The sequence below is a fragment of the Varanus komodoensis genome, unplaced genomic scaffold, assembly GCF_004798865.1.
Source record: "Varanus komodoensis strain SLA01 unplaced genomic scaffold, ASM479886v1 scaffold7_3, whole genome shotgun sequence".
Classification (NCBI taxonomy): Eukaryota; Metazoa; Chordata; class Lepidosauria; order Squamata; family Varanidae; genus Varanus; species Varanus komodoensis.
This window is the reverse complement of record NW_025336480.1, coordinates 18658109-18729750: the sequence shown is the minus strand read 5'-3', so window position 1 is coordinate 18729750 and position 71642 is coordinate 18658109. Positions and strand designations below refer to the sequence as shown.

The 71642-nt window shown below is 44.0% G+C and overlaps 3 protein-coding genes across 4 annotated transcripts in view; 1 reads left to right on the top strand and 2 right to left on the bottom strand.

The window, feature by feature from the left end:
• The window catches only part of FAM161A (FAM161 centrosomal protein A), a 19494-nt gene extending 13678 nt beyond the window's left edge, over positions 1-5816 (top strand). The window contains exons 7-8 of one of the 2 annotated variants that reach the window (XR_006417003.1): positions 1950-2243; positions 5427-5816. Coding sequence is in view for 1 of the 2 variants with exons in the window: in XM_044454150.1 (XP_044310085.1) it covers positions 1950-2157 (208 nt within the window). In the remaining variant the exon portion in view is untranslated. Of the gene's footprint in view, positions 1-1949 lie in introns of both variants that reach the window. The other variant, XM_044454150.1, reaches the window with a different exon arrangement.
• An 11135-nt stretch (positions 5817-16951) lies between these two features.
• LOC123035928 (serotriflin-like) lies at positions 16952-27590 on the bottom strand. Its single transcript, XM_044454617.1, has 7 exons — positions 27531-27590; positions 25892-26011; positions 23906-23993; positions 22276-22424; positions 20907-21001; positions 17590-17678; positions 16952-17079 (listed from the first exon to the last, which is right to left on the bottom strand). The coding sequence occupies exons 1-7, from the start codon at positions 27588-27590 to the stop codon at positions 16952-16954; spliced, it is 729 nt and encodes a 242-aa protein (XP_044310552.1).
• A 12282-nt stretch (positions 27591-39872) lies between these two features.
• Positions 39873-48457, bottom strand: LOC123035765 (cysteine-rich venom protein VAR11). Its single transcript, XM_044454310.1, has 7 exons — positions 48398-48457; positions 48045-48164; positions 47276-47366; positions 45027-45175; positions 42972-43066; positions 40920-41008; positions 39873-39997 (listed from the first exon to the last, which is right to left on the bottom strand). Exons 1-7 carry the CDS (start codon positions 48455-48457, stop codon positions 39873-39875), a joined length of 729 nt encoding a protein of 242 aa, XP_044310245.1.
• Between the last annotated feature and the right edge of the window lie 23185 nt (positions 48458-71642).

The window sequence follows — 71642 nt, the reverse complement described above, 5'->3', positions numbered from 1 at the left end:
TCTAGTACTTTTGGATGGCTTAATGCAGTGCTTCTTAGATTAAGTTGTGCTCACATTTCCCCTTTCCTCAGTTCTTTTATAATATATTAAACCAGAGTAACAAGATTTGGAATAGATGAACTAGTCAAGAGGTTTTATTCCCAGTCCAGGAATAGAATAAACAGCCTTGGTACCCTCCAGCAGATAGAGCAGTAGTTACCCTGATTTCTGTGCAGCTGTTCCTACATAAGAGAAGTGAAATAGCCTCCATTTGAAGCATCACCTGTATGTTGATTGTGCTAGGGCACAGGTGTTGAACCTCTTTCATCCCAGGGGCCACATTCAATTTCAGAGAAGGTTTTGGTTGCAAGAAGTTGCATTTTAGTGGTGGGTTGGTCAAAATGCAAAGGGGTGGAACCAAAATGCCGTCATATTTTACCTTAATTCTTTTATTTGTTTGTTTGTTTGTTTGTTATATTTTAATATAGCTAATGATCAGTATTGTTTGGCTGGATTACAAACAGCTAAAATACTAAAATAATACACAAACAGTTAAATATACAATACAATATGGATATTTGAAAGAATAAATACAGTACAGTACAAAATAACAGCCAGGAATTGATAAAACAAACATAAAAATCTAGGTCTTGAAAATTTATGAGAGAAAAGAAAGGTCTTAGTGTAGTATTGAGAAGTTGGCAATGTGGGGCAATTAAAGCTTTTACTGCTTGTAACTAATCTTTAGGAGAGTCATCTCAATATTTTAGAATGGGATAGAAATGGCACCAATATTGAGAAACCACCATAAAATTGGCAGTTGGGGTACAGGAGATGAGGGTAGGGACCTGGCCATCTGGGGAACTGTAGGTAGGTGAGATTTACCAATGGGCTAAAGGTTTAGCACCCCAGTGCTAGGACTTTGATCCTTTGGACTCAGGATTGGTCATCTGACTGGATAGCTCTGTGGGCAGCTCATATGACCCTTTCAGGCAGACCTAGGCCCTTGAGTATGGCAGCCAGATTTATCTGTGGCTCCACTTTGGTCCGTTCATCTTAAAGCCAAAAATGATGTGGATACTTACCTAGGAAGTATGCTGCTTGGATGCTTGCTTTATGATGATTTTCTTTAAGGACAAAATGAGAGTCTGATTGTTTCCTGTTGCCAGGGATGTCTGTGTCTTTTACTGTCGAGATGGACAAGCATTTGGGGTGTGCACACTGCTTCAGGGATCTTGCTCTCATGGATCTTATGGCCTATTTCCTTTGATTGCATCCCTTGAAGATACTTGCAGGAACTACATTCCCCATTCACTTTAAACAGCTTCCCTTTGGACAATGTAACATGTAGTAATGTAACAAGTCTTATAAGCACTCACCATATGGAGGCCTGCCTGACTGCTCTGGGACAGTCTTAGGATATGAAATGGCTTTGGAATATCTCTTTGCTGCTGTTCACCTATGAATGGGAAAAGAAGTTGGGCATAGTGTGAGGTTCCCTCCTATTTGGTTGTTGAGGGAGCAGGCAGGCCTACTGCAACACATACTTGGTTGAGGAGAGTCCACTTTCCCTTTTTTTAACCTATATAAATTTCTAGGTTTGTAAGCCTGACAGAAGGATCTGTTTTGTTTTTATTTAAGTATGGTGCTTTTGCAGCATTTTTTCTTTTGAAAAGCAGAATAAAATATAATAAGCATTTTTCCCAGGTCAAATGAGAGTTCACTTCATCAATAAGATTCTGTCTCCCTAAAGATTCCTTAATTAAAATTATTTAAATGAATTTTTGTTTCATTTCAATGCCACTCAATAGCCAAAGTGCAATAACACAATTATTGTAAGTATGGAGTTTGAAAATTACTCCTTATGGTTGTAATCTGGTTGATGTTTAAGAACTTGCATCTGAGTAGTTTTTTAAAGAAATAGACTGCTCATCAAAATATAATATGAAGACTTTCTCATTTTTTTATAGTGACAGTGAAAGTAAAGGTGAAATTAGCGAATCGCAGAGAGAGGAGGAGAAGTTGGGACTTCAGTCAGCCAAGTCATTTGAGGAAGAAGAGCTGCAAGAGCAAAATGAAGAGGCTGGATCAGTTTGTGATGACCAAGCTACTCCTGAGTATGAAAGTGAAAACCATGAAGATGGTTCAGTAGAAGAATCCAGTGATGATGAAGGCTAATTGAAATAATTGCTTGATTAAATAAAATATGAGATGGAGAAAATCTGATTTCTGGAACCAATGTTATTCTATAGTGCTTTTAATGTGTAAGTGTGCTCTGAACTTTCAGTTTTCATACTTGGCTTAACACACTCATGTCATTATGACATCATGCACAGTAGCTGGTCTCTTCCAGTTTTCCACTTTTCTATATACTTGCTTCCCTTCCTAACTGGTGTGTATGCTAACTCAGTTCCCTTATTATATAGTCATATCAAAACCAGTATTTCTTTGCAAAATCTTTAAAACTTTGGAAATTACTGGTTTTTCAGTTGACCTGACTATGAATTGAATACAATGGAAATTCCTGGATATAATATGTTTGTATCATTTGTATTGACCAACTGTGAATTCTTTGTTGTACCATGATTAAGAGCATGGGCTTGCACTCTCCAGCTTGAATTTCAGGTTAACCTTGAACTTGTAGGGTGGTCCTAGAAGAGAAACTAAATGAATAACTACATTAATTGTATGCAGCTGTGGCCACCTAAATATACTCAAGCTCTTTCTTAGGTGGATCCTACAACCTTACCCAACAGGAAAAGAACAAGGTACTTAATTAAGAGCTCTTACTGACTTTAAGCAGCATAGTTGTTAAAACTAACTCATTCCCAACTTGGCTACATTTTATAGTTTTTATAGAGAAAAAGTAATTCAAATCAAGACAGTAATAAAAGGAGGTTGTACTATAGTGTTTCATTTACGGAGTTTAGAATATGTGATGAGGACACAACTTACAAACTTGTTACAACTATCTGCATGGACAGATGATTCCCTGTTGGAACTGACCCCCATCCTTTTATAGTTGAACACAATATGCAATTGGCTACTGTAGTCATTTATTCTCACTCCTTCATAGCTATCTGTACTACTTCCACTTCATGTCATGTCGCTTGTTATTGGCCCTTTCTCAAAGTGACTTTTGTCCTTTAAATATCCTCCATTTTTTTAAACAAAAACAAGTTGATTGCACTCTTACCATGTTCATGTACCCTGTTAACTATAACATAACTCATTTTTGCAGCATTTGGCATAGCCTGGCCACAGGCTCCATCTTTCCCAATCCCTTGACATTTATTAGTGTCAAATACTAATAGGCTGGTCCTAGAAGAGAAACTAAATTAATAGCTCCCCTTAGTTCCTTTTCAATATTTCCTGGCTTCAGAGTTGCATCTTCCTTTTTTTAAAAAATCTTGAGCTTTAGGAAGGCCTCAAATTTTGGTCAATTCACTTTATACACATTATTTCAGTACACTGGGCAGGTTGTTATTTCACAGCCTAGTAACTTTTGATCCTTGCTGAATCAGACCAAAGGCGTTTGTTCTCACAGTAGACAAGCAACTGCCTCTGCGAAGACCACAAGTGGGAAGTGAAGGCCGTGGAACTATACGGCTCATGTTTGGCACCAGCTAGTGTGCAGAGGCATGCTGCTTTGCTACTCCACATGCACAATAATAGAGGTTGTTGTGAGGATTGCCAAAGGAGAGAATTACTGAGATAATGGTGTGTTACATGCTTATGAGACTTTAGAAAAAGATCTGTATGGTTACTTTCATTCTATTCCTCAATAACATTGCCACATTGGAGCATTTATTTATTTATTTATTTGGATGAAACCAAGCAAGGCTTATCCATGTGCAAAAGCAGCTCAGCTGCATATCTGTAAGCAGTTACCACCTATATCATAATCCTCAGTGAACTGGCTTAAGGTGATTTTTAGTGGAGATGAGTATCCTTTTCTAGAGCTACCAGTTTTTGCCTATAATTGACTGATATCACAATGAAAGTTAGAGCTGGAGTGAGTCAAGAACATTCTGCCTGCATTTAACTTTGTTGCAGTTGACTGCAAAGTCACTTTAAATCAGGGAACATTCTGATATTAATGCTAAAAGAAGAAGGGAAAGGCTTAATAGTAGGATTTTACTTGGTCTTGTGCAGAGAAACTGAATATGGTTTAAATATTGATCATCTGATGCAAATCAATTATATGCATTTCTAGGTGTAACCTTATTTCCCTGGAAAGGATGAAACTTGCAATACAGTTAGTTCTAAGTATCAGATTAATCTCAAAGAAAAAAAAATAGTATATTTGCAGCAGCTGCACACACATTCCATTCCAAAATATCATCATCATTATTATTACATTGCATTTTTATCTTCTTTTTTTCCTCTTGTGAGGAACCCAAGGCAGTTTATATAGTTCTATTTTATCTTCCCAGCGGCAACCATGTGAGGTAGGGTAGGCTTAGAGTGAGTGACTGGCCTGAAGTCAGCCAGGGAGCTTATGACCAGCTAGAAATTAGACCCCAGATCTCTCAGGTCCCCAGTCCAGCACTTGAACCACCATATTTCACTGGGTCTCAGTGATGAAAAGGTGATAGTACTTACTGTTGCATTTTATTTTATCTTGCATCTTGACCATTTTATCCTGATCCCTCCATCTTGAGAAATGCTGCAGATAGCCAACTCCACGTGAAAGGCTTTTGATGGACTGATTGGGAATTGATTGTTAAACTAACTACCTATGGATTAGCTTGTTTAAAATCTGTTACTTTAGATTTCCATGCTAGATTCTTAATATCTTCTCATTCTTTTATTTTACAAAAATGAGTCTACTATTCTGAAAAGAATTGTGAAAATAATGTCTTCCTTACAAAGTATGGGTGTGGATTCAGACTTAGTCGTACTACTTTACCAGTACTCTTAATGGGATTAAATTTGGAGACTTATGTTCCATTGATTTCAGTTTGTCTGCTGTACGTATGTCTAAACTTGAGGGGCTGGTAACTACAGCCATTAAACCTTTAGGCTAAAGATGCTTTGGAACATGAGATGGATGCTGTATTCTGGTACTATACCAGCTAAATAGGTTGCTAAGCAGTAATCAGTAGCTGCTGGAAAGTCGGGTAAAAGACAATGAAGAGATTAAGTTGATATGCTCTGTATAATGTGAGCAGTTTGACTGCAGTCCTTCATGCATTTACTTGGAAGTAAGCACAATTAAACTCAGTGGTGTTCCTCTGAGTAAATGTGTCAGATTATGCTGTTTAAAGTATCTTTGGGCACCATCCAGTCAAAGTTGGACACTCCTATTGCTTTCAGTCTATGTGAGAGCTGGGGAGAGGCATGCACTTTGTTTTCCCACTGAAATCAAGGTTGGGAGACTTAGGCGCACTTTGGCTAGACTGTGCCCTTCATTTATATATCTTTATTCTACTTCTGCCTTGAAGGTTCGAGATGAATTACTGTGGATCTGATTGTTAGATTGCTAGGTGACACTCCTGTTCTACATGTTTTGTTTGTAAGTATGCTTATTGACTGTAACTAAATTTTAGATTGAAATCACAGGACTAAAATATGTGACAGCAGAAAATCCAGGGTTATTTACTGAAAGTTTAAGTAATTGCTTTAAAACCATTCCAAGTTTCTGTGCAAGTCTTTCCTGAGAATGTTGGGTCTCTGATTTACCGTTTTAAAGCTATAAGATGAGAATCGAAAGTAAATTGAGAGCCAGTGTGGTGTAGTGGTTAAGAGCATGGGACTGGGATTCAGACAATCTGGGTTCTAGTCCCCGCTCAGCCATGGAGCCAACTGGGTGACTTTGGGCCAGTCACAGACTCTCAGCCCAGCCTACCTCACAGGGTTGTTGTGGGGATAAGATGGAGGAGGAGAATGATGTAAGCTGCCTTGAGCCCTTTGTAGCAAAAAGGCAGGATATAAATCCAAAAATAAATAAATAAATTGAACAGACTATTTATAAAGTACTTCTAAAATCCATGAAAGTTGTGCCATTGATTTCAACATTGTGTGATGCACATCAATTGTATTAACTGGATTATTATTTAAACTTGATACAGTATTTGAAAAAGTCTTTTGCTGTATACTTATTGTTGGGAACCTACAAATTTCCTAAATATTTTGAATTCAAAATAATCTCCTACTAAACTATTTGATAAATTGAAATACTGATCTTGGCAGTTACGTGGTATAATTTCCTTCAATTGTACATACAGTATTTTTCCGTGTATAAGACATTACTTTTTCTTAAAAACATTTACCTAAAAATGCAGGGGTGTCTTATACACAGGGGGACCAAGAGGAGATCAGTATGAAAAGTGGGGGGCATCCCATGGGGGTGTCTTACAGTTGGAAAAATATGGTATGTGCCCATTAACAGTTCTTAGTCAGTTCCCTGAGTGCCAATCATTTTAGCCAAAAAACACCTAAATACAATAGGGGAAGCAGACTTGCGTGTATTCCAAGGTTTTCAGTAGTACAGAACATTAAGGAAAAAACTCTTGTGGGGGGGATCCACATTCCAGCAACCCCCATGAAGACAGAGTATACTTGGTACACAGGATGCTGACTGTTGGGGGAGAAATGCAGAAAATGGGAGCAGGGAAGGGCAGTGACTGGAATCCTTGGCAGGAGTACATGCATTGCAACTTTTTCTTGCTAATCCCTATTGTGCTGTTTGTTTTACTAAAACTAATTTCTGAAATAGCCTGTGCTTGGGCATTGTCATCATTGCCTAAGTCTGCAACACTGACAAAGCTTTACTAAGCTTGCAGTCAAAATTCCCTTGAACTCAGCTGGACTTTCAAAAGCGTATATATGATTGAACCATAAAGAAGTTACGAGGTGTAGTACTTTTGTATACATATATGTGCTACAGAAGATCATCTAGGATAGGGACTGCCAAGGAATAGGTTTTTTCTGACTTACCTATGCCGAAGTAATATTTTTAGGAAGTATTTTGTTCCTAAAGAGTTAAGTTCTAGTAGACTATGTGGTGCCTATCTTTTTCATTATGGTGCTCAAAGTTAGATTGTCTAATAGTATCAAGTCCTATACTATTTATAGTGTTTAGTGTATAAGTAATCAGTTCTTGACATTCTGTCATGACAGAATAATGTTAGGGAAAGTTGAAGGCAGAAGAAGAAGAGGATTGACTCCATGAGGGACGCCACAGCCTTGAGAGTACAAGAGCCAAGCAGGGATGTCAAGGACAGAACATTTTGGAGGGCCTGTAAAGAACAACAAGAACAATGTTCATGTTTCTTGAACAGCACCATACTGAGTTGCTCAGGAAAATATTCTGAAACCTGGGAAATTAGAAAAAGTCTAGTTATATGGCTTTTGGGTGGAGGGGATGGCTTGGGGTTTACTGCCCATTCTGGGGTAGGGAACATTAAGAATTTCATAAGGCATACCCAAAGTCTTAGGAATTCCTGGTTGCATGCTGGGCTTGCTTGGGACAAACTAAATGTAACATCGTTCATGTGTTTAGTAATTGGCACATGATGTTTTTTGAAACAAGCAGCAGGAGGCACCCCACTCTTGATTATTGCCTTGATATGGGGGAGGTGGTCTCTAACTCTTTGCCTGTTGCAGTTCCCATCCAGAATGCATCCCTCTGCAGCTGATGTTTGCAGTAGGAGGAAAGCTCCCATTGTCATCAGTGGGAGCTGCATCTTCAAGTTAAATAGCCTTGGGGGGGGGGGGGGGGGGGGGAGTCTGATCTGCACTGGGGCTCAGAGTAGGGACTAGAGGGTAGAGGGTAAAAGCCCCCATCCCCATAATCTGGATGAAGAGTTTCCCATACCTTACTTTTAAAACAATTAGTCGCACTGTTACTAGCTCGCAAATGAAATCACATACATTGGATTTGTCCTAAATAGTGATTTTAGTCATTTTAGTACCTAGTAGGGGCTCCATGTGGTAGATTCTATGATACAGCTCTCTCTCTCACACACACACTCTCTCTTCAAGGTCATGTTAATAGGAATTTATTTGGTGGTCTTTTTAACTGTAAATGTATACATGTGCTATCGGCTTTACTGTTTACGTGCTGTTATTCTGTCAAACCAGTAAATTATCATTGCACAAATAACGTACCAGATTAACACACCAGAATGTAGAACTGAATCATACTTTCACAATAATAACATAATAAGCACAATGTACAGTAAAACTCAGAACAAGTGTAAGCAACATCCACTTATGGTCTTCCTTCTCAATGCAAATAAATACTGCCTTGGATCCAAAGGTAACTCATCTTAAGGGAGGTACGCAAGGAATCTTTCTTTTTCCCTTGTCATTCACGCCTTCATGAAAACCATCTTGAAAAATGTTGAAGGGGGCTTCTTGAAAAGGGGAGGAATTCCTCCAAATTGGGTGATCCCCAATTTTTCAGGCGTGCATTTTGAGAGGCTTTTCAGGGCCACAGGTAGCTGCTGGGAGGAGGATAGGAGTGGAAACTCCTGTGAATTTTCTTAACTTCTTGGGATCTAAGCCGTTGTCTTTTGAGAATGCATTGACAGTGGATCCTTTTTTCTCCATCCCTACTAGGTGCTATTTTCACTTACTAAAAATGTTTTTCAATTTCAGACTTTCATCCTGCAAGTACTTGTCTACTAAAATATAAAAATGTTTACTATGTGCTGGTAATTCCATGGGTTGTGAAGTTACTGTCAGTACCCTTTTAAAATACCCCAGGCTTGTAAAAGTTTTTTGTATAGTATGGGATAAAAATGCTCCAAATAAAATTAATTAAATAAATAAATAGAAGCAAAATAGAACTGGAAATTCAGCCTGTTATAAAAGCCATTTTTGTGCCATTGGACACTTTCCTTTTGTCTTGTTTTGTTTTTCCCATGTACATTGTGTGTCTTTTTCTGCATGCTGCAGTGTATATTACCAAGAAACCCCCAACACCCCCCCCAAAAACAAAACAAAAAAAACCTCAACCAAAAACAGCCTTACATCTCTTCTCATTTCTCTTGTCATGAGCAGTGTGTTCTCACACCAGTACATAGATAACTTTATTTCTGGTAACATCATATTAAGATTGTTCCAGTCATACGTTTTCCATTTCCTTTACTACAACCTTGTGTAGCATCGCCCAGGTACTGAATGCAGGAATTATCTCTGAAAGATCAAAAGAAAACCACCATCAAGATATTTCTGTGTCACTTCTATTCTAATGCAGTAAGTGTTGCATCAACATAAACTGATGTTATTAAACACTTGGCCTACGTATTCAGTGAAAATATGCTGCCATCTCTTTACCAGTAGCTGGGATTTGAGAGTCTCATAATTTCTTTGGCTGGTGCATGGCCTGATTTAAGTTTTCTTTATTTACATGACTCCATACTGGCGGCAGCAGATGCTACTCCAGCCACATGTCAGTCTGGGCAAACCTTTACAATCAGTCAGTCTGAATCAGAAGAGGATTATGTAAAGTTGCAGCTCTGTTCCTCGATCCATTAGAAAGGAAGTTCAGTTCATTGGAGGGTCAGGCTAGTGTTGTGTGTATACCAGTGAATATTAAAGCCAGCTCAAATTAAAGCCAGAGCAACAATCATATCGAATAGGATTCCGAAGTGTGCAGAGGACAAGCTACCTTTGTTCTCACTGACACATTCACATTTTCTTCCATACATGAATGACAGCATGACATTTTAAAGCCTTAAAGGCTTAAATTTAATTACTTTAAATTATCCCAAGCTTAGTGCAATCACTGACAGATTCCTATGTCCTCTACAAACAAGATGTTCTTACTGGAAGATTGAGTAAGCAGCATTCTTTCTTCTTTGATGATAACTGCTGGGAGAGGTCATCAGGAGGTGTGGGCTGCGGAATCATCAGTACGCTGATGATACCCAGCTCTATCTTTCGTTCTCTACCAATCCAGGTGAGGCAGTGGCTGTGCTGCACCGGTCCTGGCCGAGGTAATGGGCTGGATGAGGGCCAATAAACTGAAACTCAACCCAGACAAGACGGAAGTCCTGTTGGTTGGCGGATCGGGCTTCGGGGAAGGGGAATTGAACTTAGTCCTGAATGGGGTTGCACTCCCTCTTAGGGACAAGGTCCGCAGCTTGGGAGTGCTCCTCAACCCAGAGCTTTCACTGGAAGCTCAGGTGACAGCGGTGGCAAGGAGTGCTTTCTATCAGCTTCGGGTGATCCACCAGCTGCGCCCCTACTTGGAGAACGACTGCCGGGCGACAGTGACACACGCATTAGTGACTTCCAGACTTGACTTCTGTAACGTGCTCTATGTGGGGCTGCCCTTGAAGGTGGTCCGGATACTTCAATTGGTTCAAAATAGAGCTGCCAGGCTGCTGATGGGGACTGGGCGTTACGTTCACATGACTCCAGTTCTCCGTCAGCTTCACTGGCTCCCCATTGAAGTCCGGGCCCAATTCATGGTGTTGGTTATGACCTATAAAGTCCTTAACAGCTTGGGTCCTTGTTACCTGAAGGAGCACTTACGTCCATATATGCCCACCCGCCCCTTGAGATCTGCGGGAGAGGCCCTTCTCCGGGAACCCTCCGTGAAGGATATTAGAAGGGTAAGTACTCAGAGGAGGGTTTTCTCTGCGGTGGCGCCCAATTTATGGAATGCGCTCCCCAGAGAGGTCCGCCTGGCACCGTCGTTATTTGTTTTTCAGCGCCAGGCGAAGACCTTTTTATTCAAAAGTTATTTTAATTGTTAATACTATTTATTTATTTTATTCTTTGGCCAGGGTGACTTAAATTATACTGTTTTATATTGTGTTTATTTATTTATGATTGTGAGTCGCCCCGAGGCTTCGGCGAATGGGGTGGCATAGAAGTTCTCTAAATAAATAAAATAAAATAAATAATTTAATTGAAGATTGCTTTTAGGTTGAGTGCAACCATTAAGTATTCCCAAGGCTGCAATACCTGCATCAACTGTGTCATTGTGGGAACTTAACACTTTAATATTATAAGTTATTCAAAGTTTATATTTTAAGTTATAATATAAATATTATAAGTTATCCTCAGTTGCCAAGAGGAGACTGGTCAATTGGCATTTTGTGAAGAATTTGTACTGTTCCCAAAAGCACATTTGGAAGCATGGGACCAGATTTTTGACATGTGAGACAAAACTATTCTTTACACACGCATGACATTTGCCATCTCCAGCACGTATCTGTGTCCACCTCCAGCCAACAGGTAACCTCCTGTGATGGAAGTTTTTGTATTGCCCTGACAATCAGGAGAATCTTCAGAGGAAAGTGTTTTGTGACAGTCAGATATTTCTGGGGATGAAAGGGCAGAGTACATTGGGTATGGTTGGCATCTTTGAAGGGAAAGAAACTAATTGCAATGTTTTAAAGCTGAAGAACCTTTTAGGGAACAGCTAGAAACAGGAGTGAGGGAACCCTTCAAATCTGCTCCCTGGCAAGTGAAGCAGGAATGAATTTGTGACACTTCTCACACAGAAAGCCAGTGTGAACCATTGTAAGGCTTAAGAGCAAGTCACACATTAGTCACTTCACCCACACTGCAGGTTTTGTCCTTGTGTTTCAGGTAGGTTATCAACTTTCTTAAAAGTGACACAAAAGTGTTTTACCTTCCTCCCACGACACAGAAAATCCCACAGGCATTTGGAAAACGCACAGTTGCAGAACACCCATGCCTAGTGAAGCAAATGGATGGAATAGGAATGTCACAAGCCATTCCTGGTCTCCACAGCCAGCTTTTTTTCTGGGTTCAAGTGATCATGCTGAAAAATTTGTGAAAACAATTTTTCACAAATTGCCCCAGAACAGAAAAGGCTTAAATTTCTTCTGAATGAAATGAGGATGCTGTTAAACTGTCCCCAGTTTTCTAATGGAGTTACAAAGATTTTCACTGTTAATTATTATTGACTTATTGAAAACGTCAACTAGGCCTGCTGCTATCATTAAAAAGCAAACTATAATTCTAGGATTTACTGGCATAACATAAAAAACAGTGCAGCTGTAAAAATGCTTCTAAAACCTGCTGTACCGATCTTGAAAAGTGATAATGAGGGACAAGAGAGTTGGCAGGGGTTCTCTCATGCCCGCTGGCCTCCATTTTTGAGGCCTCATGGAGAACGGGTGAAGTTCCAGAGGACTGGAGGGTGGCATCTGTGGTCTCAGTTTTCAAAAAGGGAAGTAGAAGGGACATAGGGAATTACAGACCTGTTAGCCTTACGTCCATTGTAGGAAAAGCAATGGAAAGGCTCATAATAAAGAGAGATCTAGTGATGCTAAATAGGGAAGGGAGGCTGGCAGCCACACAACACGGCTTCCGCAAAAACAGGTCCTGCCAGACAAACTGTGTGGAATTCTACAACAAGGATTTGAGATGGCTGGATGGAGGGGATGCAGTGGATGTGGTTTACCTGGATTTCAGCAAGGCCTTTGACAAAGTGCCCCATGATATCCTGATGGAGAAACTGAGGAGTTTTGGGATATAAAGCACTGTCCGATGGATCATGGCAAGATTGATTGACTGAAAGCAGAGGGAAACCATTAGTGGGGAATCATGGGGATGGCAGCCAGTGACAAGTGGGGTCCCCCGGGCTCTGTCCTGGGGCCAATCCTGTTTAATCTTTTCATAAATGACATGGAAGAAGGGGTGAACAGTCTGCTGATCAAATTCGCAGATGATACTAAAACTGAAGCAGTGGCCACAACTGAGGAGCAGGTACTCCAGATCCAAAAGGATCTGGACAGACTATGGAAGTGGGCAGGAGACAACAGGATGGCATTCAATGTGGATAAGTGCAAGGTCTTGCACTTGGGGCATAGGAATAGCTGTCATAAGTACAGGTTAGGTGACAAGTGCCTGGAGAGCAGCACTTGTGAAAGGGACCTCGGGGTGCTGGTTGGCTGCAGGCTGAACATGAGTCAGCAGTGTGATGCGGTGGTCAAGAGGGCGAACGCCACCCTTGGTTGCATAGCCAGAAGTGTGGCTTCTAGATCAAGAGAGGTATTACTACCACTCTATACAACTCTGGTGCGCCTGCAGCTGGGGTATTGCGCTCAGTTCTGGGCCCCTCATTACAGGAAGGATATAGCCAGGTTAGAGTCAGTGCAGCGTAGGGCCACAAGGTTGGTGGCAGGTTTGCAGGGGATGCCGTATGAGGCGAGACTGAGGGAACTGGGTCTCTTCAGCCTAGAGAAGAGGAGACTCCGAGGGGATATGTTGGCGACATACAGGTATGTGAGGGGATGTCACATGGAGGTGGGTAGAGACCTGTTCTCCCCTGCAGAGCAAGGCAGGATGCGCTCCAGCAGAGCAAAGCTCAGGGAACCAAGATTCAATTTGGATGCCAGGAAGTGCTTCCTGACAGTTAGGACCCTGAGGGTATGGAATGGGCTTCCACGGGAGGTGGTTGAGGCCCCATCGGTGACGGTGTTCAAAGATAGGCTAGACATGCACATGGTGGGCATGTCATGAGCGGAGCCGGCTGGAGCTGGGGGTCAGACTAGATGGCCCAGAAGACCCCTTCTGACTCTCTCTGTTTCTATCTTTCTAAGAGAAATCATCAGAAATGTGTTAGGGTTAGGCAGCCTCATCACAGAGATCAGCGCTCTTACAGATATGAAGGGAACCAGTGTGGTGCAGTGGTTAAGACCGTGGGCCTGAGACTCAGGTGATCGAGGTTCTAATCCCCACTCAGCCCTGGAACCAGCTGGGGGACTTTGGACCAGTCACAGACTCTCAGTCCAACATACAGGGCTTCCTGTTGTGTGGATAAGATGGAGAGCAGCAGGAGGACAATGAGTTGGCTGTCTTGAGTTCTTCAAAAAAGAAAAAAAGTGGGATATAACTCTAATAAATAAAACATATTTAAGTGGAGATAATAATAGATACATGCTCATGAGCTACATTAGATGGTGAATGTGGAACTGAAGAGAGGCTCTCTGACTGGGTACTTTATGAGAAAACTAAAAGCCCAAGAGCAGGAATGACACAAATTGACACCTGTAATGGAGCCTTCTGTACAAACAACCAATCTGCCAGGAGGGGGTTAAAATGAGTGGGCAGAAGGCAGATTGAGATCTATGGTTGCCCCCCCCCCCCATCTTGGAAAGATCTCCCTGCTGTGGCTTGCCATCTTTCTGGTGTTGGGTCAAGCCAGCCCTCTATGCAGGGACCTTTAAAGTAATCCTTGGTTATTTAGGGGCCTGAGGATATTATGGTGCTTCTTCTTGCCAGGTCTTTTTATTGTATTTTTACTGTATTTTTATTCTATATTAAATTAATTTTAATTTCTTTTAACAAAGTTGTTTTATGCTTTTTGTACTGTATTTATTGTTTTGTTTTATACATTTCTGTAAACTGCCCAGACAGCTTCAGCTGCGGGGCAGTATAGAGATGGAATTAATCTTCCTCTTCCTTGATATAGTTACGGCTAGTTATTCAGACTAAGGTTTCTGACTTTTGATTATTTAACAGAGACACACATCCCCATCAAATTGGGCTTTTCTATCTCATTATTTTATGAAGAAAGTTTGGGAGGAAGCCAGGAGCAGATTATGTGTGTGAAAAGATTGAGTTGATATATTGCTCACAATAACCCTGTTCCCCTCTAGGCAGACCTGATACTAAAACCTTGTTTCTGGGATGGGCAGAACAGACCCTTCCCAAGATCAAGGCAGCAAACCTGAAATCTGCCCACCCTGTAGTTTAAAAGAGAAAATTTTATGCTCCTAGAGCCTTCCAACTCTATTCAGATATTCATCTGAATCCTAATTTCATTAAAGATCAATGGATTAAAATAAACAGTCCAGATAACTTTGAAAAGAAAATTAAAACAAATACACAAAAGAGATTGTACAGCCAATTGAACATTTCACCGATTCCCTTCTATTTTTCATTCTGCTGTACTGTGATTCTGGCTAGAAGTGCTGGATGGGCTGCAGCTGCAAGAGCTCCTTGCTGAATGTACCTTGCTCGGTGCAGTGCCCCCTGCTGCAGGGTGAGGGGGGAGCTGGGGGGGGTGCTTCTGTTTGTTATCCTCACTTGGGTGGCACTAGCAAGAAGACATGGCTAATATCATTTGGGTCTTCTACTCCTCTTTTCCGCCTCTTTTCCCAGTAGTGCCCTAAACTTCTAACACTTGGATGGCTGGCTGGAATTCAGAAAATGGGGCTTGCCAAATTGTAATCCTGATAAGCAGCTGGCAAGTTGTTGAAAACCAGTTCTATTATCCTGACAGAATTTCCCGCATAGATGGCTTGAGACTTCTTTGTAGGCTTAGAGTGCACTGGGTCAGCCTCTCGACCTGGGCTGTTTTCTCTAAGAAGGAGTCGAGATGAGCGTGGCTCACTTCTCCTGTCCACTTGTTTTAGGACAGTTCACAAAATGGGTGCCGTAGTGGATGTGGCCAGGTGTAGAACTCCTATTTTCCAGAAGGCAAACTGGCAGATCAAGCTCTGATTCCCAAATGCTAATTTACGTATTTGTCCTCACAAAGCATAACGAAATGCCAATTTCACAGAAAACAAACTGGTAATGCTTAGAGCATTGCACATCCGTGCACACATGGACACCACCTGTTATGCCCAGGTTACTTTATGTATTTATGTATGTATGTATTTATTTATTTATTTGAAGTTGGGGGCTAGGCATGCTTCAAAATTGTTCTGGACTCCAGTCATATGTCTTTCTATCGCCTAAGAATTTGTCTGGAGTTCACAGGCTTTCTTGGAAATAAAGATGGCACTGACAGCCAGGCTTCAGTTCAAGCACAGCAGCCACAGCTTGTTTCTATATGTAGGGATGATTCAGTAGATAGGAGGCATGAAACAAAATCCCTCACAGGACTAATTAGTGCTGTCTTGCGTCATCCCCACCCTGCCCCCGCCTGCCTTCCAAGCAGATCAGGACAGAAGGCTTTCTAACCAAAGTCTTAATTATTTTTATTTATTTCTTTCATTCCAATTCTATGCTGCCCCATAACCCGAAGATTCTCTAGGCAGCTTAGAAATGCTGCAAACAAAAGGCATGTAATACAATGGAGAATTATGTTAAAACTGACCAGCTCAGCTGGCTTATTGAAACGAGAGAATCACAGAAGTCATTACACTAGACACAAGTGAAGTTAGACTACTGGCTATTAGGGAAATGTGACTGAATGACGCAGCATTGATTCAACATTCTTCCCTTCCCAGCCAAAGGACCGACCTCCACCATCAAGGCGTCTCTTGCTGCCCGTGGGCGAGTGACTGAGCGCATCAGACCCTTCTGCGTTGGTGCGCCCTTGTTACTGGATGCTGGGCAATTGGATTGAAGTGTAACCCTCCTGGCTGTTGCGCACACACTCCTTAGTGCTGCATTTTGTGTTCCTCCCTTGTGGAAGGGCTTCAGTGGCTGCATGAGCAGAGCAACCTGGCCAGGTTACACCAGTATCAGCCCAGCTGCTGAAGTTGTGGGGGCCTCAGATGGCATTCCAGTTCACCCCTTGTATTTCAGGCTTTTGGTATTTGCACATATTGATTTATTTGTTTCATTCATGTCATTGCTTATTCCATGGAGCCCAAGGTGATGAACATGATTATCCTCCTCTCCCTTTCATCCTCACAACAACCCTGTGAGGTAGGTTAGGCTGGGAACCAGTGACTGGCCTAAAGACACCTCATGAACTTCATGGTCAAGGGAGGACTTGAACCCAGGTCTCGCCGGTATGAGTCTAACATTCTAATTGCGTTTCATCATACATATATTGTCTCTCTGTGTGTGCATGATATTGACGTCAGGTACGTTGATTGGTTTCTTGCATCCAATTTCACTTTCCCCCACATTAAGCAAAATCCACTAATACAAAGTAATGTGCAAGTTTTCATTTTGGGCATCCTACTTACACATTTCCATTGGAACTGATCATCTAGCAGATGCGCAGGATGGCCTGCTTTTAGAAAGAATGTAAAATGCTCCAGCAAAAGAGGCACGCTGCAGTGAAGACCTGCTATTTTATTTCGGTGGTACACAGGCAAGAAGCAGGGCAGGTTTGCTTTACTCGTAAGCTCGCACACCCAGACTCTGTTGCTAAGTGATTGCAGTCAGGGTCCTTATCTTCATATCTGCAAGGATTGGCTAAAAATGAAAGAACAGCGCACTAGCCATCAATTTAAAAACAGCTGTGAAAAATTGAACCGCCAGGTATTTTGTTCAGGTACTGTGACTGTTTAGTTTAATGTTCTTCTGCCTAAAACTCCACTCTCAAGATTCTTTAAAGAAAACTGAAAGTTGTATTTGTTTGTTTTATTAGTAGCTTCAATGACTAGAATAACGGAATAAGTAATTACTTTAGCAGTCCTGGGCAAAATCCAGATAAAGTTAGGCACCCTTTTAAGTGCTTGATGTTTAGGCTCTAAGCCAGGGGTCCTCAAGCTTTTCCACCAGGGGGCCAGTCGAAAGGTGCCCGGGCTAGGCAAGGGCCGGAAAGGTGGGGCCGGCAGTGCCGTGGGCCGGCGTGGGGGTGGGGCACATGGTGAGGGAGGCGAGGCGGGGGCAGGCATGTTTGGGGATTATGGACATTTAGTTCAAAGCATCGGGAGGGTAACCAGTTGGGGAAAGCCATTTAGACTCTTGTACTGCACTTACTGCACAGTCCGTTGTCACAAGCTGAAGGGCAGCTGCCACAGGAGGGTCCTGCCTTATACGGCGTTTTAAGCAAGTCATGTATGTTTCCCCTAAAATGAAAAATGTGAAGAAGCAAGGATTATGAATGAGCAGGGTATACTGTATTTTTCCACGTATAAGACAATACTTTTTCTTAAAAATACTTACTTCAAAATGGAGGGGTGTCTTATACACGGGAGGCCAAGAGGAGAACTGCGGGCACGCTGGGGGCGGGGGGAGACTGGCACGATCATGGGTGTGCTGGGGGCGAGACTGCCGTGATTGCGGGCGCGCATGTGGGGAGGGGATGAGGCGGTGGGCATGGGCGCGTGGGGGGCAGCAGGCATGTGGGCACGGCAGCAGTTCGCTCGCTCGTAGATCGGTAAGAAAAGTGGGGGGCGTCCTATACATGGGGGTGTCTTAGAGACAGAAAAATACGGTATTTGTGCTTATAACACCCACATCACACAGGTGGTGAATTAGAAATTACTTCTTGATTTCTTTAATAAATGAACTGATTGTAGGCACACTCTCCAGTTAATGCATGATTGCTGTTTTCACTCTCCTTGAAACTGGGTTCTGTACCTGTGAGATGGGGGAAAGCATACGCAAAGAGGAGCTTCATCGCACTCCTAGTACTCTGCATTTGCTGTTTGCATTCAGTGGGCTCAATTTACTTATGACAGTTATTTATTTATTTGTTCATTTTAAAGCACCCATCATCCTGACAGATCCAAGGGTGCTGCAGTGTACCAAAGGACAATATCATAAAGCAAGGCATCACCCTTTCTATACTGTTAAAAGCTAGAGCCAAAGCAAAGAAAGGTAAAAGTGCAGGCAGAGGCAATAAGATGGACCAGAAGCTCCTGAACAAGGTGCTCCTCATGAGGAAGACTCATTATGCGAGCCTCTTACATGATGCAGTTGAGTCCTCGGTGGGACTCTGGAAGCTCCAATTTACAAGCTTTCAGTGGATCCCTACCAACACCTGGAGCAACACCTTGCTGCGCTACTCCCTGTATCTCATGTCCTGTTCCTTGGCCTTGCCTTGTGACTGATCAGCTCTGGACTCCAGCTGGGTGGTGCTGCCAGGCCACATTCCTGCCTGGCTCCTCTCTCTCTTGCCTGGACCTTGGCTGCACCTCAGACCTCTCCCCTGGGAACCGTCTGCTCGGCCGGTAGTACATGCTTTATCCACGGCCTGTATCTGGACTACTCTAGTCCTGTTCTGCTTTCACACTGGACTGGACTCCCATGCTTGATTATCTGCACATCTCACTGGCTTGCTATTGGGTTTCTCCCTTGATTTGCCCCAACCCAGACACATCAGGCTGGTAATCTAGCTGAAGCTGGTCAAAGGAACTCCAGGCCAAGGAGCCACCTCTGAGCCTTCAGTGACATGCTGATAAAGGAGTATCCCCATCTGTGGCATGTCACCCTCCCCTCATCTAGGAGCTGATTGCGGGGATTGGGACTTCCTGTTTATAACCATGCAGATGACTAATGTCTGGCAAGGAGGGACTTGTCCTACAGAAATGTGGTCACACGACTCCTCAATTGATGGCACGGCCCTGCCGCCCAAGGACATCTTTCAAAAGGGATTTGGAAATGAGGGCTGTGCACTGTTCATGCCTTCCCTGGGCCTTCCTCCCTGTCTTCTCAGCATAGCATCCAGTGCAGCACTTTTAGCCCTGGCCAGTGGATGCAAACGGCAAACTGCTTTATTACCCACGTTTGTATAGGATTGGGCAGAAGCAATTTCCCAATTGCCCTTGAATCACAGATAAAAACAGGGCATATTTAGTACCTAAAGCTGCCTCACACTGGATAAAGCCTGCTAATCCATCTAGCTAGCGATCGCTTAAGCTGATCGGCATCAGCTCCTTCCAGGCTCTTCGGCAGAGGTACTTTCTGCCCTGCTTTCTCCAATCCCTTCCCCGGAGGAGCCAGAGATTGAACATGGGATCTCACGTGTGCCACATGTGCCTCCCTCTGAGCTCTGGCCCCTCTCCACAGAACTTTGAAGGGGTGCCCAGGATAAGTTAGGAGGCAGAGAGAACCTTGATGTTGCCGGCAGGCTGAGTCAGGCACACCGGCCACCTGGCACAGTCTCCCACACTGCATTTCTGCATTTATTTATTTATTATTTATTTATTAAAACATTTATTAAAATGTTTTAATAAATAAATAATAAATACATAAATTTCTATAAAGAATAAAAAACACCTGATTGAGCACCTAGATATATAAATTAGCATTTGGTCGTCGGGGAGGCAATTGGGTATCCCTTTTTTGCATTATGTATATGTCTCCTCTTGCAGTGAAGGACCAGCTTGCCAGCTTTTCATTTGAATGTTCTGTTGTCTGGCTGGGGCCTGGAGAGGCAGGATCCGGAACAGGGCTGGGAGTGAAACCAAGGGACGGCGCTTAGGCATAACTGCCCATTCAGCCCTGGAGTACAACTACAACCCTTCAGCCATAGGAGGAAAAGCAACACCTTTGCATTGCCCCTCGACTTTCTGACAAGTTACCCAGAAACAAAAAGAATGCTTGGGCTGGGTTTGTTTTCTGGCTTGTTGGCATCAATAAGGTCCTGACGTCTACTGAACGTATGTCAGTCTGCACCTGATGGGTCTATCCAGTAGTCCAGGTTCACTTGCTGAAATGTGCTCTGCATGGGGCTGGCACAAAGAAGGCAGTTCGGAGGCATCAGAGGGTAGAGAACATGGTCTAAGCATTTGGATTGCATTGCACAATCTTGTGCTGTTGGATGAGGGCTGCCTGTTCCCAGGCCTAGTATAAAAACTGGTAAATTTGCATAGGACTGTAGCCCCAACTGTTGAAAAATAATCGCCACATGTCCCATGTATCATTCAGTCATAAACCTGTGCAGAAAGACTAATGACATATGTAGTGATCAACCTAAAATGTACATATTAGAATAAAAAAGTCACCAGGGGCATGATCTAACCAGCATTTTGCACATTTAGGCCCCACTGATTTCCATTACTATCAGTCAGATTTTAACTAGTTGACATATTAAATATTACAAATATTGAAATCCCGAGTTAATATCAGGTGAAGATTAATACTGGTGCCAGGCAAAGACCTTCCTTTAAAAAATTATTTTAATAGTCAATGTCACTCAACCTTCTGCTTTGTATTTATCTCTGTTTTATTAATATTGTATTTTTAATGTGCTGTAATTAGTTTTTACTGTGAGCTGCCCAGGGGTGCTGAGGCACAATTGGGTGGCATACAAATGTTTTAAATAAATAAATAGATGAATAAATACCTACACAGGGCAGTAGTGACAAACATAGTAGTAGCTGAAGCCGGCTGAGGGACAGTAGGTGCCGTAACAACCGACTTGGTAAGACTTGTACCAAACGATCTGCAGATATACAAGCATCCATATAAGAAAGTATGTTGTGCTCTAAGTTGAACTATAAAAATGTACATTTAATAAATCACATTACATTGCATATGATTTTTGCTGTCTGGAAACGAAATAATAAATTATTTACAAATTCTAATAATACAGGGTGTCCCAAAAAAATTGACATCATATCGGAGTCTAACAACATAGCCAATTCTCGCTCAAATGATCTCAAATTTTAACAAAATGTGTAAAAACTAACTAAGTTTAATTTTTCTCTTATCTCGATGAGAATCTGCCAGGGAGATGGATTGGGCGTGCCAGTGATAATGACAATGTGCTGTTGAAATGGCCACCATGTTCAGCTGACTTGACACCTTGTGATTTTTTTTCCTATGGGGCTATGTGAAGGGGCTGATCTATATTTCCCCTCTTCCTACAAGCCTGGAGGAAGTCAAACAGAGAATCACTGAGGCACTGGAGAATGTTATGCAAGACATGCTACAGCGTGTTTGGCAGGAGGTGGACTACCGACTTGGCGGGCAGTGCACATATTGAACGTTTGTGAAATCGGTTATAAAATCTACATCCCTTTGAATCTCTTGTTCAAATTTTGATAAATAAATCTTTTATTGTTCAACATGAAGCCTATTTCATTTTGTTTGCCTAGGACATGTAGTTACTCAGATATTCACATTTCAAATAATGTCATACTTTTTGGACACCCTGTATTCTTCCATTAGGATAAGAAGCACCACAATTTATACACAGATCTGAATGTGAATGATATATGAGTCCCTTAAGAAAGTAAAGAAACACTGGAGATATTGATACTCCCTCACTTCACATTAAAATAAAATCACAGGTTTACATGTAAACATTCTGAATACACCATCAGCTGTGTGGTTTGTGCCAGACAAAAATGCTTCTCCAAGGCCAAGCAGTCCACCTGTCATGTATCATGACCTGCCAGTGATGCTTTCATTCTCATTTTCCTTTCTTTTTCTGGTTCTCAGCAGCAGCAGCAGCAGCAGCAAAGCTGAGATGTGAGTGGGCCCCGCTCTATGACAGGCAGGGGGGTGAAATAGTGCTTGGCAGTCGGTCTGAAGGTACATAGACCTCCTAGAGAGCATTCAGGGACTGCTACCTACTACCAGAAAAAATCCTAGACTTAATCTCCAGTTAAAAAAACATTTCCCAAATACATTTTCTACTAGTTCTTCTGGGGAGCTTTATGGATTTCTAGGTGAGCATGCACGTAACAAAAGTTACAAAATGGCTTGCAGTACTTGAGTGTAATGGCCGGTTTCAGCATCTTGAGGTACTGGTCCAACGCCATGCTTGAAATACTTCTCCTCGTTGTACCAGCTCTGAATTACTGCAGGCCAAGGGGTAGCAACAGTTGACATGAAGAGGTTTTCACCACACACTATTCCTTCTAGAAGTGGGGAGGAAAAACATTAACAAAAAGCGAGATTAGTGGTACAACAAGTCCTTCACACGAAGGGAGAAACTGGATGTTTTCAAAGAAGCTAATAGTCAACAGAGAGAACACGCTATTCCCAGAATGACTTTACCGCTCCTCATTCCTTATATAAAAAGCAGGTCAGAAAGGAGGTGGATCTTTCTACTAGGGCTTGGGAGAAGCTGGTGTTCTCCCAAAATATCATAGAAGTGGTCCAGTAAAGTTGAGGAGAAGCAGTTTTGTGACTATTTCTCAAAATCATATTGCTGATGTTATAAGAACTTGGGAGTGAGCCCAACGGAATGTGTTGGGTCTTACTTCTTATTAGTCATGTGTAGCATTACACTGCTAATCTCCAGTTCACTGCCTCCCAGGGTCTATTTGAAGGAAACGTCTTAGGGGGTGGGGAGTGTTGCAAGATGTTGTCATATAAGGAAAAGTCCAAATATGAAAACCATTTTTTTCTAATAGTTCAGATTTAAAAACACTATTCAGTGGAATAGCACACTATGATGTTACACATTTATCAAGCCTGCTTCAAACACTGCCTTTCTTCTTTGGAGGGGTATTTAATACAGCCCTAAAAAGTGGGTGTTTTTCTACATCAATTGCTGTTAATTATAATGACAATCTCCAGTGAGTGCCTAAGGAAGGAGCCATTTTGAATTCACCCAACTCCTCAAAACAGGTTTTTAGAAAAACAAAATGTTTGCTACTCCAATTTCTTCTGTCTGGGACTCAGTCTTTAAAGATAGATGAAATGAATCAATCATTTTAAAGATGGAATAGCAAAGAAATGGCTTTTGCTACCTGTTGTAATTTTGATCCCTCTGGATATGATAATACAAGAGTTGTAGTGTTTATCATGGTGTTTGGAAATCTGGTGGGGAGTTATTATGCATAAATGTGCATAGATTTGAATGAGATTGTATAGGGAAGGATAAGTTAGGAATATATAATAGAAAGAAAAGCAAAACGTGTAGGTGGGCAGGACATGTATCATGTGGCGTTCCTTTTAAAATGCTCCTCGTTTGAAATGCTATGGGTCCACACAGGTTTTTGGTTTTGCGATCTGAAACCTGCTGCCGTAACCTCATTAGGTGCCCTAAGGCAAGCCATTTTCCATAGTCCCAGCACCCCACCCCCATCCGCTATTGTGGGATCATAATACTAGCCTATCAGCTTTGCTCTTGTAGTATCAATGAGGTTGAGTGTAAGAATTGGCCAGGGCGACTTCTTTTATATTGTTATTTATTTTATATTGTGAATTTTATATTGTTATTTTTGTATTTTATTGTATTTTATTTTGTGTTGTGAGCCGCCCCGAGGCTTCGGCAAGGGGCGGCATAGAAATGTTTTAATAAATAAATAAATAAATAAATTACTGGATGCCATTTAAACACGTATTATATTATGCAGCTGCAATAGGTACTTGTACTGAGGCCTCTACTTACTGACAACTCTTTTCATTCGTGGACTGTGAGATAAAGTACATTGTTTGGCCCAGTTTTTGGCATTCTCAGCGGCTATAGTATTCCATTCCTAAACAAAAAGAAGAATCAATGAATGAGAAAGCATATGATGTAAAAGTGCAGAATTAATATTTTTTTCTGACTATCTGGCTGCTTATCACAACAGAAGGTTCCAAACTGCATTGTGCAGCTATTCCAACTTTTCTTCCATAACAGATTTTTGCTGCTCATAAGAAATAAGGATGGAAGAAATGGTGGGAAAACACAGGCAGGTCACAAGCAGAAGACACCATAACCTAGACTCCCCATAAAATTCTGTGAATGAGGTGATGTGATTGCACAATACATGCTTCATCTAGAAGGAAGTCAGTTTCCAGAATTCCTTATTCCAACATCTTCCAGCATTGGTTTTTCAGCATTCTTCAGCATGCAGAAGTTACACTGATTTCTCCCAAAGTGTATTCTGAATGTTGTACTCAAGATCAGGAATGGGTACTCCTTCCCCTGATTCCTTCACTCTCCAGTATGAATCCTTTCCCCTATTCCTTGATGGTCCTAACCACAATTTAGCATCACATCTGAACCCATGTCAGTCTGGTGTATGACAGTAACTGGATGTCTAGTTAACCAGGGTTTCTAAAATCACTTCAAAACCCTGGTAAGATGACAGTGTCTGGAGAAATAGGTGATGCCTACACTACTGTTTAAGTGCTGCTCCAATACAGGTGTGTTCACTGCCCTTTGCAAGAACTAGTGGTGACTGAACAGGAAAGAGATTCTGGGGTTGTGGGGGACAGTTGGTTGAAAGTGTCAGCCCCTTGTGCAGCTGCTGTGAAAAAGGCAAATTCTATGCTAGGTACAATTAGGAAAGGAGTTGAAAATAATACTGCCAGTATTCAATTTCCCCTATACAAACATGAGCACACTTGGAATACTGTGTAGACTTGCAAAAAGTGCAGAAAAAGGAAACAAAAATGATCAAGAGACTGGAAAAAAGATGAATGTAGAACAGGAAGTGATTATGCACAGTGTGGAGGAAGCGGGAAGGGAAATTTTTTTTCTCCTCTCATCATACTAGAACCTGGCTTATCCTATGAAGTTGATTGATGGAAGATTCAGGACAGATTAAAAGAAGAACTCCATGCAGTGTGGAAATGAAGTCCATAGTTTAGCCACACAAGTCATGAAGGCTACACATTTGGATGGCTTAAAAGGGGATTGATTGATAAGGCTACCTATGGCTAGTGGTGAATTTTACCTGGCCAAGATAATATCATATCAAGAAGCAAGGGGGCACATGGTGAAGCTTTGAGACTCCTCTGCCCCATAATTCTGGCTGCCTCTCATCAAGATCCACCTGGCTTGCCATTTGAATGGCCGATGCCTATTCTGACTCTGAGATTACAAGCTGATGAAGTACAGCTTCCTTCCCCATGAGTGGGCAATACTTGCTCATGATTTCTCTGTGCCAGTTGCTTCATTAATATACATGACTATTTTAATGAACAAAGTATTTTCCAGTCCTTATCTCATTGCTCATCATAAGAAGCTTGTGAGGTTGTTTCATAAATGAAAAGGCGGATTTCTCAAGGCTGCTCAGGGAATGGATGGCATGGGTACAGTTTAAAAGCACAACTCCTGGATCTGAGTCTAGATCCCTTTTCATGGGTCTCTCTGGTGTTTACGTAGTGGCACGTGGCCGGCTGCCATCCTAAGCATCTTGCTAGGCTTAGTGGCATTCAAATCAGTGGAGCTTATTTTGGAGTGAACAGCATTGCACTGAACATGGCACGGCCAGTTTTGCCAGTCTAGTCTCAACACTGATGGCTGCCATGCAGCACGGAAGCAAAGCTGGACATGCAAAGTGGCCTCTCCCAGCCTCCGCAAGTGCAGGACACCCGGCTGGGGAGAGCTGGTGCAGAGCACTGGCAATCCTGCCACACGCTGCTTCTAGCTTCTCGGTCTTACCATCTTCAGCATGTTGCTAGCAGGTGGGGTCACGCCTCTCCGCAGGTCATTGTGCTTGTCAACAATCTGCTGCTGCTCTGCACTGCTAGCTGAGCCATCCGCAAGTTGTGCTGTATATATCTAGAGAGAGAGGGAGCAATCCACCGAGGGGGCGAATGAGCTGCTGCCCCCTTTCTACAAGCTAAGATCCAGTTGCCTTTGGATAACCAGACAGCCCCCTTTTAATAGTTGTTGGATGTGGGGGGAAATTACATTTACCTGCAGCTTTCACTGGGCAATGCCCACACAGGGTACCTGCTGGACCTTGCTAGCAGACACCCTGTTGACCTTGCCTACTATTCCTATTTTCTATTTTTGTACCCTCACAACCACAAATGTCTGCAGTTGTGCAGATTCAGGCTAACATTAAAGCGTTTTCAGAAATATTTGCAAGAATTAAGAGGGACAACAATCACAAAAAATAATTGGTGACCATGGGCAACCCCTCTAAAGTTGCTGCTGGGTGGTCTGAAAGGAGTGTCTGTAGCTATCAAAATGAGGATCTCCGGGAAAAAGAAGAAGTTTAAACTGGGAAAAGGCAAGCCTGAAACAGTTCATGATTGTGCGAGAGGGTGGGCAGGCAACTCAGTCTTCCTGTAATGTTTCCTGGGATACTCAGAGAGCATCTGTGGAGGGGGAAAGAGCAGGACACGCCTCCGGGTGAGCTCAATAGTCTGGCTGGACACACTGTGGGATGCTTTGCTTTGCCAGCAACCAACCCAGTGTGGCCTATTACTGGGCTGTGTCAGCTTGAAGTGCGAATGCACCCAGTCATGGTGTTTGGGTTGACATGAAGAAGGGCAGCTTTCTCCTCAAAGGGTCTGGAAATGCAGCACAAATGTGTTGGGTAAAAGGCTTTTTTACTTTAAACTTGAGCCGGAAGAAAGATACAGTGCAAACTGAGTGTGCGTGCAGCTGCTGGTTGCTTGCTGGTAGCTACCATTGGCACAATGATGAGATTGGTCATAGTTTGATGGGTGCTACTTGACCAAAGAAGGATGCTTTAGGAATGCTTTTTAGGGATGCTTCAGGGATGCTTCAGGGTTCTGCATTTGGTCAGAGGTGCTGTGATAGAATGTGGACCACACCAGGGCTGGAGGGTTCTGCTTGCAGCAAATATCGAGCTGCTGACGGGCATGTTGTGGGCACTCTGCCTGGGGCTGTCAGGAAAACATCACCTGGATAAAAGGAATCCCTTTGCTCGTGCAAACTGAGTCTAGCTGCAAAGTCCCCAGAACTATGCCAGCAGTTTAACTGGGGTGAGCATTGATGGGGAATTGGCTTTGGCTTGATTAGGTCAGGAATTATTGCTTGACTGGTGATAGCTTTAGCATGCTCTATATTTTTTGGGTTTTTTCTGCTCTGTTGTCTCACACCTAATGCTCAGTTCTTCAGTGTATAATAAAAGATGTAGCTTTATGATGCAAGCAAAAGTGAACGGTGGGATATAAACTGTGGGGGACATCTTTCATATATTGGTAGTAGCAGCAGAAGGGTGTCCCAGTGAAGGACTGATTTTTCATAGTTTTGTTGATGTCAATGGGAGATAATTAAATATATGCTAATACTGCTACCACCATGTACAAACTTAAAAACATACCCTTCTAGGAGATGGTTGCAGCAGAGCAGCAAGGCTTAGCACGGCCGAGAGCACGTTCATCCCTGCGAACAAAGAACACCAGGCCCTTCCTCTTTAGTAGCTGTTTATAAAATGTATTATTTCATTTGTATTATTTGCTTTATATCTCAGTTTTTGGCCAAAATGGTGCTCAACCAAGCTAACCAAGAATAAAAATATTAATTAAAATATAACATATAAGTAAAAACATGCAATATAAGAAATAGATGGCCTCATTTAACACTGCTTTCACAGAAGGTCAGCTTATATGTCGAGTGTATTTGCCTACCAGTGGAAGCAGCAAGCTAGCCTGCTCAGCAGAGAGTTCCAGAATCTGGGAGCAACCACAATTTTATTAAATTCGTTTCCTGCAATTTGGCGCCACCTTTATATGAACGGGCTTAGAATCTGGAGTGCTCACATCTAGCCGTAGCCATTGGGAGTGTGATCCCACGGCCTCCCATCATCGTCAGGGCAGACACAGCTCCAATGTCCTCTAACTACAGAGCTGGCATTCTGAATGCAGAACCTCTATGCCTTGCCCCTCACAGCTGGCCTGAAGAACAGGGCTGGCCGCCGCCCTGTGGTTGGAAATTGGCCCCAGAGAGGAGAAGGCTTGTGTCAGGTTCATATGGCACCCCTGCTCTCCTCCCTCGCCCTTCACAGTGCTCCAGGTTGGGAGGCATTGAAGATCGCACTCTCAATAAGTGTGCAACTCCTACATTAAGGGGTGGTCAACTTGTGGCCCTCTAGATGTTGTTGGACTACCATTTCAGCCACCTGTCACCATTGGCCAAGTTGGCTAGGACCGATAGGAGTTGCAGTCCAAGACCAAAAGGAGGGCCATAATTCCCCACCCCCCATTCTAGACAGCCCTGGCCCTTCCCCTTCCTTAGCTCCTTGTACCACCAAGAGCCATGCTGGGTTCCTTATGATCAGTCCAAACTCTACGGCTCCTCATGTCTTCCTTTCTTTTGAACTCGCTGCATTAAAATGTACCTTCTAGAGCAGTTCAGCAACAGGAAACAACAACAGGAATCACAGGATTCCATATGAGGCAGGTCTGCCAGGTCCTGTTTTCCATCTGCAAGCATATTGCTCTGGTTGGAAATTAATGACCTGCCGGGTATTCAGCCAGCTGCATGGATGCAGCTGATGATGAACTTCCTACGGGTGGTGCCCCGGCCCGCACCTCTCCTCCCACATCTGGCTCCGTGTTTCTGCCCAGCGGCGCTGTTGGCCATGGTGGCTGTTTCCAGGATGCGGACAGTGAACCACTCTGGAGCAATGCCAGCGTGGCTCAAGGAGTGTCACGGCAACAGGCGATGTAAAGGGTTTCTTTAGACAGCCCTCGCTTTGAGATTGCGGAAGCTCTGCCAAACTCCCCAGAAAGCAAATTTGGACGATATGGCACCTAGTTGCTCTCCTGGCTTCAGATCTTCAGTGGGAAGAGGTGTGGAACCACTGCATGAACGGGGAAGGCAATCTTTCCTTTGGGATGTTTCTTGTGCAATAGTGCCCAGCCAGGGAATACGGGAAACAGCTATTGGGATGACTCCTGAAAGACAAGACTTCACGCCAAAATGGTGAGACTGCAAATGTCTCCTGAATTATTATGTGGAGCCAGTGGTTTTTTTGTAAAAATAAAGGGGCTGGAACTCACGTCTTGGGTTCACACTTTTACACAATGGTCGCCGCCGGCAGTAAGCACTCAGCGTGCGACCACATGACCGATCCCAAGCCGAGCAACGTCCCAAGCCAAGCAGCGCCCTCACAATCAGCGCCAACACACAAGCAGCCCGCAGGCACTATGTTAATGATTTTTGCTGCCGATCTGCTACGCCCAACAGGGCGATTCACAATCACTTGGAAAAATCCGTCAAAAAATGGTGCCGGAACGCTGTTCTGGTGCGTTCTATGCCAAAAAAAGCCCTGTGCGGAGCAGAGGGTTTTGGATCAGCTTGCCCACGCACAAACAGCAGATGCAATAGAAAATGCAGCGCATTTTGCTAAAGCAGCTTCTCTTAGGGGAAAGTATGGCGGCATTTGAATGAAGCTGTTCTGAAGCAAAAGGGAAAGAACTGTTAAGTTCTAAAGCCTAAGGGATATCTGTGCTAACTATTTGCAGCCCACACCAGGGAAGGTTGGCTTGGAAGCCATTCCACTAAGCTCTTTTGGGATCACATCCAAATAAGTGTGCTTAGCAGGTTTCCTCTACAGGGACATCTGGAGACTCTTCTGCTTGCGGGAGGACCTCTTGCAGAATGGTGACCTTCCTCACAAAACTTCAGTTCCCAGGATTGTTAGGGGAAAATTATGAGAACTAAACTGACAACCTATAATTGGCCATGCAGATTCATTCCAAGAATATGGAGGGTAATGCTGTTTTTAAAATCTTACCTTATTATTCTGAGCAAGACTGGAAGTACCTTCTTTGTAGCTTTAAGGAGGTTATAGAAGTCAGTGAATGATGTTAGTATGCTTATATACCTCCCTTGTTTCCTGCATTAGTCAGTGACTCAATGACCAGCAATAAATTACATAGCAATTTTGACCAGACAGAAATTTGGATTTGTCATTGGCTCTTCAAAGACAGCTTTAATAGCTGGAATTTGCCAGTGATTTCTCATGCAACAGAAAAAAATTATTAAGGCATCCATTAGTGTCAGACAACATCTTATAAAGAAGTGATAAATTGGTATTTGTGCCTGTCCTTTACCCCCAAATATAATTTTATCACCCATATATCTGAACACATATACCTGGAAGCACATCCTAACTCTTTCGAGGAATCCTAATTCTGAATTTATTTACAACTTCAAACTAAGATTCTGCTATCATGGTTGGTTGTCTTCAGAGCCTGGAATATACTATTCGAATGTTATTAATTTTTCACTTTGTTAGAGGTATTTGACTAATTGCATAGACTGAACAATGTGTGCAAGCAGATTGATGTATAACATCAAATGCTGTTCATAGAGACCAATGTATTAAATTTCTATTTCTCAAGGTCTACTCTTGTAATCAAAATTGTACACTGTGAACATTAAGATACTGTGTGTGTGTTTTCTCTCTTTCTGTGTGTAAAAGTCAATATATAGGATATGCTTACCATATGTCTCTTGCAGTTGCTTCCCAGAATGCAGCACTGAGAAGCATGCAAACTCTGAAACCCACAGGCTATGTATAGCCAACATTGTGGCTGCCACTGGTAGATTTTTCCTGCATTTTCACTCTTTATATTCTTTGCTGTTCACATGTGCTGTTTTCCCCCATGCGCAGGTTTCTTTGTGGACAGTCACATTCATTGCGGTCTGACTTCTAAATACATGCTTTACAAATAGCACTAACACTACCCATGTCCCCTTTGGAAGATTTTTGGGCAGTATGACATTTTCTGAATTGGAAAGCATGAAATTTATTTAATTTTATTATTCAATAAGAATTAAATAAATAATATTTTATTTTAATACATACATACATATATAATAAAAATTAAAAAAACAATTACATAAATAAATTATTTAACTTATTTAATTGAATAATATTTAAAAGCATAAAATCCAATTATAACAAAAAAACTAGCAATAAACAAAAATTAGAAACATAGAAACAGAGCGAGTCAGAAGGGACATCCTGGGTCATCTAATCTGACCCCTGGCTCTAGCCGGCTTTGCTCATGACATGCCTACAATGTGCATGTCTAGCCTATCCTTGAACACCGTCACCGATGGGGCCTCAACCACCTTGCGTGGAGGCCCATTCCTTACCCTCGGAGTCCTAACTGTCAGGAAGTGCTTCCTGGGAACCTTGGCTCCCTGAGCTTTGCTCCGTTGGAGCGCGCCCTGCCTTCCTCTGTAGGGGAGAACAGGTCTCTACCCACCTCCATGTAACATCCCCTCAGATACCTGTATGTCGCCAACATATCCCCTCGGAGTCTCTTCTCCAGGCTGAAGAGACCCAGTTCCCTCAGTCTCGCCTCATGCCCCATCCCCTGAAAACCTGCCACCAACCTTGTGGCCCTACGCTGCACTGACTCTAAGCTGGCTACATCCTTCTTGTAATGAGGGGCCCAAAACTGAGCACAATACCCCAGTTGTGGGCACACCAGAGTTGTATAGAGTGGTAGTAATACCTCTCTTGATCTAGAAGCCACACTTCTGGCTATGCAACCAAGGGTGGCATTCACCCTCTTGACCACCGCATCACACTGCTGATTCATTTTTAGCTTGCAGCAAACCAGCACCCTGAGGTCCCTTTCACAGGTGCTGCTCTCCAGCCACTTGTCACCTAACCTGTACTTATGACACCTATTCCTATGCCCCAAGTGCAAGACCTTGCACTTATCCATGTTGAACGCCATCTTGTTGTCTTCTGCCTGCTTCCATAGTCTGTTCAGATCCTTTTGGATGTGGAGTACCTGCTCCTCAGTTGTGGCCACTGCCCCAGTTTTAGCATCATCTGCGAATTTGATCAGCAGACTGTTCACCCCTTCTTCCAAGTCATCCATGAAAAGATTGAACAGGATCGGCCCCAAGACAGAGCCCTGGGGGACCCCGCTTGTCACTGGCTGCCATCCCGACCATTCCCCACTAATTACAACTAAAATAATAGAAATTAAAACAATGTTAAAGCCAATACCTACTAAAATACTTGATTAAATAAAAGTGTCTTAACTTGGAATGGAAAAACTAGCAGGGATGGCACCAGGTGTACTTTCTTGGTTAGGGTGTTTTGATAAACAGGGTGCAATCACAGAGAAGGCTCTTCTCTTAGCAATTTCCCCCTCACCTCATTGCGGGATGGTTCCCTGAGAAGGACCTCTGTTGAAGATCTAAGTGATCAGAAAGGGATATATGGAAAAAGATATTCCCTCAGATATCCTGGCCCCAAGTCAATTCAATCCCTGGATAGAAGCATGATCTTGTGCGTTGTGGTGGAGGAAGTGCATGGATCTCTGGATTCTTTCTTGATCTGCTTCGCAGCTGACCCAGAACACCTGAGATGTTTGGAGGATGAATCATGATTTACGTCCATTTAGCTTTGACCATAAAGAAGGCTGTGCACTGAAGAATTGACGCTTTTGAGTTGTGGTATTGGACAAGACTCCTGAGAGTCCCTTGGACTGCAAAGAAATCAATTCAGTCAATCCTAAAGGAAATCGACCCTGACTATTCTTTAGAAGGACAGATACTAAAGCTGAAGCTCAAATACTTTGGCCACCTAATGAGAAGGAAGGACTCACTGGAGAAGAGCCTGATGCTGGGAATGATTGAAGGCAAAAGGAGAAAGGGACAACGGAGGTTGAGGTGGCTGGAGAGGGTCACTGGGGAGGTTGGTATGGGCTTGGGTGGACTCCGAGAAGAAGAGAACCTGGAAGAATGTTGTCCATGAGGTCATGACTTTCTGACCGAACAACAACAAAGCTTTGATGCCCTCGATTGTTATAGCTAAGTCATGCCATGACATCTGTGTCCTTCACTGATTACAGACTCCTTTCTTCGTGTAAAGTCCATTGCTCATTAATATGTATTCGCGTTCCTCAAGTGTGCTGAGTTTTCAGACAGTGCTACCTAGCACTGCAGTTGCTTTATATTGCATTTTTTAGATCAAAATACAAACTTGGGCTATTTCAAAATTGTATTTTACAAAACCCACCATTCTGCTCTACCCTTTACCAGTTTTCTTCAGTTTTTCATTCTGCTAAAGTCATAATGGAAGAATCATTGTTGTTTGAAGTATTTGTTGCGCATTGAAGTCTACAGGTGGTAGGAGCAAGTTGACTTATAGTTCATTTTTACAATGAGGACAGTTATGGAACCACAGATAACAGTGAAAAATTGCACATTTGAGGTATGTGACAAGGACAATTGGACACATTTAATTTTCCAGATATATGTGACTCTGACTTTTTATCTTTGAACTGACCTGTGGCTTGAACGTAAAATGCTGGACTTCCTATTATTCTTTGCTTATATTTGAATTTCAATAGCAATAAAAGTTTCCTGTAATAGTAGCTTATCTCACTTCATCTCCTTAACTGCTATGCAGTAATAAGAAGCCTTGCAATTTGGTGGAAATTGACAGCCTCTGTACCTACAGAAACCAAAGGAATGTTGCGTTATGCATACACCTGACCTGAATACCGTTAATTCAGAAATGAGGAGAACTGAAGAAGGGCTCTAGCATTCACTGACTGTTCATTTCAAAGCAGGTACAGTGATGATGGCTCCTTCTCAGGGGTATAAAACAAGATGTTAAAATTATAAATCAACAGTGCCTGGATAATCAGGAATCTTTTTTTAAAAGTTATGAAAATCTGGGTGCCCCTACGCCGAATGTTTGCACAGGGATAGATGTGTGTTGGCCTTGCCCAGTCAGGTGTGCTCCTGATGCTTCGGCTCCTCGGGCCCCAGCTGCTGGCCATGCTGGCTGAAGGGAGCCGAATCCCACAGCCTGGAAGGCAGAGCATTCAGGAAAACCCCCTTCGTGGATGTGGTCCCCAGCTGTTTGCGAGTGCCCCTGTTTCCCCTACCACAGAAAATCTACCTTTGCGAAGGGACCAAGGGAGCAGCAAGGCACTGTGGCCAACTGTAGCTTGCCACAGGGCTACCTTTCCCTCTCTGTTGGAGAGGGATGGTGTTTGCATGCGCAGCAATGCCTTGGCATATCCACCCCATCATACCTGGGCTCTAACCTTCCATCTTGTCCATCTTTCAATGTGTGCTAACAGTGAAATTTGCCCTTTAAAAATATGCCTATTATCTCTCGCAGGGCTCAGGGGCCCGGAGCCAGTTGCCTGGAAGCCTCTACCCCACCCTTGAGCACTGAAGAACGTAAAGAGCATCCTTCATCTGGCCAAAGGGCTCCCTAGTTCAGCTTTCGTCTCGCACCATGGACAACCATCACTGTGAGAGGCTCACAAGCAGGGCATGATGCCGTGCCCTCCTCTCCTTCTTTTCCAGCCCCCAGTGTGTGTCCCCATGGCTTCTCCCTCCCTGCACCCCGTTCTTTCCAGCCTTTACTTGGCACGCCCTCTCTTGTTCTTTCCAGTCACAACACTCACTCGCTTTCCTTGCTCGCTCTGCCTCCCCAGCACTCCCTCCCCCTTTCCCAGCTCCCCAGTGTACATTCCCTCTGTCTTCCCCCAGTACTCTTTCCCTCCTTGCTGTTTCCGAACTCACATGCCTGCTTGTTCTCTTCCTTCGCTCATTGCCACTGCCCCAGCGAGCGGCTCTCCTCTCCTCCTTCCCTGCTAGCAGTCCACAGCAGAGGCAGCATTGATTGATTCCTGAGGCACAGGAGAGCTTGGTGTGCTGCAGAGTGGAGCCACAGCTGCACTCGGACCAGAGCTGGAGGCCCTCCAAGGGAACAAATGTCCAGAGTGACAGCAGCTTCACACCACACAGGGCACCAAAGGTTTTGCATAATTGAGGGGGGGGGGAGGAGGAGGAGGAGGAGGCAGCATGTGGCTGTTTTGATGACACCTCAGAGCTTTGGGGTCCAAGGCTGGACTTCATTGTGCTTGTACATGGAATGCTATAACAGACGCTCGTGTACCCACAGGGATAGTCGTCAGCACATTTCCTATTATCTGGTGATTCAACATCCTCTAAAGTTCATCTGCTGCCTCCACACACCTCTCAGGATGTCTTTCTCTGATGTGAATCTTTTTTGCTGGGAAAAATAATCTGTTCCTCTCTGGCCTGGAACTTCTTCAGCTCTATTATCCACAGTGCAATATAAATGGTAATGCAATGCCATGAATAGATCTCCCAATGCTTTGTCTGTATTAGTGATCCTGCTCTAGTGGAAATGTCTTGACATTCATTTATCCACTAATACTTCCTCATAAGCACCCATGTAGTATATAACTTGTAAGAGAGGTAGAGTAATTAGCCATGTAAGTCACCAGCCTGGGAACGGTTTGTCACATCTCTGGACCTGTTCTACAATGTTAATGAGCATTGGCCTGCAGAAATAAGTGAGCCTGGGCAAATATGGTTAAAATAATATGTTGTCTGGTTAACCAGGTGCAGTGCACAAGACATGCAGGCTGGAGGATCTCCCAGTTACATCTCAGAGAAACACACCGCAAGTGCATATAGTATTTTATTATTTTAATATTTAGTAGAGTATCTAACAGTCTTCTGCAGCAAGTGACTCCACAAAGCAGTGTGAGTTGCTGGAATTTGCTGAGGGGATATTGTAGAAGTACCAGCTCCCTTTTCCAAATTTTTCATTGATCAATGTAGGCTCTACTGAAGATCTCCCAGTATCTTTCCCTTTAGATTGCTAAACATGCCCCAGTATGACAGGTGTCCCCCCACCCTCACTGGCCCACAAAAGCAGTTTAAATTTCTGCTCAAAAAAGCAGTGATTCATATGCAGAAAAATATAAGAAGTTCCATTGTCTTGTGAGACCCAACAAACCTCAGGGGAAATGTGCATATGCAACTGAGGAGTGGTCTCTGGTCCATTCTCCTGGCATCTGGGACTTTAAAAACTGATGCATTGTCTTGTAAATCCTGACCTTAAAAGACAGTACAAATACTTTTCAAGGTACAACGGGGGATGTCCTGCTTATGAAGCTCAACACAAAACTGAATCAAATGAGGTACTGGAATATTTATTTATTTATTTATTTATTAAAACATTTCTATGCCGCCCCTTGCCGAAGCCTCGGGGAGGCTCACAGCACAAAATAAAATACAATAAAATACAAAAATAACAATATAAAATAAATAACAATATAAAAGAAGTCGCCCTGGCCAGATAAAGGCCCTTTATCACTCGTGATCCGCAGAGCTCCCTCCTTCCTTTAAGAAGACTGGACTGTGTACTGGGCACCAATGATCTCATGATGGCCAGTTTTGCCTCTCTTCCCCCAAGATCCTACAGCATCCATTCCAGTCCCCAGGAAAGGAGATGCTAAGAAGTGCAGCATCTGAAGGACCATTGCACTAATTTTCTATGGAAGCAAAGTGATTTTCATTGTTTTGCAAGAAATAGTTTTACTCTGTACGGCGTGTGATCTTTTAAGATGGATTCCCAAAAGAAGAGGCCCCTGAGATAATATTGCAAAAACAGGTTGGCTACTAGAGCACACCAAAGAAATTCAGAAGATCAGACTACAGCAAAATCTTTGATCATGAGAAGCCATGGAAGCTTCTGAAAGAATGGGCTTGCCTCAGCATCTGATCATCAACTGTGTTGTAGCAAGAGGTTATTGTTAGAACAGAAACAGAATTGTTTCCTGCAGGCAGAGTGTATTACAAGGGTGTATTTTATCTGCCTATATGTTCTATCTGTTCAATCATCTGCTAAGGAAAACTTCAATGCAAGAAGGAGTGAAATTGGTGGAAGATCCATCAGTCATTTAAGGTATGCACGTGATATTATGTTTCTGGCAGAAAGTAGCGATGAATTGAAATGTCTCCTGATGAAAGTGAAAAAGCAGAATCGCAGCTGAATATTAAGAAAACAAAAATCATGGCTACAGAAGAATTACAGAACTTATACTGTTAACAATGAAGAAATTGAAATTGTGAAAGAATTGGCATACCTGGACTCAGTCATGATTTCAAAGAGAGACTGCAGCTAGGAAATCGGAAAAAGACAGACTTGGAAGGGTAGCAGCAAAGGATCTAGAAAAGATCACCACGTGTAAAGACATTTCATTGAGGACCCCCATGGGGAAGTGGGTGTGAAGTAGATGGCATAGTTATCAAAAAGTGAAGGATGGGTATGAAGGAGGGCTTGTTGTTGTGGTGTGTGGACCCCAAGTAGACCCATGCTTCTGGGCTGGCCCATAGGTCAATGAATGTGCCCTGCTCTTCTTTGGCAAAGTGCCACATGATATCGTGGTTGGGAAATTGAGTTTTGGGATAGATTGATGCACTGTATGATGGATTAAGGCATGGCTGATGGACTGAAAGCAGAGGGTTACTAATAGTGGGGAATAATCAGGATGGCAGCCAGTGACGAGCGGGGTCCCCAGGGCTCAGTCCTGGGACCTGTTCAATCTTTTCATCAAGGACCTGGAGGAGGGGTGAGAAGCCTGCTGGTCAAATTCACAGAGGATACTAAAATGGGGGTGGTGGCTACAACTGAGGAGCATGCGCTCTGGATCCAAAAGGATCTGGACAGACTATGGAAGTGGGCTGGGGACAACAGGATGGTGTTCAATGCAGATAAATGCACTTGGGGCATAGGAATGGGTGTCATAAGTACTGGTTAGTGGACAGGTGGCTGGAGAGCAGCACTTGTGAAAGGGATCTTGGGGTGCTGGTCGAGTGCAGGCTAAACATGAGTCAGCAGTGTGATGCGGTGGTCAAGAGGGCGAACATCACTCTTGGTTGAATAGCCAGAAGCATGGCATCTAGATCGAGAGAGGAATTACTGCCACGCTATACAACTCTGCTGTGCCTGCAGCTGGAGTACTGTGTTCAGTTCTGGGCCCCTCATTACAAGAGGAATGTAGCAAGGTTGGAATCAGTGCAGCAAAGGGCCACTAGGATGGTGGCTGGTGTGCAGGGCAAGCCATATGAGGAGAGACTGAGGGAACTGGGTCTCTTCAGCCTTGAGAGGAGTGGAGGACAGGATGCGCTCCAATGGAGCAAAGCTCAGGCACCCAAGATTTAGGGTGGATGCCAGGAAGCACTTCCTGACAGTTAGGACCCCGAGGGTGTGGAATGGGCTTCCACGGGAGGTGGCTGAAGCCTCAATGGTGAGGGTGTTTAAAGATAGGCTGGACATGCACATGGTAGACATTTCATGAGTGAAGCTGACTGGATCTGGGGGTCAGACTAGATGGTCCAGAAGACCCCTTCCGACTCACTCTGTTTCTGTGTTTCTCTGAAAGCATGAGTACATTCTCTTGTGGGACTGCACTGCCTGCCCCTCTGTGGCTGATGGGCTTTCCTCCAGTCAGGGAGGACTGCTGGAGTTTGGAGGCTGCCGTGCTTTGAGAGGAGAAGGGAGGCAAGTCAGCACCATCTGCAGTGTCCATCCTTCAGTCTAGTGGCGCAGGGATTCATGTCAGGGATGAAGCAGAGTGTGGCCAGCTGGGAATCATGGGAGGGGAGATAAGGGAATGCGTTCAGTTCATCCCAAGTTCCATTTAGATGCCAGGAAGCGCTTCCTGACAGTTAGGACCCCAAGGGTGTGGAATGGGCTTCGACGGGAGGTCGTTGAGGCCCCATCAGTGAGGGTGTTCAAGGATAGGCTGGACATGCACCCCCTGGAGCTGGGGGGTCAGACTAGATGGCCCAGGAGGCCTCTTCTGACTCTGTCTGTTTCTATGTTTCTGTTTCTATGTGTGCCATGGATGTGTGTAGGGCAAGGAGGTGATGATGGGCTTTTGGCAGTCCTGAGGTGCGTTGTAGACTACGTGTGAGTGGAGGAGAGTAAGGGAAGCAGAGTCAAGGAAAGCATCTGGGAGCACAGCACATCTGGCTCCCAGGTTGCTGTTTCAGGCAGTGCGCACCTCTCTGCTGCTGAGAACGTCACCCTTGGACTGCAGGTGATGAGGAGCAGCGGGGCAGGTTTGCCGCCTCCTTCAGCATGCTCAGTACAGATCCTGTCAGAGTCCTGCTGTGCCACAGGGACATCAGGGTGGAAGCTCCCAGCCTGGCGGAATCCCACTTCCCGGGGTGGGTACTTGGGGTGTTGTAACAGGATTTGAGGAGAAAGGAATCCAGCAGAGGGGGAGCTGCACAAACAGGAAATGAGAGAGGGGGAGGGAAGGGAAAAGAAGGGAGAGAAAAAGTAAGAGGGGTAGGAGGAAAATGGAGAATGAGGGGAATGGGAACGGGGCGGGAGGGGGAGGTAATAAGCTTCTCTCCATTTGCCACAGTCTCTGGAGATGGAGCAGCTGGAGCTGCAAGAAGGCTTGCGGGTGGGGTCGTGGGATCAAAGGGGGGGGGGGCTCCAGTGCAGATTGAGCTCAGCCGATTGTCCCTCACTGAGGATTACTAATTTTCGGAGGAAGTCAAACTGCAATTTGCTACAGTTCATAATAACTAGACAACATTTTATTTTTGATCAGAAATAAAACTTCATAGGTCTAGTAAATGTGGCTACAAATCACAAGAAGGCAGAATTTTATTTTTTAATACCTGGAAAGAGGCTTTTAAATAGCATGGAAACAGGCATTTGGAAAAAGTGTATCTATTAGAAATAATTCAGTTATGCAGCTGTATGCAGGTGGTCTTCAATTTTCATCCAGATGTACTCAAGTGCAAATGATGGTCCAATTTATTGAGGAGTCATACCATTATTTTAATAGAGAGATGACTGGTGTGAGCAATGGATTCTGGAGTCTTATTGTATTTCTGTGGTACACTGACAAGAAGCCTTGCAGTTTGCCGTTACAGGATGGTTGCATCCCACCTGTTTTGTTAAATCTGGACAGCTGGTGTAGTCATCATTGTACTCACAGGGGTTAGCTAAGGATGAAATTAAACAAGATGGCAACATTACTTATTTTTCAAATGACAGCATCTCCAGACCCCCGGTAAATGCCATGTTGCTGCATCAGCCAAAAGAAGAAAGCTCCACCCAGGTGCCCAGAATCAAGCCCTCCAGTTTCTGAGTCAGATGAACTCTTTTCCTGGCTGTTTAGAAATGTTACCATGCCTCTACATGTTAACCTTGAGGCACAGTTATGCTAGCTTTTAAATTAAATTAAATTTCTACCTCAGAACTGTGATGAGGATCTTCTCCATCTATGAATTTATTTGGCTGATTTTTCTGTCTCTCACTGGCCTATTATAGTTTTGCCATAATACTTTTGAATGGTTTTTAAAACACACACACACAAGTCTTACTTAATTTTTGGTGGCATGAGTGGAGCATGTACTGCATTGAATATGCCCCCAATCCTGAGATTCAAGTTGCTTTTTGTGTCTTGTTCTCAAAGGCCAGATGGGCAATAACCTGTTGGCTCTCCTACTGAGGCATCTAAGGAATGCATAGGGACGTGATGAGCAAAAATTTGGGCAGGGTCCAATGGGAGCATTCTTCGTGTGACCTGCCTCTCCTGTGGCCCTGATCATCCAGACTGTGCCTTGTGGAGGCTGGTCCATCTAGCCAGTGCCCAGCATCTCCCAGGTGACCTGTGAGCCTCCAGGAGGCATCAAATGTGGCCCGAAACAATTCAGAGAGGCCATGGCCGGACAAGGCTATCAGTTCATTCTTGGGGGTATTCAGATCGCCCCTTGTTAGATGGCACAAGAATTGCTCTTAGAAGGACAGCATGATGGCTTCTTTGTTTGAATTAATTGGAAAGTACACACAACTCTTAAAGGACACTAAATATTTACTCCCATGCCAATGTCTTTTACTACAGTCTATCATTTTTAAACTCACTGCACAGTCCATTGTCACAATCTTTGGGGCAAGCTGCACATGGTTCTCCTATTGTGTAGGGTTCATATTTCCGACCTGCAACGTTCCCTCTGGAATGTGAAATAAAACTATGTAAGATCCAAAAAGCAGGGGATATACAGTATGTGCTATATGTGAAAAGGTGAGGATCATCTGTTAAGAGACAGCCCTATTAAATTGCCATCTGCTCTTTCACACTTGGAAAATACTGTGAGTTGAAGAGTAGCCATTATTAGCCAATAATAATAGAGTAGCCAACAACAACCACAACAACAACAACAACCCTCACTGTTTTCCTTCCAAGGAACTCACGGCAACTTACATCACTCTCCTCCTGCTGCTGTCAATCTCATCCTCACAGCAACGGCAACCCTGTGAGGTGGGTTGGGCTGAGAGTCCACGAGCTCCATGGTTGAGTGGGGACTAGAAGCCAGATCTCCAGAGGCCCAGTCCTGTGCTCTGAATCACTGCAGCGCACCGGTCTAAGAAGACAGGGGCCCTTCTGTGTCCAGACTGGGGCGAGAAGGATGACCAGAAGAGTGCCCAGTGCTGGTTGCACCAAAAGGTGGGCTGGCCATTGGCCGTGTTTCCAAGTCCTCTGTGGGTGCATGCCAGTCACCCCTCCCAGGGTGGTTCTGCTTCGCTTCTTTGTGTCTCAAAATCCCTGTTTTGAGCAGGGACAGAAGCACACGGGTTGAGTGACTGATGGAGCACCTATCAAAATCACCTTGGAGAGACTCCTGAGGAGGCCTTGGAGGAACCCAGGCAGCTGAGCAGGTGGGGAATGTGCTGAACGGTGTACCTGGATGAATTTATTTATTTATTTAAAAATTTCTATGCCGCCCCATTCGCCGAAGCCTCGGGGCGGCTTACAAAACAACAATTAAAATATAAAACACTAAAAATATAAAACACATAAACATGATAAAATAAGTCGCCCTGGACGAAGTAAGCAAATAATATCAGCAATTAAAATGATGTTTGAATAAAAAGGTCTTCGCCTGGTGCCGAAAAACAAATAATGACGGCGCCAGGTGGACCTCTCCGGGGAGCGCATTCCATAGATTGGGCGCCACCGCTGAGAAAGCCCTTCTCCGAGTACCTACCCTCCTAATTTCCTTCATGGAGGGTTCCTGGAGAAGTGCCTCTCCTGCCGATCTCAGGGGGCGGGCGGGCGTATATGGACGTAAGCGCTCCTTCAGGTAGCCAGGACCCAAGCCGTTTAGGGCTTTATAGGTCATCACCAACACCTTGAATTGGGCCCGGGCTTCAATGGGAAGCCAGATTCAGTGAATAGAGTGAAGGTGGCAGGATCAAACTTCACTAGCATTCATAGCCCAGTGCGTCATCTGGCGCCAACAAGCCACAGTTTTATTCAGTTGAAGTTAGTGCCTACTTTATCCAAACAGTGTCTAAGGGGCTCGGATTTCTTTCATAATGCAAAGAACCAGATATGCCAACATAGTTGTGTCTGCCTCAAGCAAAAGAACTTGCTGCTTTCTCACATCTCCTCTCCTTGAAACTGTCATGTTAAAAAGTGTGATGTTGTGCCATAACGCCAACATTCTGCTGCTGAAATAGAGAATCTGAATTAGGAGTTCACCCTGAATGTGTGTAGATGGATGAATTGCATGCATTTATGTAAACACCTTCTGCTCAAGAATAGCCTGCAAGTTATTTGTTCATCCAGTGCTCCTTTCCTGTTGTTGGGAGATTTTATTTATTTGTTTTTTTGGTGATTCATGCAACGTGTATGAGTGTACGGGATGCCAATCTGAACGAGTAAAGCAAATTATTGGCCATTTATGTGCTGCTCATGAGGAAATAGATTTTGTTTCCTCAAGCAATTTTATAAGAGTGTTTCAGTTTTATAAAACCATCTTTCTGGGCTGCTTCCCAGCAACTGTAATACAAAAAATGATGTTACTTGCCAACCCTAGAAAATCCCAGTGATCAGCATCCCTCAACGCTGGTGTCTCAGGAGTGAAAACAGGAGACTGCCAGGAAGTGCTACGTTCCTGGGTTCATACATACCCTGAGCAGTACTGGCAAACCTGGAAGTACTTCAGGCTCTGAGCAGGGCACAAGTTGATAGCACATCCCACTTTGTAAGACTTATACCAGACCACCTGCAGAATGTGATGTGAACACATTACGAATTAGCATGCAGGCCAAAAGCAACTTTAAGGGGAATTGAGCAGGGCATTTCTGCATAGCATAACCATTTATGAATGACTGAAACAGATAAAACGTATCACTGAAAAAGACCATTTTGATTTGCACAAAATGTGCAGAGGCTAATTTGTAGGTAAAATGTACATTTAGAATTAGTTATTCTGCTTTAAATAAAATTCAACACATTTTGCCACAGCGTGCAAGACTGTGGCCGGGGACTTGCATGCCTTCCTGTGGAGGTACTTGTTCTTCTCAGGGTTCTTTACCTTTAAACCAAAATTGGACAGAGTAGCCCTTGAAATGGAGGACTGATCTTTGGTAAGCCTTAAGATAGAGGACCGACCTCTGTAAAAGAGGACACATGACCACCCTGTCTCCACAAGTTGTATTCTTATGGATCCATGCACAATTCTTTTTTCATTTTGTGGCAAAGCTTCCCCTCCCTCCCTTTCTCTTTTAGTTTCCTTCTGTTATGCTTCACATTTCTGCATGGGGAACGTGCCTCAAGGAGGGCTCAGGCTGTGGGTTCCACCTCTTGTGCTTGCAAGCAAGTATTCTGGAGAACAAACAAAACAGAGTTTCCTTTCAGGAAGTCCCCCATGATGGGCTCTGATAAGAAAGCCATTGACCTTGCACTACAAGGTGTTGCATTGTTCCTAGGGAATGGAAGACAGAGACTGGCCTCCAGCTGACATTCGGAAGTGGCCCTGAGGCAGGGCAGGCGCCTTGTGGGGCTCAGCAGCACTGGCTTCCCCCACCCCCCTTTGTGCACTCAGCACCCCTCCCTGGCCTGTAAGGGGGCCACCTGCCCTGGTGCAGCAAGGGGTGCGTCCTGCTGCTGCCCGATGGCCCGAGACAGTCACTTGGGGGTGATGTGAGAAGAGGGAGGACGGGAGATCGGAGGGCATAGACCTGGCACCATGGCACCTACAGGGCTGCCCTTTCAGGCACTATGTCCATGGAATGGCTTTGTCATGCAGCTGCCGGGAGAGGGGGTGGTCCAAGAGAGCTGACTGGACCATGTAGGAGCAAGGATTTTGCCCTCCCCCCCCCCCCCGTTCCTGGCTGCACAGGTGTGCTTGAGTGTGGGTGACCCGCCTCCTTTCCTAGTGTGGCCCCTCACATGGGCTTTGCTTCAGGGATCTCTAACAAAGGAAAATATACCCTCCTCTACCATTCTGGGGTTACCTTCATGTCCTTTTGCAGATTCCTCACACGGTTTTTTATGTGAACCAGCTAGAGAGCTGTGTGGCTACAAGACGGTATATAAACGTGCTAAATAAAAATAAAAACATTAGCTGGAACCTTGGCTGGATGCAGCCAGGCTCGTCCTATAATCCTGGAGGGCCTGGGCTCCTTCAGTCTATGGCTGGACTTTGGGGCAGGTTGCTGGAGAAAGCCGAGCACTGCATGATCTCCGGGGCTCCTATTGTGCAGGAGCTGCTGGATGTGCATCTGAGTCCTGAGATGCTCTCTCTTTTTTCCTGAGACCGTTCCCCGCCTGGCTGTGTCTCAGAGCAGGGGCTGAACCCTTGTTCCAGGTTGATCATGGGTACTCTTTGCTGGCCCAGTGCCGAATGAGCTACATAGGGGTCATATTGCTCGTACTCGGCTATTTCCTTCCCTTGTGTGTGTTGTGTCCCCTAGCTGTGGATTTCAGCAGCTGTCTGCAGAGATTCCCAGGAATGGGCAGTAGGAGGGTCATTGCTGGCTGGGCCAGGGGAGCTGATGGAGCCGGGGCAACTGGGCGTCATCTCATTAAGAGCGTGTCCAGGTCACTGGTGGGCAGCACAGACCTTCCTAACCCTGTTTCTGGACAGATTCTCTCTCTAGGTCCCAAACATATTCTAAACAGCAGGACGAAGCACCATTAACATGTGCAGTTTTAACAAACTGCGGTGAATGTTCTCCTACCTGGGTATAATGGCCAACCATGACGCCTGGTATTGTTGGTCCAAAACCAAACATAAAGTTGTTCCTTTCATCAAACCAACTCTGAATGGAGGAAGACCATGTGCGAGGGTTACTTGACATGAAGTAATTTTCTCCACACACCACACCACCTAGACGTAGAGATGGGATGATTTACAAAATGTGAAAGCGCCACTGCTTCTGCAATGCCTCAAACTGCTTCAGGGACATTCATACCTGTGAGGGCCTTGTCTTTGCATGGTCCATCATCTCTTACCCCTAATTTTAAGAACTCATCCAGAAATGAAAATGCTACTATTATATTTAAATGTTGGCCTTTGGGCACTAATTGCTCTTGGACTTCATGTGTTGCAGAAATGAATTTTGTAATAAGATAAGGCAGAATATTCCCCTGATGACATCTTTGGACATGAAAGAGGGGAACACTGGGCAGGATATTTCATGAGCTGACAGGACTGGGATGCACCCCCGACCCAGTTCCCCCAGTCGTGAGAATCCCTGTGCTTCCATACAGGGAAGAAGGGACCTGGCACTGCTGCAATCCTGGCCTTGCGCAACACCCCGCGGGGCCCTCATCTACGTCGTTTCAAACATTAATGCACCTCCTGCTTCAGTCATCAGAATCACTTGTTTCCCTGCAATTAGTATTGATTTGCAACAGTGTGAAAAATGCAACCAAGTGAGGAGCTGGTAGGGTTTTTTTCATGACCACCTCTCTCTCTCTCTCTCTCTCTCTCTCTCTCTCTCTCTCTCTCTCTCTCTCTCTCTCTCTCTCTCTCTCTCTCTCTCTCTCTCTCGCGTGTGTACATGCGCATGCACGCACATTTATGCACAAAACAATGACAGGTTTTATGCAAAATCACAGTCTGAAGTATTTGAAAAGAGTACTAATCCAAAAGCAAGCCAAGTGCAAATGGGGGTGGGTGGGAATCGCCCCCAATTATTCTTCAAATTTCTCTCTCCTGCATCCTGTTCCAGAATGTAATCAATTCACCTTCATTCAATTACTATATTTAACAAAGTCATACTTGTCCCTTCATATTTATATTTATAATAATCACAGAGGATGTGTGTTTGTCCATGCTGTAGCGCCAAGTACATACAACTTAGGCACTTGAAGTCTGGCACACATACTAAGGGGACCTAGAGGTGGGGTCCTCAGGGTTATTTTGTTTTTTGTTTTAAATGTATTAATATGAAATAATATAAATTTCTCCATATAGTTGAAGCCACGGTAAAAACGGCATTTTTGTGGTCGGTTTTCTTTGCTTTCTGTGCCAATAATGGTTGTGCATACAGGCTTCATAGGGTACAATTCTATGCATATGTAAGCAGAAAAAAATTGTTCAACTCTCAGCATTCTCCAGCCTGCATAGCTAGGGCTTGTAGAAATTTTTCTGTCTTAACATCCATGGGATTATGTCTTTCACACAATTTACTCTTTTCACACAATTTCACACATTTTCACACAATTTCACACATTTTCACACAATTGACAATAAACAATTTACTCTTTGGTGAGAAATAGGCAAGTTTTCCCACAACCGCTCTGTGACATGGTTAATTCTAAGATTCACTGACTCACAGCCTAGCCTACCTCACAAGGTTGTTGTTGTGAGGAGAAAATGGAGAGGAGAAGGAGGACAATGTAAGTTACTTTGGGCTCCTTGTACGAGAAAAGAAGTGGGATATAAATATAAGAATAAATTAAAGTAGTTATTTGAGGGAAGAACCTCTGCTGTTGAGTTGTCTTACTACAGAGAAATGTTTGGCATTCCGTTATTTTCTGGTGCTGCAGGCCAACAGCAAGGGCAGAAACTTAGTAAATAGAACTTTGTCCCCCAAATTTAAATTTTCCTTGGTGTGCAATGGACATGTAGGGCTCTGGGGCTTAGATCTGGGGTTCTGGGAAGCTGACAGGAGCCTGAGGGCCCAAGTTTAACAATACCACTGATGTGCTGGCTTCCAGAAATTATGGACAGAATCATGCAATTTTGAAGAAGAGAAGATGAAAAGGAAGAGGAGAATAACAGGATTGTCTGTGCACGAAACCAGTAACATATAGACAAGGCTTTTATTAAAAGTTTACCATTACTTCCATTGACATGGAATTTTGTTTCTTTCAGTTTATAATCTAATTACTTTCCATTTATAAATGGATTTCAAAGCTCTAGTTATAATGTATTTGAATTTTTGTTTGTTTGTTTGTTGAAAACTAGTCCTTTACTTACCTATTGTTCTTTCTGCGATAGATGTGTGCTCCTTGTAGTTACATCTCAGTGCTGCACGTTTAGCACTCTCTGCAATGATGTTGTCCCAGGACTGAATATCATAGAAGAAAAAATTAATAAGTTGTGAGATGGGGGAGTTGTGGGCAGATCCATGGCTGCTGAATTACATTTTAAGTAGATTGTTTGGTATGGATTAATCCTGGCTGGTAGTGGATATTTTTTTAAATACACTAAGAAATATATATGGGTAGTGGTGGGGGTGGGGTTAGGGTTTTTAAACTAGCATGGTTTCCACACTCCTTGCAAACGTCTCCTGCTGTTGACATGTGTCCCATTAGCCACTGTGCCTGAAATTTAATCCCACTCTAGATGACCGGGCAGCTCCTGCAGCTGCTGTTCTTTCTATGGGGCTCTGTTGGTTGCACACTGGACCCATGGAAACCACAATGATGGGTTCCGATGACCAGAAAACCATGGTGAAACCCAGAAACAATGAAATACACCATGGTTTCTCATTGTGGGTTCTAAAAGCTAAAATTACAATGCTGAAATACCACCACAGGGTCCAGACAGCCCAACCAAACACCTGCATAAGAAAACACTGTGACTTTTCACATTGCGTGAACCTGCCTACTGTTTTCGTCAGCAAAAGCCCATGAAAGGAGTTACCATGTGTGTTTTTACCAATCCCAACCAGACACCTTCAAAAAAGCTGGTGTAGCATATAGGTCTTCATCTATTCCATTTATAGTTTCAGAATATAACTTACCATCTTCAGCATGTTTTTAGCTGGGGGATCCACTGTTCTCCGTAGGTCATTGTGCTTGTTAATGATCTCATTTTGTATCTCAGGGTTGGTAGTCATCAAATCATCAAGATCAAGAGAAGTCTTCAAAATAAACATTATCCTACACTTAGATTTCATTGTAAGATTATAAGATCATGCTGGCAAATTTGTATAGATATTCAAGGAAATACATAATTCATGAAATAATACACATCTCTTGCCAAAATTCACTTTCTGGAGTACATCTGTATCCAGCATAAACTCACTTTTATGCCCAAAGTTAGAATCAGTCTTCTAGGAATATTCCATTTTATGCAAACTCATAAATATCTTACCGTGCCACGTGATTGACATAAGATTGCAGCTAGGGTCAAATACAGTTTGAGCAGGATCATTGCTGAAAGGCAAAGAAAAAAATGCTCTTATTTATCACCTGTGATTATTGGGGGGTTTCCAGATTAGGCTTTTATTTTACAATCATCCCCTGTTTCATTCACGAAATCTTATGTGGGAACAACTGGTGGCTTGGAAACCTTTCTGTACTTACCTATGGCTTCTTTTAATATTTGCAAAATTTGAAAATAATGAAAAGTTGCACAATGCGTTTTGATTGGTAGCACTGGAAATCATCCATCTGGAGGCATAATTGATCTGCCCTTTTGAAATGTATGCATGATCTGGTAATGGTTGCTTTCATACTGAATGCATGTGCATGTATAACGTGGCTGGTTTGCCATTTTCTGAAGAACTTGTGATGCAGAAATGGCATGCAATGGGGCAGAGTTGCTGCAGCCGGATAGGGAAAGGGGGAGAATTCATCAAAGGTTCCTCATGGAAATGCTTTTCTGCTCATTGTAAGACATTTCTGGATACAAGGCACACAGATACCCACCTGATCAAATTTATAATTAAATCTGTGCAATGCAAATTCTGAACCATTTCCAGACTCATGGAGAACTCTCATTTAATGGGTTTACGTGTTCATTATTTGTTAGTATAGTGTATGATTGATCATCAACAATCAACCCTGGCAACTCAGTGAGTTAAAATTGCTTTCAGAAATGCTGGCTTGTTTTCCTTTAGATTCATACAGCACTGATTTATAGAGCATCTGGATTTATGGAGTACTGGATAAGCACCATGAGATGCCAGCCTCAGATCACCAAACAAGCAACTCTTGTTTGGTGTTCTTTGGCCAGTCATAATTTCTCAGTCTGTCTTCCCTCACAGGGCAGTCGTGAAGGCTGTCTAACCACAGAACTAAGCAATATGCATTATAAAACTAGGATAGCTCAGATTTTAGATAATGTATCTATGCATCCATCCATCCATCTATCGGGAGGCCCATTGCTTGGTCATGACATACTGTTCAGACAGTTTCGTCTGATTCTGAGGAGGAGGTGGGGCAGCAAGGGTGGGAGAGGGCACTGAAATTTCAAGGTTGCTTAGTGAATTTTCTCAGGCAGAGTGTGAGAATTGGCGGGTGGAAGGATGTTGGGAACAGGAGAGGGAGCAGATCCAAGACTCAGTCCTTGACCTAGTGAGGAGGTGATGGGAGACACGAACTGCCCAGTTACAGAGAGTCTCTGGTATTCTCACTGGCTTGTCCTCATGCAGCAAGAGTTACCCTGAGGGTGGAGTCAGAAGCTTTACTGAAAAGGAGGGAAGGAAGAGAAGCTTCCAGCTTGGATTTCACTCTTTACATGGGCAGATGCTTCTCCCAGCACTCTTGTAGAAGACTATCTAGAGTTCATACCTTCTGTAATCTCTTTTGTTTCAGTAACAGAACTGCTCCTCAAAGGATGGTCTTGAGTTTCATAAACAGAAGAAAAGAGGAAAGACACCAGCTCATGACACTGCCCTCTTTCTCACCTACATGGTGGTGCCATGATTCCAGCATTTTGGGGCAATAATGAGAATATAATCGCTGCCTTATAGCTCCTTCACTCCACTTCCAAGCTAGTAAGAATCATTGATGGGTTGCACAACACACCAAGCCACTGGGGGTGGCAAACTGCGCTGAGTTGTCATGTCTCACAAACTTGAACAATTCCCCATTGGGTCGCTTGAAAACTCTTGGCTTGTTCTGGAGATTGTTTCACCCACCGTGGGTTGGTATGTCATCCGAATGCAGTTAAATGCCCCAACTTGACTGCAGGGAAGTGGTGCATGAGCCTCTGGGTGAGAGGGGCTGCTCCCCTTGCCTCTCGTGCCCAGCATTTTGGCTACCACTGATATCCAAGCAGTGCTAAGCGACACTTTGGGGCAGCAGGCGCTTTGGAGTAACTGTTACTTCGGAGCAACTTTTGTTTGCCACAGCTCCCCCCCCCCCCCCCCCACCTCCTTTAGCATTTTCCCTTAGAGGTCTGACTACAAATTCTGGTCCATTTGCATTGGCTGCCTGTATGCCCTGAAGCACAATTCAAGGCGCTGGTTTTAACCTACGAAACCCTACAAGATGGAACGTCTCTCCCCGAGATGGAACAACGCCTGGACCCTACAATCTGCATCGGAGGCCTTTCTCCTGCTGGCAACTCCAAGGGAGACAGACAAGAGGCAATAATAAGAAGGGCCTTCTCAGTGGTGGGTCCCCAATTGTAGAACAAGCTCTTCTAGTGGCCTGCCTGGCACAGACATTGTCCTCTTTTTGGATTAGGTTAAAACTGCCCTCTTTTCCCAGACCCTTCATGGTGTTGGAGGGCATATGTCAGGGCATGCTGGCTGTGATTAAGTCTAGCTTTATTGTGATTGTCTTAAATGTTTAAACTGGTTTTATAAAATAACACACACACACGCGTGCGCGCACACGCACACACACACACACACACAATTCTGTTTTAAATGTTTGCTGAAATTTTCTATTGTGCATTCTATTGTAACCGTGTCAGTATTTTACTGTATTTCTTTTTGTAGTTTTGAGAAATAGTTGTGAACTGACAAGAGAACTTTGGCTGTTGGGCAATAGAGAAACAAAATAAAAATAAATAATCAATAAATTCTTTTTTGCCCAGATTGTCCTCAGGGTCCTGTAAATTTTGCACTTTTCCTCTAAGCCCAGAAAATTGTAAAAGTGCCTCACACTGCATTTTGCAGGGAAAGAAGTCTCGACAGCTGGCCGTACAGTCCTGTTCTATTGCCTCATCAAAACCTTATTTACAAGGAGTCTGAGTTTTGATAGCTAGCTCTGGAAACGCCTTTGGCCTGAAAATAGGGTGGCATGCCCTTTTGCTCCTTCCCAAGCAAAAAAGTTGTGCCCTGTGAGAAAGGGCTCACAGTCTCCGTAGGTGTGGGGGAAGTGGATAAGTTGGTCCTTCCATGGGAACCCCTGGGTTACCTGCAGGAGGACCAAGGGGGTAGGAGGAAAGGCAGGGGCTGACAATCTACTGCAAGGCCAATCATATGTTGGACAAACCTGGGTTATTTGGGCAGCAGCCAGCTCACCACGGCTCACCACCAGGATGGGTTACCATGACATGCAAACTTGTCCTCTGAGATTAATACTGCATTTGGCCTGTCTTTTGATTTGAACCGTACCCTACAATTTCACTTGTTTAAAGCTTCATTGTTTCAGAGGTATAATCCCTTTCTTCATTTTCTATCATTCATTTTTAACACATTTTCCTGTAAGATTTTAGACAAAAACAAAACACAACTAAGACACCTGTTTAAGGAAGGGAGTATCTTAAATTATTTTTTTTAAAAAGAAGTGTAAATCTTACTTACCCTTATTTTTTCTGGGCAGTTCAAAACAATTCTCTATACCTTTAAGCAGTTCTTCCCTTTAAAACTGAGTGGATTTCCTTGCTCCAGTGAAGGATTTTATACCTGTATATATATGCACTCAGCTTAGCTCAAGTGCTTCCTGCTTCACAAAGTGAGTCACACAAGGACAACGTGAAATAGGATGTGAAAATATGTGACAGTTCTTCCCAAATATGTGTTTTTTTAATCAGATTTTATTTCCTCTCTATTACTGGCCTACATGCCTTCCAGAACCAACTTGTTCTGCTTTTGTAGAGAGGTAATTTGGAAAAAAATATGAGTAAGGTAGAATTTCACAAAAGTGGTCCAGAGGGTTATTTCTCTTTCACCCCCTGCCTCATCTCGATCTGCCCTCATACATGTTGGTTTATTAGCAATGTACACACAGTGGCTGAGTTCACTGGTTCGCCCGGGTCCTAAGGAAGATCCGATGCCACCCTCAAAGGCCTGCTGTGACGACTTTGCCAGGCATTTCAGGGAGAAAATCGCTCAGATTCGTCACGAGCTGGACACCACTATTGATTCAGAGGTCTCTGGGGCGACGCCAATGCTACCGTCTGGTCCAAAATTATTGGAGGAATTTCAATTATTGTGGCCCAATGATGTGGACAAGGTGCTTGGACGAGTACGTCCCACCACTTGCCTATTGGATCCTTGCCCGTCTTGGTTAATAAATAACTCCAAGCACGGGATTGGGACCTGGATCTTGGAAGTGGTTAACGCTTCTCTGAGGGAGGGTCGAGTGCCTGCCCCTTTAAAGGAGGCAGTAATACGACCGGTCCTGAAGAAAGCGTCACTGGATCCAGAGATGGCCACTAACTATAGACCTGTGGCCAACATCCTGTTTCTGGGCAAGGTGTTGGAGCGGGTGGTGGCAGGACGACTCCAAGCTCTCTTGGATGAAACTGATTATCTGGATCCTTTTCAGTCCGGCTTCAGACCCGGGTACGGTACTGAATCTGCCTTGGTCACCCTGTACGATGACCTGTGCAGGGAGAAGGACAGGGGGAGTGCATCCCTGTTGGTTCTTCTGGACCTCTTGGTGGCTTTCAATACCATCGACCATGGTATCCTTCTGGATAGGTGAGCGGGATTGGGGGTTGGAGGCACTGCTTTGCAGTGGTTCCGCTCCTATCTCAACGGTTGATTCCAGAAGGTGGTGCTGGGGGACTATGTCTCTGCACCATGGCAGCTATGCCATGGAGTACCACAGGGCTCCATTCTATCCCCTTTGCTATTTAACGTCTACATGAAACCGCTGGGAGAGGTTATCAGGAGGTGTGGGCTGCGGAATCATCAATACGCTGATGATACCCAGCTCTACCTCTCATTTTCCACTAATCCAGGTGAGGCAGTGGCTGTGCTGAACCGGTGCTTGGCCGAGGTAAGGGAATGGATGAGGGCCAATAAACTGAAGCTCAATCCAGACAAGATGGAGGTCCTGTTGGTTGGCGGATCGGGTTTCGGAGAGGGTGGATTTGACCTGGTCCTGAATGGTGCAACACTCCCTCTTAGGGACAAGGTCTGCAGCTTAGGAGTACTCCTCGACCCGGAGCTTTCTTTGGAAGCTCAGGTGACAGTGGTGGCGAGGAGCGCCTTCCTTCAGCTTCGGCTGATTAATCAGCTGCGCCCCTACCTGGAGTACGACTGCCTGGTGACGGTGACACATGCGCTGGTGACTTCCCGCCTAGACTTCTGTAACGCGCTTTACGTGGGGCTTCCCCTGAAGACAGTCCGAACACTTCAATTGGTGCAAAATAGAGCTGCCAGGTTGCTGACAGGGACGGGGCGTTATGCTCACATGACTCCAGTCCTCCGTCAGCTTCACTGGCTTCCCATTGAAGCCCGGGCCCAATTCAAGGTGTTGGTTATGACCTATAAAGCCCTAAACGGCTTGGGTCCTGGCTACCTGAACGAGCGCTTACGTCCGTATATGCCCGACCGCCCCTTGAGATCTGCGGGAGAGTCCCTTCTCTGGGAACCCTCCATGAAAGAAATTAGGAGAGTAAGTACTTGGAGGAGGGCTTTCTCTGCGGTGGCGCCCAACCTATGGAATTCACTCCCCAAAGAGGTCTGCCTGGCACCGTCGTTACTGGTTTTTCGGTGCCAGGTAAAGACCTTTTTATTTAAACATCATTTTAATTGTTAAAATATATGATCTGGCCAGGGCAACTTCTTCTTCCTTCTCTTTTCTCCTCCTCTATTCTTTATTTACTTATTTTATACTGTTAATTTTAATTTTATATTATTATGTCTGTATCTCAGTGTATTTTTTGTATTTTTGTATTTAGTGGTAATTTATTATGTTCTATTATATTTCAATGTATTTTATTGTGTTGTAAGCCACCCCGAGGCTTCGGCAAGGGGCGGCATAGAAATGTTATAATGATGATGATGATGATGATGATGATGATGATAATGATAAGCAATTCTGTGTGGCTTCCGTGGATCATGCTCTTTTAAACCAAGATCTACCAGGCAGATGACCAAATGGTTTCTACTCTATCACAGTTTCCACCCTCCCTGCTCAGTCCTTCCACTGTTGGCATGTATCCCATCAGTACCTGAAGTTCAATCCCAGGATGCATTGGTCCCTGCCTATCTTACCTGCCTCTTCCTCACTGGGTCATATATAGGGGCTAGATGGCGGGAGCAGCTTCTGCTGTCGCCACTCTTCCAGAGGTCTCTGGTAGTTGCATCCATAACTGTGGAAACGATGATCCTGGCTTCAGAAAACATGCCAAGCCATGGTGCTACAAAGAGGCTATAGAACCATCCCATAGTATCCAGGCTGAACAGGAATTCTCTTGGTGTACTGGCATTCCTTGGGGTTCTATTTTGTTCCTCATACAGCCTTTGGGAGAGGTTTCCTGCGGTTTTGGGGTTCGGCATCACCAGTATGACAATGGCACCCGAATCCGCTGCTGTTTTGGTGCTAAATCAGTGGCTGTTGGCAAGAATAGACCTGATGAGGGCAAACGAATTGCAGCTTAATCCAGACAAGAAAGTGCTCCTGGTCAGCTGGAAAGCAGGTCAGGAAGAGGCGCACAGCCTGTGCTGGATGGAGTTGTACTCTGCTGAAGACACAAGTATACTGTCTTCAGAGAACTGCTGGATTCAACCCTGTTCCTGGATGCCCAGGTCTTAGCAGAGGCCATTTAAAACTGGGCCTCAGCTGTGCCCAAGTCTGGAGGTGACTGGCTGGTTCAAAGAGGGTTGTTGCCAGAGCTGTCTGCAGGAAGAACAGAACTTGTTTGCTGAAAGAGCTTCACTGGGTTCCAGTCTGTTTCTGGGTGCAATCCAGAGTATTGGTGGTGATCTAGAAAGCCCCATATGACTTGGGACCAGGGTATCTGAAAGGCTGTATTCTCCCTTCCTTCAAGCCCACCACCTACACAGGCATGCTTGGTGGGAAAACAGGAGAGGGTCTTCTTGGTGGCTGCTCCAAAGTGCTGGAATTCCCTCCCCAGGGAGGCTAGATTGGTGCTGTTCCTGTTCTGTTTTTGGAGGTAGGCAAAACCTTTCTGCTCTGGCAAGACTTTGGGAATAGTATGGACTTGTAGAACTGCATTGGACTAGTTTGTCCATTCATCTCTCTCTCTCTCTAATTTGGTATTTTACATAATTTAAATATTCTACTAGTTTAATAGTATTTCTGACTTACATATATTGTAATTTATGTCTTGGGTGTATATGTTTTCCATGTTGTAAGCTGTCTTGAGTCTCAGTATTAGCTGGAATATAAATAAATGTGATAAATATAATATTCATCTTAGAAGCGACCTCCCTGGGAATGTCCTTGTATGGGATAGAACAGCAAAAGCTTCCTGCCTTGCTCTATGCTTTCTGCAGGGATGGAATTGGTTTTGGAATCCTTGCTCACTCCCATGGCTGGGCTTGTGGCGTCAGGGTGGCCATTGTGTCCTCTCCTCTGGAGAGCAGTCCTTTACTGGAAAGGCTTCCAGAGAATGGTTTCCGCTTGAAGGGGGGTTCTGTCCACTGCCCTCCAGCCACAGGCAGCAGGTTGAATAGGGAGGCACAGTGGTCACAAGCCCTGATGGTATGGCAGGATATGTTTCTATTTAAATTATAATAATTATTTCTAAATGTATGTTTGCGCATATACATCAGCACATATGTTGCCTTGTATTTGGTCCTTTCCCTTTCTTTTTTTAAAGCAGGGCATTTCTTCTTTCTGGGAAGCCATGAGTGGTTACCCCAGCAATGGAATAGGATTTTCCCAAACAGCTCTTCAGTTAGGCACCTCACCTTTTCTTTCCTGTATGCTGGGGTGTGCCTCCCTATATGCATTAAAAACAGGTTGGAGCCTGTTTTTAATGCATATAAGGGTGATTCACAAAATGGCTGTTGCAATCGCTCCTTCACAGATCATTTGTGTGGGTCAAGCTCTGTTCAGAACAAATGGGAATTAAAATTGGAAAAATTCTCAAAACCTGGAAGACTGGAATGATGGGGACCTTTTCCTATCCCTCCAAGTAAAACCCCTTTACACTGAAGGCTGCTAGCACATTTCTGTGTTTAGGCAACATTTATCTGGTGCTCCCTCTTTGGTGCTCTTTTCCTCAGATGTTGTATCTGAAATGGTCGTTCAGTATTGCGTAACATCATGTTATTCCATGCTCATCACTCTAGCTCTATTTATTATTTTATTTATTTATTAAATGTATTCCCCAGCCATTAGCCAGAATGACTCTCCGGGCAGCTTACAGAAATATAAAACAACATGTACAATAATTATATGTGACATAGATGTTTGCAACAATAAAATAGCAACAATAAAACACAAGAAAGTCCCTTGCCAAGGGCTTTAACCTTCAGAAGCTCCGTGTTTCCCAGTCCCTTTGAGAACTTCTCTCTCAACATTATGCTCTGATACAACAACAAGGCTTCAGAATAAGCACAGCAGTTTCAAATGAGTGTGAATTTCTGTGCAAATTCTGCAGTAGACCAGCTTTTCCTGAGTTGCTCAATTCTGCAGGCTTGCATAATTTTTAAAACTTTCCATAATTTTATTCAATTTTAGTCATAGAAAAATATGAACAATAACAATTACCCTTGACTGACTAATGCATGAAAAACTGCATTTGGGGCAGATTTGGGAAATGCACATTTGTATCAAAATCCAATTCTGTCAGTGAATGGATGATGGAACAAAAGGAACCTGACAATCTATGAAATAAAAGACTAAAAATATGATCCAGTCGTGTTGACCCTCAGCATACTTCTGTGAGGTGATTATGAGCTGGAAGCAGTGGCTTTATTGCCTTGGTTCCAATAAAGCTCAGCACAAGTTGTGTTCTAGTGCAAAGTTAATAGCGACAAAAGTTATTTCTTGAAGCAGATCCAGTTACACTATTAATGACATTCTTATTATCCCAAAGGTTGTGTCTCATCACTGCATTCACTATGGTGTCTGCAACGAAACATGCATGACTTACAGTTTGTAACTCTCCAAACTGGGTGAATGGATAGGAAACAAACTAGAAAATGAATTTAATTATGTAAAGTGACGTGCAATGGAACAAAAGTAACAATTTGATACACTAGCTGTACATATAGACAGAGATCTGAACTGGCAGTAACTAACCAGGAAAGAGATTGTGTGTTCTGGATAGCCCCAAGGAAATGTCAGTACAGTGTGCACTGGCAGAGGAGAAAGTACATATTATAGTGGAGAGGTTTAGGGCAGGGATTAGCTAGAAATGGTGAGTACAGTAATGCCTTTGTATTGACCATTGTGCAACTCGTAATGCTGAACGCCACTTGGATCAGCCCATTGCTCAACAGTTATTGGAGAGTGGGAGAGGTGGAGAAAAGGGAGTTGCACTGAAGCCCCTCCTGCATGAGGAAGAGAGAAACACATTTGTGGCTTTTTAGATTGGATGGTGAACGGAGGCCCTTGGCAGAGCTTTATAAGGCTATGCATAATGTGGAGAAAGTGGCTAGAAATAGAATATAATATTAGAACCATTAGCATGTCATGAGTGGAGCCGGCTGAAGCTGGGGGTCAGACTAGATAGCCCAGGAGACCCCTTCTGACTGGCTCAGTTTCGATGTTTCTAATATGAAGTCACATCAAATTATAAATCAGTTCAGGAAATGAAAGATAAAATACCTCATCAGCGATGCAAGATAGATTTAAGGGGGGTTGCTGGCCCAAGGTGTGGAAGCTTTAAAAGAAGTCCACACGAGTCCATGGGGGACGGTGCTATCAGATGCGAGGAGGGGTGGGAACTCAATGGAGACTCCATGGTCAGAGGTGGCAGCAGCTCGTGCTATTGCCTGTGGGCTTCCTGGAGGCAGCAGGTTGGCCACGGAGTTTGGCTTGGTCCAGAGGGCTCTCCTTACGCACAGCCTGCAACTCAACAGCCGTGTGCAAAGGCTCCAACGGAGTTGCATGGACACCAACCAGGCAAGGTCCACCATTGACTGATCACCTGTTTTTTGTGCACAGCTATGTGTGGTCTTCTCAGATTAGTGCCAAAATCTGTACTGTCTGGTGCTTTTTCAAATTTAGACTCCAATCAAAGGCTCACACATGGAGCAATAGAAACTGCATGCCTGGAACACTTTTCAAAAGGTTAAAATCCCACCTGGCACCTGTTTTGGGGGGCAGTAAATGGGAGAAAGGCGAAAACCAGTCCCCAGTTTTCTGTGCTGAGCAAGCTGCTTGGCCTTCTCGAAAGGGTTTCAGTGTGAGCGGCTCTTGCTGCCAGATGACAGAGCAGGACTGTGTAGGCAGGCCTGCCATCCTGCTTCAGCCCAGCTGCCCATCGAGCTGGGCACACACATGCCAGAGGGCTGAGCAGATGCCTCCAAGAAGGTACAACTCTGAGGCGAATCTTTGCTTCACAGGTGTTTGGACTACCTCCACATCAGAGGAATCTGAAGTGGTCTAAGCCAAGCAAGTTGGTCCCAAGCTATTGGACTTGCTTCAGGGTATCTTTTTTTCCCTCCTTGCTTTTTCTTGTGTTGTCCCAGTTTGATACATATATATTTAATTCCCCACCAGTTCTTTGCAAAAGGGAGCTGCCAGACAAGGGCAGGAGCTGTGCAAGGTGAGGTGAGGAAAGCCAGAGTGATGCAGGCTCAGGGCAGCTTTGCTTCTAATCCAAGCAGACAAGATGGTTTCTGAGGCAGATTATCTTTTTGTGCACAGCCCTAAGACAAGCACTGAAGGATCTGAGTTTTATTTTTCCAGCCAATATCCAATTAATGCCTGAAAACTGATAGTTGACAGTTGACCACAACAGGAGACCATGTGTCACAAACAGCTTTTCTTTAAGCTTAACACTAGGGCAAGAAGACCCCAGCAAGCAGAAAAGGGGAAATGCCAGCAGCCTTTGCCAATAATGAGAAGAACTCCTATTATTTTCTGGGAAGAGTGAGCACTCCCGCACTAGAAAGTCTTCATTATGTACCAATATTGATATGTCTGACTATTTAAAGACACACTTTAAAGCAGTAGCGGAGTGTTCACTGGCCAAAATCTGCAGGCTGCACTCTGTGAAGATCCACCATGGAAAAAATCCACAGCAGACTGTTCTTTATCCCTGTGTCTATTCTTGCGAAGGCCCAAGTGATGCTCCTAAGCTGATTTCTTTGTACCCTTCTGCAGGTTTGCCTGGCAGAAAGCTGAGTAGGGAATATATGCCCCTATGGAAGCGCGAACGAAGTCAGTCCCCCTCCCCCTCCCTTCCTCTCTGTCACTTTAAATAATGCAGACATGGGTGAAGACATGTCTTCATGAAAATGCCTCTAAACAATGCAGACATGGGTGAAGACATGTCTTCATGAGAATGGTAATTTTCGAGCCGTGACTTAAAAGTCTGCAGTCGGTGGCCACTGATCATGAAACCATAATTTAATGTAGTAATGCGAGGCCTCCTTGCGATGGGATGGAGAACGATGCTGCTGGCTCATGTGGCACGGATTGCTCCTCTCCCACCTGGGAGAGCCATCGCCACAAGCCCTTTCTGGCTCCAGGTCAGCACAGTCAGGAACTACTCCAGCTGACTGACAGCCAGCTGAAGCCATCTCCTTTCTCCTGCTGCCCTTTTGGCCCACTGCTGCAGCCGACAGCCAAGATGGGTTCTCCTGACTTGTGAGTCAGCAGCACCGATCCCTGCTGATCCCTTCCCTACCCACTTTCAGGTGGGGATGAGGTGATCTTGGTGTTCCCATGGTGGGATACCTGTGGATGTACTGAGCAGGGACCCTAGCCATGAGGCCCCTGATTGGCTGCTGGGTCCATTTGGGGTAGGGGTCTTACTTAGTTGGATGAGCACTACCTTGCATTTAGCAAGCCATGTGCTGGATGCCTGGTGGCCCTACCAAAATGTTTTGAGTTGCAACACTTGGAAGGTTGAAATCAAATGTTTGCAAACAGATATAAATGATGGTGTGATTTAAATAAAGGATACTATAATTTTAATTCATGATGACTAAATCAGATAATGATTTATGAATCAAAGAGGTCATGAGTTCACCTTTATTGATTGCACAAATAATAGCTGTTATAGTACATTCTCTTGGAATAGATAAATATTGATTAAATATTCTTTAATTTAGAATATTCACAGTGTTACTTATATACGTATGTAGTTATGTATATCATCAACATTTTAGTGATTAAATGCATGTTTAAATCATCAGCTCTGGAATATACCACTGAGCAGTAGGAGCTCCTCTCGGGAGAAGGTGCTCTGGCACAAATGGTCAGCAGCCAGATCATTTCTGCATTGCACTGTTTTGAGAGGAGAGCCAGCCTTTTTAGTTGGAAACTTCCCCAAAGCCCCCTGGGAACCATCCAGATCTATAAGCATCTGAAGGTGGACTATCTTAAAAGGCCCCACACCCAAAGGAGGAGGAAAGTCACAAAAGGAAATGTGGAAAAGGAGCAGTTGGACCGAAGGAGGGTGGGAGATCCAGAACATCAGGCATGATGAAGCTGGTGATGCTGCTGGGGACCAATGGATGAAAGACTCCTCCCTCAAAGATCTATGCCAGAGAAGGAACAGCACCCCAGGATGGAACTGCAGGAAGGAAGCACAACAAAGAGCAGATTCAGTGCACCGTTTTCCCATGGGATATGCTGCATGAGGGGAAACTTGTGCTTGCACTTGACTTTTCTACCATTGAAAAGATATTGGACTTTTCTGGCCAGAAAAGCATGGAGGGGAGGATGCTGTTCACTAGACTGTGCAGCGGCAAATGTTTTTTATTGTACATATTACACAAATTGATTATTATTGTATATAATTGTACATAATTGACTCTCACTGTGTGTTTGGTCAGTGTGAGTTCAGTGCTGGGGACACAGGAGGGCACTCAGCACAGAAAGTTATTCTGGGGGCCATCCCAGCCTTGACCTGGCCCTGGCTGTGTGGCTCTGAGGATGTCACCATGATCAGTGACAGCGCCATGATTTGTGTGGCTGTGTGGCGAGCCCTCCTCCTCCACAGCGCTTGCTTGTGGGAGGGAGAGCTGGAAAGGGAGTTGTTTCTATTGTGGCTTCTCTTCCCTGTATGTTTTGGCAATACCCAATGGCAGCTTCCTTTTGGAAGGAGCTCAGAATGCAGATTAAGTCTTGCAATGGAATGTTCCTTAATATTCAAGGATACGCCTGTTCTTTTAAAACACCTACCCATTTCTTGGAATTTAATGCAAACTCAGTGTAAATAGATTTCCCAAGTCTTTCCGACAGATAAAGGACTAATAACTTTAGCAAGATAATTGGCTACCTGTAATAACAGAATGAGTGAAGGATTGAATGAAACTTCCGATTTTTGAACAGGTCTACAAATAGATAAATATATGGATATTTGGGGTGTCTTTGTTGATGTCTATGCACAATTATTTTTTTAATAATGGTTGCATGTTCTGTTATATGCTTTAAATCGCTGTGTTTTATGGATTTATGTATTTATTACATTTTGTACTGTTAAACTGTCCTGAGCCTTCATTAATGGGACGATCTAGAAAAGTTCTAAATAAATAAATAAATAATAAAATAAGTAAATCAGCATTTAGAGATATAATGAAAATAAATTTTAAAAGGTGGATGTGACACTGAAGATGATCATGCCCAAATTTGTAGTGATGACTCCTGCCCCATACATGGCAATGGCAAAGCTCAAATCTCTACTACTGTCATATATCACAGTTTTATTATGTCTCAAAGCACTCTTTGATTTCATCTTTGAAACACAATGTCCTAAGAAACGTATGCAACACTATTTGGTGTGCTGTAATGTTTTAATAGCCTATCACATTACACAATAAACAGTTCTCAAGATTCCACGCATCGCCCTCATATACGTATGTGAGGGGGTTGTATCATTACTCATTATACGATCAGCTAACATATGACACGACTCTGCCCAGAAGGTCCCATGCAAGGATTCCCAAGGATTTTGCAGAGACATTCCACACATGAATGGTGCCATCACTACATTACGTGGTCTTGCGAATCTCTTGTGTGCATTTTGTTGAGTGTGGCAATATATCTGAACATCTCTGATGGTTGGCTAATTCATGCTTTTGTAAAACCAAGGTGGCCCTTATCTACAAGAGGGTTGGAAAGCCAGGCTCAGGGCCATGATCAACCAGCTGAAGGCCATGAGGCCTTGGCATGCCTTCAAGAAACCCTTTTGGTTTTTGGATTCTGGGCAAGTTCACAACACTAACTGGGGAGCCTGAATAACCTTTTCCCCATTCTTCCCACAGAGCCCATCCAATACAGTACAGCCTGAGAAGTGAGCTGCCACACGTCAGAGTTTCAGCACTAGTGGTGCTGCCACACCGTCAGCAGAGTCAGCATTTCTGCAAGTCAAGGACCCTTCCCCACTGCCCTTTAAGCCCAACTCTTTCCCCTTAAATAGTGCAAAGTGGTTGGCATCATCCCCAGGGGAGGAGACCCTAAAGACCAGGGTATGAGTTATTCGGACGCTCCCCCCCACCAGCCTCCATCTCTTCCCCTCTGAAGCACCATTGCTAGACAGGAGTGAACGTACAGGAGACTGGCTTTCTGGATTCCTGTCTCAGAAGCTCTTGAGACTGGGGCTTCAGAGCAGTGGGGGCAAGACCCATGGGAATGCACGCTTAAAAGCATCGGACAGTTGTTATGTGGAGGAAATGAATGGGGGAGAAGACTAAAGTCAGCCCCCCACTTACCTTCCCATACAATCTCTTTGGCCAGATTTTATCCCCCTTGAAAGCTTTCTGTATGTGCAGCTCCTACTGCTGGATGGGACAGGAGGGGAACCATGAAGCCGGACCCATGATGCTTCCCATTCACCTGGACATGGATACACTGATGCCTGCCATGGTGTCTTCATGTCCTCAGGCTCATCCAGAGCTCCAAGCACTGCCCCCAACAGTCTGTGGGTGAACAGCTGTTGGCCACATCAGGATATAATTGGTGGCCACAAACAGCTTCTCACAAACAGCTGCTTCCTAGCATAATAATAGGCAAAAAGGATTTCATTGAACATACAACGAAAACCAGCAGGAGACTCTGTCAATAGTGTGAAGAGCTGCTGTTATTTACCTGGAGGAATGACTTCCTTATATCTCAAGGTTGATTCAAGTTGATAAATTGGAGGATTCAAAGGAACACTTGAAAGTAATAGCAGAAGAAGTGGAATCAGCTGAGGTTTTGCCAGTCAGGTTGGACAAGCTGTGTTCTGTGAAACTCCAGTGTGAAGAAAAGCAACTCCTGACTGTTCTATTCAGGGATTTTTGTGTTTCAAGCAGCATTCTAGAAGAGCTGTTGCCTCCATCCTGCCTACCTGGAGCCTTGTTATGGGGAAGTATTTCTAGGGACTTGGGGCGGATCTACACTGGCCTTTCATCCATTAGGGTTTGTGCACAGTGCATCGACTGTTGGGACCACGTTGAGGACTAGAGTGCAGCTTCCACTGTGTTGAAAGAGTGATCTTGTGTCACAAACGCAATTGTGGGAGAAATAGGAGGCATTCCAAAGGTGTGCAGAGGAAGTGCCCCTTCAAAAGCCAGAGGGGTGGTTCTGTTTCATTGCTCTTCAGTGTGGAGGTGTGAAGGAACAAGCAAGCAGAGACCATTACATAAAACCGGCAGCTCCTCCTACCCCCCTCACGAAAGATCATGAGAAGGAGAGATGAGGGGGCAGTGGGGGAGCCGTTGCCAACCTCCCACCTCCCATGGGGTGAAGCCAGAAGGAGGGCTTTAGGTCAAGCCATCTGGAGGACCACAGTTTGCCTGTCCTTGATTTAGATCCCAGACTAAATGGTCTTTGTATTGCTTGTTCTGAAGCACAAAACTATAATCTCGTGTTACCGAACTCAGCCAGTCAACAGCTAGGGTAAACCCGGGTGGGCCCCAGACCCGAGCCAAAAGGACCCTGAGATGAGACTTAGAGCCAAAACCAGCTTTATTCTAGTGCACTATAGAATAAAGGAAGACAAAAGGGGACATTCAGCCCAAAGCAGTGTCTCGAAAGTTGCACCCCAGTACATGCGTTTTATACCCTAGGTAACCAATTAGGTCACCTAATACACTTCTAATGCATCAACACATAAATGTAGCCACACTCCCACTGCTGTTAGCTTCAAAGAGTCTTTTCTTCTGTCAGGACCAGACATTTCCCATGTCTATTTCTTATCTGCTCGAGATTCACACAGCTTTGCCATGTTCTTACTCCCTGCACATTTGCAACTTTCATGGTGGCTAGAACCAGTTTCCACTGTCCCTTTGATTACTGTATTTGAGGTCAGGCTAGCGTGTTAGCTGTGGGTTACACAAAGTTCATTTTGTTCGTATCTGTCCTCCCTTCTGGGACAGTATAACTGTGGTGTTTTTACTATGTGGCCTTCCTCTGGCCAATTACTTTTGGGGTGTTTTTGGGGTGCTGCAATTGGCAACACATGTATGGTGTTCACCAGACTTTGGCCCCAGGATCCAGTCCTATGACTGCCGCCACAGTGCTTGCTCACATCTGGAACAGCTTGGGGAGAGCTTTTCCATGCCTTTCAGCATTATTGACCTTAATCTGAAATGGACTGGGGAATGCACTGCTCATTAATAGTCTCTAAAGGTTACTCAACATTAATAGTGTAAAAGCATACTTCCAATAAAGGATCAGGTTGCAATCTCCTATATTTCATAGTCTGTTCGCTCAGAAAAAAAGATACGAGTAGTAAATTTGAGTACAGATCACAGAAAGAGGGAAACGTTGAGGGTGAAACATATTTGGTTTTAATAATTGGAAAGCAAGACAAAAATTAAAAAGTACGTAATATGAACAATTTGCTAATGAAACTGTTTTGTCCATATAGTAGTCTGCAACCTTTGTCCAGTAATAATAGTATAATCTAAATGACAGTCTAATTTAGTAAATGATCACTGTCATTTTTGATGCAAACAGATGGCTTGGATGAACAATGGGGGTTTTTGTGAGTCTTATTTTATTTCTGTTGAACATTTACAAGAAGCCCTGCAGCCCTTTTTCGTAGGATGTTTGCGTTCCAATTGTTTCTTTACATTTGTACAGTTGGTGTAATTATCCAACATGCCTGCAGGGTTTAGCTACAAATGGGGAAAAAGAGGTGTGGAGTGGAGAGACAGACAGACAGAGAAGGTTTTAATTATGCTAGCTTTGAAAATCAGTATTTTTCTGTTTCATCATGACATTCCTTGAATTTAGTAGGGCATGGTCTTTTTCCTTGCCCCTGGTGGTCCTACTGAAATGTATATAAGAAACTGAGAGTCTGAACCTAAATGTTTGCAGCACAGTGAATTCCAAGAGGCCTTGGAAGTGCTCAACATGAACTGAGCATGTTCTGAAGAGGAATCCTCCACAATGCCCGGTGTGTCTGCAAACTAATTCTCTTTCTCTGTATTCACAGAATTGGCTTTTGCACAACAAGAATTTCTAGGTGGAATTCAGCTCAGCGATATTACGGGAACCTTTTCCTGCTGCAGCCCTGGCTCTTTTCCGCCAGGGAACTGTACAGCTGGCCCATATTTGTACCAAAACAGAGAAAATGGTACGTGTAATGTCAAGTCTTCATCTAAATAGTGGGGTGCTCTTGAATGGTTCTTTGGAGAGGTCAAAGCTTCTCTAGAAAGGGCATTTTTATTGGAAAAGGCAATTTTTTGGCTAACCATTGAAGGCTGTCCTTGAGAAAAGAGGTGGGCAGAACTACACAGGCAGATGAGCAAGAGAGCTATAATGACTCAAGCAGCCTGCACTGTGAAGTTTTGGATAATTTGTCCTTCCAGCAAGGGCAGGTGGCAAACATTTGGAAGGCCACAAGGCAGACACTGTCAATAAAAGTACCGTTTTGAACAAGTATGGTCTGTGCCATTGTACTTGAGTGTAATGGCTGATTCTTTTCCTTGCCCTGTTGTTTCATAACCAGATCTAGAGAACTGTACTCCATTGTACCAGTCTTGATGTATACACAACTGTACTGTGTCAAGACCTCAGTTGAGGAGCAAGTATCCTATCAGAAATTAGTGATAATTCCAAATAGGATATTGTCCATACTTTGATAATAGATTTTATGGCGGTGACTGTGATTGCTATTGCTGAACAGTGTAAGAAAATGTTTGGTTGAATACAACATTGATGAACTGAGCCATTTTTATCATATCTTTTAAAAAAGGCATTGGGTTCCCCCAAAGTCTTGTGAACAGACCTCTGCTCAAGTAATAGGGTGTCTCAGATCCCATTTCCCCTCTGGGCCTCTGTGCCACCCTAAAAGTCTGCTTTGGGAGACTTGCAAGGGAAGGCCTCTCTGGCATTTCCATTCAGAGGAGTCCCACAGGATCTGAGCTTCTTCCAAGCAAATGGACCCATTCCATGCTCAGAAGCCATTTTGTTCCCATAATGTATTTCTAGGGATCGTCTTACTAATGTCATAGAATCAGATGTACTTTCTGTACTTGACTGCATATCTTTTTTGGTTGTCTAATGCTTTTAGGAAATGTTATTTACCAGTACTTCTGTTGTTCCTTTTATAATCAAGTACATCCAAGCAGAATTGGATTAAATTGAATTTTTGATTAAAACCCAAAAGGCAACTAATTTAATTTATGGTGAGACAAATCATTTAGAAATGATATAAACAACAAGGATAAATATGTCTCTCTATAGGAAAAGCAGCAGACATGTTTAATTATGAGTTGATTATATGAGTCAGAAAGGTGTGTGTTTGCTCCTAATGAATTAATGCAATAGACTTTCAAAAGGATGGCACTGCTAATAGAGCAAACTCATTTTATTTCTCTGTTTAGAGTAGAACTTATCTTCAGCCTGTTGCTTGTAGTGGGTTGAAGTTTTTTCCACAGGTCATTGCGCTTGTTCACAATCTCCCTTTGTTGCTGAATATCGGTAGTCATTCAACCAGGAACATTAGGAGAAGTCTTCAAACCAATTATGATACTCTGAACATTTTCATTGTATGATTTTAAGATTGCAGATATGTTTCTCTAGATGTTCAGTTGAAAAATATATGCATGAGTTCAACTTCCATTTTCTGGCAGAAACTCTTACCAGGCATGAACTGTCTTCTAGGAAGGAGCTCTGCACAGGCCTGTTTTTGGAGGCGGCCCTCCCTGTGATTCCAGGCTGGGACAGCGCAGTTCCAAGAAACACTGCAGGCGTGTGTAAAGGGAGGTTTAAATTCCTAGATAGCATGTCCCTGGGTTTGATTCTTATAGGAATGCTTAGCAAAGTCATGGGGAAGCCCAGCTCTAGACTTCTCTAAATATCCACTTTTATCCACATTTTTTACCTTACTTGCAGATTGGAGCAACTCTGCTGCCTGGCACACACAAACTGAGCCTGATCTGTCCTAAAAGAGAAGACTCTTATCAATCACCCATGGTCTACTATAAAGTACATAATTTCATTCTTTGACATTTGGTGCGTGCTTCTCTATATATGTGCATAATGTGACTTAGATGTACCCTTACCAAAGAATTCACTAAGTTTAGGGGGATCAGAGTTTGATTAATTCTAACTCTGAAGAGCAGGGCCCCTAGAATACTCCCATTCCTAGAGAGAAAACTGTATTTGGATTCTTAACTTGAATATCTAACTATTAGTTCTTTATTTTAAATTCCCCCCTTTGTCCTTCCTTCAAGTCCGGTTTTTAGGTTTTCACAGAGATGATTTAATTGGCCAAGGCTAGTCGCTGTAGTTTCTCATCCCTGGAGTTTCACTTGGCTTTATTGATATATGACTAACATTACAAGTTATGACTTATCCTTTTTGGGTAATATTCTGCATATTAGTGGTTCATTAGGCAACTGGAAAAGGGTGGAAACATTCAGCACTCACTTGAGGGTGCAGGTCAGCAGAGCTCTCAAAAGGGACCATCTCAGAAACAAATATTTCCATTTATTTCTTGGGTTACTTTTAGAATGGCCACCTCCCGGTTGAACAAACAGAGTGTTATGCCTGACTCCCCAGGATCCTGACATAATAGAAATATCTATCAGCTTTCTCAGGGCATTCAGGATAGGCATGACTCCTCTAGGCTCCAGATAGGCATGACACGGCCAAACACTAGAATAATCAAACTGTCTCAGGGTATGCATGATAGGCTTAGCTCTCCTAAGCTCTAGCCCATTCAAATGTCTAGTAACTGCCTCAGAGAATTCCCCTCGGAAAACGGAAAGAGCTTACCAATGGCGTAATGGGCAAAGATTGCCTAAAAGGTGTAAATTAAAAGATAAAACTTACTGCTGAACTCTGCTTCTGTATAGCGCTTGCTGCTATGTGATTTTGTAACTTCCCATTGTTCTGATTTTGTCAAAAACTGCTTGTATTGTTTCCCATTTACCGAAAGCTCACTGTGAAGCTATAAAAACCTCATTCCAACTCTGTTCAGGGCCGCATTCTAACCATGAATGTTGTCCCCTGCAGGTAAATAAACTCCTCTTTATTTGTACCATCCGGTCTCTGGTCTCATCTGCAAAACCGCGAGTTACAACACAGAGGACACCATGAGTGCAATGGAACCAGTGGCAGTGGGCCAAGAGTACTGCCATTAGAGTAATGCAGCTGCCATGTGTCAAGGGACCGATTTGGGCCTAGAAATCCTCAGCGGGCCGAAGGACTGATGTTCCAGACAACTTTTGGTTGAATTAGTTGTGCCGCAGGTGCATGGTGGATTTTGCAAAAGCCCTCGTCAGTTTGAGCCCAGCTTTCCATGTTGACTTCAGTGCTGCTTATTGTAATTTGAATGCTATCAATCCAGCTCATTGTAATTTGAATGCTATCAATATATCCAGCAATATTCAGGCTGCAGAAGAGGGAGACAATCAAATTGAGCAAGTAAAAAAATTAACGTGAGGACAGGAAGAAATTATTTTCTGAGTCAATGCCTTTGGGCCATTTTATTCGCAGTGGCATTGCATCTGAGGGAGAAGAGAGGGATGGTTTGGTTCAGCTGACTGGCCAGCAATTTTTGGCTCCCCTTTGATGTGACCTATTTGCCATTCCAGCTGTTCATGATAAGAAGACGGCACTATCTGGCTGTATCACAGTTCTTTCAGGTGTATTCTAGTTTGCCATATTTAGAACGTTTTAATTGTAAGCATTGCTACCTAAGTCTGCTTGTTTATCTTTTCTCTTCTTGCCCTTCCTTTTCCTTTTAAATGTCTTTTTAGACTGTTAATGTGAGGACAGACTTTGAAAAAAATCTTTCAACAACAACAACAACAACAATATAACAAAAATGCAATTATAAGGCCCCATCCACAAGGGACCCCAGGACAGTATATAGAATATTACAAGAAACATACATGTCCTGTAGAAATACTTTAGGATATTTCAACTTAAAGCTGTTTAGAGTTTTAAAGGTGAAAACCAGCATCTTGGATTGGACTTGGCAGGGAGTCAAAATAATTCATTAAGTATTTAGGCAAAATAGTTCCATTGAGACGAACCCTTCAAAATTCTGACAGCTGAATTTTGCACTAATTAAAACTTCTGAATCATTTTTCAAGGACTACTCCAAACTACTTGCTGGCATCATGTGTATTGCATTGCATTACTAGTTTCCAGCACTATAATACATTATAGTGATATAATAATACCGTTGTTACTGAATTGTAAACTGCTCTGGGAATCTTTCTGAATACCAGGATATCAATGCTTTAAATAAATAAAATAACACATGATTAATGTATGCAGAACATGCATATGTAAATAGATATTATTGATTAGCTCCCGATTGCTTTCACATCATGCACTTTGGAATTAAAACAATTCTTTTTTGCAAGTAAAAAGATGAGATCATTACAATTCCCTGTTCCCCATGCTTATATCATGTGAGTATTATAACTAATTCATCATCAACAATGAGAGTTGGGAACTATAGTGTAAGATTACTTTCAGAAATGCTGGTTTCTTTCCTTTTAGATTTCTAGAGTCAATGTTGTATAGTACAGTATTGATCTAGGAGCATTCAGACCCAGGCTCATCTCCCAATACAGCCATGAAGCCTCCTGTCAATTGCTGTGGCATGGTCTGCACATGATGGTAAGCCACATTTTGGAAAACCTGTGGATATTCCGGAATAGGCCAGTGTGCTGATGTACAGAGTGTAATCGCTTGTGCAGTGAGCAAGAACAACTTAACAACCATGAACAGTCCGTCTTGGGCTTCCTTCGCATCACCAGTAAACAAGGAACCCCAGCTTGCCTCTTGCTCCCAAAGCGGGAGAGAGAGCCCAGCAGGGGTCCTCTGACCCTGCCGGTGGCCTATGAGCTTAAAGGGCGTAAAGTTAGCCTGGCGCTCCCACTGTGCCTGACAATCACTGGGCATGGTGGGGTCCCCGAGGTGCATCCCCCCTCCCTCTCTCGTCCTTCCAGTGGCACGGGAGGGCATGGTCTGGGGGGCCCTGCTGCTGATCCTGGCTGGGCAGCCCCCTCGCCGCCTGGACCAGCCATGGAGGGGCTGAGCTGCAAACCCCTCACTCCGTCATGGCTGCTCAGCATCAGTGGTGGGGGCTGGGCACGTGGCATCCCCCCCGCCCGGTCGTGGGGCAGCACTGCAGTGCCTGCCATGCGCTGGCCCCTCAAGTCCCATGGTGGGAGCCCTGCCAGGCAACCGCTGCTGTTCTGGGGAGGGAGAGGGCGAGCTGCAGTGTGCTTGGCCCGAGCAGGGAACAGTGTGGCTTGACCCATCCCATGGTGGTGAGCACTGCGTGGGGTGCATCCTCTGGAGTCTTCTGTGTCACGCATATCTTGCTCCCTCTGCTTGGCGCACCAGCCCCTGAATATCTGCCACCCCAAGCAAGGAGCGGGGAAGCTGCATTCTCCGGGGCTTCCTCCCAAAAGGATAAGCCCCACCTTCCAGTCTTGCTTGGTAGGTGCTACACCATGTGAGAGCAGCGGATTCTCCTGAGCTCCTCCTGCAGAGACCCAGGAGAACACGGCTTGTCACCCCAAGTGCTCACCACGGCGGTGTCATGTTCTGCAGGGCCGCCGCTGGGGGAGGGCAGGCCACCTCGTCAAAGCCCCCACGGGGCTTGAGGAGGAGATGCACGGGCAACACCTGCAGTGCCACCACATGTCACCTCTTGAAGATCTGATCAGATTTGAGGGAGGTGGTGTCGGGGGCCACGGGAGCCAATGACAGCTGCCCAAAGAGTCGCTTGGCCACCTCAGGTGGTTCTTGTTGGAGCATCTCCGTCAGGTTTCAGGATCTGGACAGCTCCAGGACTCCCTCTGGTGGCCGGAAGAGTGACCACAATATTTACAGGATTAATCCCAGAGCCTGCCGAAGTGCTCTCCTGATAA

Bases quoted from the DNA above. Each gene is read 5' to 3' on its own strand.
- LOC123035928 (XM_044454617.1), bottom strand. From the start codon at position 27,590: ATGAACGTGCTCTCGGCCGTGCTAAGCCTTGCTGCTCTGCTGCAACCA. The intron at 22,425-23,905 runs GTAAGTAGAGGC...CCCCACTTCTAG, and splicing joins ACGAATGAAAAGAGTTGTCA to AAGGAATAGTGTGTGGTGAA. The intron at 17,080-17,589 runs GTAAGTGCAGTA...TTTCATTTTTAG, and splicing joins TTGTGACAACGGACTGTGCA to CCAATCCTTGCAGATATGAA.
- LOC123035765 (XM_044454310.1), bottom strand. From the start codon at position 48,457: ATGATCCTGCTCAAACTGTATTTGACCCTAGCTGCAATCTTATGTCAA. The intron at 48,165-48,397 runs GTAAGATATTTA...TTTATTTTGAAG, and splicing joins TATGTCAATCACGTGGCACG to ACTTCTCTTGATCTTGATGA. The intron at 47,367-48,044 runs GTAAGTTATATT...TATGATATTCAG, and splicing joins CTAAAAACATGCTGAAGATG to TCCTGGGACAACATCATTGC.